Source organism: Nicotiana attenuata, unplaced genomic scaffold (genome assembly GCF_001879085.1).
Source record: "Nicotiana attenuata strain UT unplaced genomic scaffold, NIATTr2, whole genome shotgun sequence".
NCBI lineage: Eukaryota > Viridiplantae > Streptophyta > Magnoliopsida > Solanales > Solanaceae > Nicotiana > Nicotiana attenuata.
Window position 1 is genome coordinate 19,514 of NW_017672703.1, and position 72,089 is coordinate 91,602.

The 72,089-nt window shown below is 38.9% G+C and overlaps 2 protein-coding genes across 7 annotated transcripts; one reads left to right on the top strand and one right to left on the bottom strand.

Moving 5' to 3' along the window:
• Nucleotides 1–20,451: 20,451 nt before the first annotated feature.
• Nucleotides 20,452–39,205, top strand: LOC109214185 (probable LRR receptor-like serine/threonine-protein kinase At1g06840). Of its 6 annotated transcripts, none has more exons than XM_019378078.1 (22): nt 20,452–20,759; nt 21,449–21,568; nt 22,124–22,226; nt 23,888–24,038; nt 24,317–24,388; nt 24,485–24,556; nt 24,989–25,132; nt 25,222–25,293; nt 25,452–25,523; nt 26,111–26,185; nt 32,515–32,583; nt 32,655–32,723; nt 32,872–32,943; nt 33,032–33,118; nt 33,256–33,324; nt 35,603–36,108; nt 36,779–36,937; nt 37,038–37,321; nt 37,554–37,605; nt 38,023–38,273; nt 38,382–38,516; nt 38,593–39,205. In XM_019378078.1, the coding sequence occupies exons 3-22, from the start codon at nt 22,133–22,135 to the stop codon at nt 38,935–38,937; spliced, it is 2,850 nt and encodes a 949-aa protein (XP_019233623.1). In that variant the 5' UTR covers nt 20,452–20,759; nt 21,449–21,568; nt 22,124–22,132; the 3' UTR covers nt 38,938–39,205. The 6 variants fall into 6 exon arrangements, with proteins under 6 accessions (XP_019233623.1, XP_019233627.1, XP_019233624.1 ...); XM_019378082.1 differs by having other exon boundaries at nt 21,479–21,568; XM_019378080.1 differs by lacking the exon at nt 20,452–20,759 and adding an exon at nt 20,876–21,361 and having other exon boundaries at nt 21,479–21,568.
• A 3,289-nt stretch (nt 39,206–42,494) lies between these two features.
• On the bottom strand, nt 42,495–44,566 carry LOC109214187 (protein RETICULATA-RELATED 3, chloroplastic-like). Its single transcript, XM_019378085.1, has 2 exons — nt 44,224–44,566; nt 42,495–43,935 (listed from the first exon to the last, which is right to left on the bottom strand). Exon 2 carries the CDS (start codon nt 43,915–43,917, stop codon nt 42,859–42,861), a length of 1,059 nt encoding a protein of 352 aa, XP_019233630.1. The 5' UTR covers nt 43,918–43,935; nt 44,224–44,566; the 3' UTR covers nt 42,495–42,858.
• Nucleotides 44,567–72,089: the final 27,523 nt, after the last annotated feature.

The following is a 72,089-nucleotide window of genomic DNA, read 5'->3' on the forward strand; positions in this document are numbered from 1 at the left end:
ATAATACTTGAGATATATTCAAATGGGAGTAAGGGTAGTTAAAGGTACCGTATGAGTGTTACAGAAATAAAAGAGAATGCCACTGGGAAGACAATCAGAATATCAGCTCAGAAGCAACCCTACAAGCACAAGGGCATGAAGGTAAGTAACTACGGATAATTATAGGCGAGGAAGGATATCAAAAGGTCCGTTGAGTATACAATGTAATAAGCTCACGGCTTTACAAGAGTCAGAGTGTCCTCCCTAAGTACTACAATGAAAGACTAGCTGAGGAAGTAAGGAAGAAGGTTTCAACCTAATCTCTGTGACCTAAAGAGGAAATGGTCTTCTGACAATAGTATCACCACAACGTTATATGCACTCCAAAAAAAAAAGTGGCACCTACTGTGGCTAATGAACGGGAAGTAAAATCAGAAGTGATATTCAAGATCGTATGAGTTGTATGGAATTCCTATGTGTGTGGGCACTAAGATAAGTTAAGTATGCACGCAACAAGGCGCAAAAAAACCAGGAAAAGTAATTGCTTACGTTTGAAGAAAGCTGAGATGGAATGAAAGGAATTATTTGATCAATGATACAGATCTAGTTACGTTATAAACGCACTTAAGATTTTGGAATGTTATCCATGCAGCATATATGTTGACAATCATACAGCCGTAGAAGACTACGATATAAGTAAAAGAAAGAATAGAGTCCAAGTCATACACAAGGGATTGAATTGTTAGAAGATTGCATCCAAGATATTCCATAGCGTCCATGAAAGGCTAAAGTAATACCATGAACCACAGATCGAGAGATAACTTAAGCCGACGTAAAGGCCGATCAGAAGAAGGAGGAAACTAAAGAGTTACATCAACGAAGTAAATCAGGAATCCGATTATTGGACCCAGAAGTTATAGGAATCATGATTGAGAACATAGAAGAATCAGTCTTAATATTAGAGGTGCAAGAGAGATAGTACAACAAATATATTCTATAACGGCTCTACGATAAAGCTAGTTAGAAGAAGCACCAGCCTCATAAGAAGTCAATATGAAGCTCCCACCGGATGGTATAGGCACCAGAGTATAGGAACCAGAGGTGCAAATATCATAATAGAGCTTCAAGTAGTGAAAGCGAATTATACCTATGTGGAAGGGAGGTCATGAGAGATAGAGAAGATACGATACAAGATTTTAAGGTAAGAAAGGTAAAGGTAAACAACGTATGAGATACTCAAATGCAGAAGGTTATGAATAGTCCATGATGCGTATAAAAGGCTAGAAGCGCGGGGATTCAGTATCCAGGAATGATAGCAGCATCGTCAGTGGCATACCTTCCAGCCTATGGTTTCTAGGTACCGAGAGATCTAGCCAAGAGAGTAAAGAAGAGTTAGAGACGATGTGATGTCTCGCTTGATATTCTAGAATAACATAAGGAAATCAAGGGTGCAAGCAAGTTGAAGAAAGGTTGTGAATAGTATAAATAGATACATAGAGGTCGCAAGCTAAAGTATAGTAAAGCGACGAGGTTTTATGACAGGAGTAAGGATGAGATAGGACAAGTAAGAAGGTGACGAGAATGGATAAGTTCTCGTGATTAAGCCCATGAAAACAAGAGAGCCGATGGGTTCTCTAAGTTATAGAAGGCTCAGTATAGCCTGGATGAACTCAGAGGAGTCTAAGACTAATAGCATTTAGAAGAGATGGGATGTTGCCCTGATAATAGAAGGAGGGTGTAATTGTGATAGATAAATGATGACGTTTTGACCTTTGATTGAGTAATGATCTGACGAAGAAAAGAAAGGGATCTCATGAATTGGACAAGATTAAAATACCTACGTAAGGTGAATCACATTGGGATGCTGTGAGATACGGTTATGAAAGCATGGTATCGCCCCAAGTGGATCAGTCTAATCATTTCAGATATCCCTCCGATGAAACGTGAACCCTAACGGCAGTGTTACATAAAAGGTTAAGTTATCAGGTAGATTATAGATCAACATTAAAGTGAATCAACAATGGATGGATAAAATTTATAAAGTATGAGATGAGATTAGGTCGTCATTCTTAAGATGAACAGTAATGCAGAAGCATAAAAGGGCATAGATTTATACATATTGGATAAGCAATGAAAGTAACCTGGAATTTGGTAGCAGTAAAGTCATACGGATGGATAACCGGGTCTATGAATAAGCTATACCAATATTCGTAAGTTCGATAAAATACCGAGCGAAGAACTTCAGTAATAGCTAAAAATCAGAGGAAAGACGTATAAGCGCACTTACAAGGTCAAAGTCGTACAGGCTGCATGATAAAAGGTAGCAACAGTTACAAGATCGGAAGAATTCCGACAACGAGTTGTGGTGCGAGAAAGACGCCCTAAAGGGGGGAATGCCCTGGCCTTTGGGATTTATTCAAAGAACAATTGCCCAAATGGCAAGAAGACTATTAAAGTATTTGCAAGAGCTACGGGTTATGAGAACGATAAGTGCACCAGTCAACATTCGAGGACGAATGTTCCAAACGGGAGAATGATGTTACACCCCATATTTTCAGACGTGGAAGTACGCCATAAATAAATTGATGGAAGCTCGGAAAATGAGATGCCACATCCCGCATTTTTGTACGTTCAAGTTTCGTCGTAAGTTAATCGACGTAAGTTTGGGAATGAGATTATTTTGAGATTGTAAGTATTATGCTATTTATAACAAGCGATAAGTAAGAGTCATGAAGGGTAAAGGGTACACGAATTAAAGAAAACGAGATTCGTTGAAGGTGGCCGATTTGGGATAAAATACGGGTCGAGCGATAATATCTGATAATTATGGACTAGTACCATACAAGGTACCATATGGCCGCGATAGTATGATGTATAAAGTATATTAAAAATGAGAGGTATTTTTAGGTAATTTAAGATAATTCTTAATTATACGGGTAATTGGTTAATTATCGGATAACGGGACATTACCTAGTTAATTAATAAAATTAGTGGATAAAATTAATCCCTCCCCCCCCCCCAACCCCAAACGTGGCACAAAGCCACAAGACTAAGAGAATGACTCTTAGTCATTCCATGCCTAGGTGGCTAACTAAGAATAATGAGAATCTAATAAGTAAAGGCTTACTACAATCTTGTCCCATTTCATTTTTAGACAAAAGAACCAAATAAGTACGTTCCATTTGAGATTAAAGAGTTTGTATCTAAAACTTGTATTCAATAAAAGGAATCAGATTTTCATATCAATGAATACAAGTTAAAGTTGGCAAAGAGAATCTCTAAAACTTGTATTTAATAAAAGGAAACGGATTTTCATATCAATGAATACAAGCTAAATTTGGCAAAGAGAATTAAAGAAGAATTCAAGAAGAAGAAGATGGTAGTCTGTTTGTGACTGAGGTCTTAAAATTGAGAACAACAAACTGAAATATAAGTCTTTCTTCCTCATTCACAATATTCAAAAGCAGAACGCTAAGCTCCATCCGAATAGAGGCTTCCAACGAAATTCTTGAAAACAATTCCAACGAGAATTGTTAGAACCGTAGCAACATAAAATTTTGCGGTTCTAAAGGAGTACGGTACAATCTTTTTCAAGAATATTACGGATTTTTCCCTACTCCAAGTATGTTAAGGCTATCCGTTCTTTCTTTTTGGCATGATTCAAATAATACAAATGAAACGAGCAAAATACGCAACTCTCATAAATGACTCTATTCATGGAAATACTAGGGGTGTCTACATTTTTGATTCCCCATATGAATTATTATTATATCTTCTGTTCATGGGTCTCAGAAAAATACGTATTTGATAAAGTTTAGCTGAAAGGTATATCGATTTTTATGGCATTCCGAGAAAATTTATTAACGTATTTCTCATGCATTTCATGCATTTATACATGTACATTGACCCATGACCAGATGGCGTTATATACGCGTATATATATATATATTATATGATATGGGATATGGGAAAATTTGGGTCATGACAAATTAGAAATACAAATAGCCTAGTTGCTGAAGTTATTGGAGAAGAAGAAAAAGAAGAAGAAATAGCAAACTGGAGAGGAGCAACATTTTTGTCTCGAGTGTGTTAATATTGTGTATAAGTTAGATAATTTTTAAAAAGCTGGTACAAATTAAATGATGGTGACTAAATAGGGTGCCACAAAAAGTTTTACGATAATATCACTGTATATTAAGAGTATTGGTCTGATTGAGCCCAACAACTAGTATTAGAGCCCAGGTTCGACTAGACGAGTATGGAAATGGCAGAGTGATGGCATAGGGCTTGGTTTACTTCGATTTTCATAAATACCCTGATGATGTAGGTAAGACACAGTGAATCTCAAATATTGAGTGGTGGATTGTGGAAATGGGCCACATGGAACTTAGCTGGAGGGAAACCCATGGATCGTGGTAGTGAGACACGTGAACTTATTTCGAAGGAGAGATTATAGGATATGTAAACAAAGTCCCATATTGGTAGCTAAAAAGATTGGAAGCCTACATATAAGATGTAGGTATCTCTTAATAGTGTGAGTTTTTTGGAAAAAAACCGTACGGGCTTGGCCCAAAGCGGATAATATCAAACCATATTAAGAGTATCTTTAGGATGGTGTAACGACCCGGCCGATCGTTTTGTGTATTTGATCCCTATTTTCCCATTTGACGCTCCCCGTATGCGTAATGATTGTTATGTGACATGCGGGGATAGTTGGTTTGGTTTCGGGAAGGTTTTGGATTGAATAAGGATACTTAGTTCCAAGGTCGGAAGCTTAAGTTATAAGAGTTGACCGAGGTTTGACTTTTGTGTAAATGACACTGGAATGGTATTTGATGGTTCCAATAGATTCGTGTGAGGATTTGGACTTAGGCGTATGCCCGAAAATGATTTCGAGGTTCCTAGGATAATTTGGCTCTTTTTGTCGAAAGTTGGTAATTTGAAGGTTTAGAAATTTTATTAGTTTGATCATGGGTTGACTTTGTGGCTACCGGGGTCGGACTATTGTTTGGGATTTGGAATAGGTCTATTTTGTCATTTAGAACTAGTGTGCAAAGTTTGGTCTCATTCCGTGTTGATTTGGAAGGAATCGGACGCTTGGTTCTGGATATTGGAGTTCTTGAGTTCCAAAGCTTACATGATGCATTTTGGTGTTCGACTTGTGATTTTGTATGTTATTTTGATGTTCCGAGATTGCGAGCGAGTTTATATGAGTTTTATGTACTTGTGTGGATATTTGGTGTGGGGCTCGAAGGGCTTAGGTGAGTTTCAGACTGATTCCGATAAGTTTTAGATAGCTTCAGATTTTTGCTGTTGCTGCCTACCTCGCATTTACAAAGATCTGCCATTTGCGAAGGCCTGCATTACCGAAATCCTTGCGCATTTGTGATGGTAGGCTGCCTGGGGGGACATCACATTTGCAAGGATATCTATCGCATTTGGGACATTGGTCTAGCAGCTGGGACTTTGCAATTACGAAGTATTTGTCACATTAGCGACATTGGAAGGCAACAGGGATATCGCATTAGCAATGTCTGTGCTCGCATTTGCAATATTTTCTCGGGCAGCCTTGGTTCGCATTTGCGAGCCATGGGTAGCATTTGCGCAAGTCCCATTTGAGAACCTCTGGTCGCAAATGCGACATATGCATCAGGTTAATAGCTGAGCATTTCTAGACTTAGACTCCCTTTATCGTAACCCTAGACTTGGCGAGGGGCCATTTTTGAAGAGGATTTGCACACAAAGCTATTGGGTAAGCGATCACTCGATTTTGATATTTTATCTTGATTTCTTATAGATTTTTACACCAAAATCATGCAACTTGAAAGGAATTTTTGGGAATTTTTACTATGTTTTAAAAACAAAAATTTAGTATTTGAGAGTTGATTTGGACTCAGTTTTAAAAACTAATACATATTTGGACTCGTGGAGTTATGGGTAGTTGAGTTCTACCTCTCGACTCGGGTTTGGAAGGTGCGAGTCCGGGATTGACTTTTGTTGACTTTTCGAGAATTTAGTAAAGAATGGTACTTTATTGTTTGGAGTTTATTCCTCTAGTATTGATTGATGTTATTGAGTCGTTTTTGGCTAGATTTGAGCCGGATGGAGGTGAGTTTTAAATGAAAAGCGTTTTTGGGATATTGAATTAGCTTGTTTGAGGTAATTATCTTGCTTAACCTTGTGCGGGGGAATACCCCTTAGGATTTGGCTTTTAATTGTTTATTCGGGTTATGTGAAAAACAACGTGTACACAAGGTGATGAGCCTGTTAATTTTATATTGATACTGTTAATTTTACATTGGAATAGTATTGTATTTTGAATATTTCGTACGTATTCAGTTATAGCTCATAACTGTGTACTACTTAGTTCTGGGGAGATGTATGAAGTATAGCCATTTCGGCTTGTATTAATTCTATTTTGGTTTTATATTAAACTCCGCTTTATTATATCATGTTTTATTGATTTAAAGTTGTTAAGTGATAGACTTACCTAGTCTTAGAGATTAGATGTCATCACAATCTCTTTGGGGAGTTTTATGGGTCGTGACGGTTGAGTCCAACAAGTAGCCTATCATACAAATATTTTATCTAAACTACTCTTTATTTTTTTATTTTTTAAAAAAGTAATCTTTATTTCTTCCTTAAAATTTTACTTAACTAACAATTCACTAATTGGAATGGTAAAGATAAATCCTTCTTATTATTCTAAGGTGCTAAAGATTTTGAAACATGTTTAGTTTGTCAAAACAACTAATATTTGAGATATCATGGAGTATTTGCTAGATGTAGTGGGCGTATAAATACCCCCTCTTATTAAGTGCTTTAAAAGATTTTGCAGGACTCGGGGCTCGCCTTAGGGTGGGGCACTATCAAAACGCCTTGAGGCTCATGTATGAGACTTAGTTCTTTGAGGCTTATGCCCCTGAGTGTCCGACTGTGCGCCCTAAACACGTCTAACACTCAACGCATGGGACTCGTCCGACGGTTCTATACAAATCATGTGTCGAATTCATTGATTAGTACCTTTTTTACTCCCAAATGTTTTTGATAAATGAATGATTAAATTTTTTTCATCTATAGGAATATGAAAATTGTAAGTAACTCAAATAACGAACCATAATATTTTATATTTACTAATTGAGAAATCGTAGGGATAAATATTATTTGAATATTTCTTCTGAAAATAGATAACCAAAATTTATATCTTTACTTGTTAGATCATCATCTCTTAGTTGTATGTCTCTCAAAAGTATGGTACATTTATTGTTTTGCTATTTAAAAGTAATTTTGCATTTACTCATGAGGGAGCAAACTTTTAAATTACAGTATTGATAAAATTTATTAAGTATTTACTTTTAGGGAGGTAAGATGTGCAGTTTGATAATTTTTTTAAGAAATTATGATTTTTAACTATTTGAAAGTTAAAACATCATAGTTAATTTAAACTTCATAGTAACTTTAACAGAATTATATTTTATATTCTTGTAAAACATGCTAGATGTTTAGTTTTATATGAGTTTATTCAATTCTTTATGATTTTCTTGAACTTTTAATGTATTTTATACATTTTTGTGTTATAATGCTGTGTTATATAATTATAAATTAAAAATTTAAATATCCATGGGCTTACGCCCCATGTCTCGAGACTTACGTCTCACCTTGTATCAGGTAAAATGCCGAGCCTCACGCTCCCCGTCTTTTAAAAGAAGTGTTGTTTTTAACTAAAATCGAATAATCCAAAATAAGTATCGCTTTAGAAAATCAAAAATGTTTATTTATTAAATTTATTTGTGTTTAAAATAAATGACCTGAAAAGATTGAATAGAGATGAACGATTATTTAAAAATAACTTAAAATATTCACTCTCTTGGTCCTAATTTAGGTGTCACAATTTGGACTCAGAGATCCAAATTTCTTAATTTTGATTGTGAATTTGGACATGAATTTTTTAAGTGTTTTAAAATAAAATTTACAGATTTAAAAATACATAAAAGTAGTTGCGGATCTAGAATTTTAAAATCGTGGGTGCTTGCCGATTAAATTCCAAAAGAAGAGAATAAAGTAGTTTAGTTGTAGGTGCTCACTCAATTTTTATCTAAATATTTTTATAATTGCCTATGCAAATTTACTAAATATAGTATAAGGTAATGGGTGCTTTAGCACCCACAAATGCCTAAGTAGATCCGCCACTTCATAAAAGATACAATAAGTCGGAATAAATAATTTTAAATATTTTAAAAATATATCAAAAAATTACAATCAGAAAAATGATTTTCTTAATGATACCAAAATCTTAAATTTATGTAAGGCTTGGTCAAAGAAATACCTCACGCGGATGAGCATTAAAAAGTAGGTCAGAAGGCTGCGCAAGTAGCAGCGGAGACCGGACACTGCGACAAAGACAAAAGCAGCAGACCATACATATCCCTCATTGCTTAAACCACTAGGGGGTCGTTTGGCAGGAGTGTACATAGTGCTAGATAGAATGTATTAGTAATATTAGTATTAATAATGTTGAGATTAGTTATGCTAATATTATTTATAGTGAAATTATTTCTTATCCATTGTTTAATTTGGTGTATTGAAGCATTGCATAATTTCTAAAAAAAAATTATGTTATTTACAAAATTACTATTCAAATTCTTTATCTTTGTACACTATTTGTCTTGCAACAATTACTCGTTCATATACATAACTACTTTCATGTTCCACTTTAAGAAAAATTCTTTTTTTTTTTTTGTTTTCCGCAATTAAATTGCTACTAAGAGTAGTAATTTTGTACATGTAATAATCAGTAGCTAATCTCTTTCTGCCTATCAGCACAGAATAAAATTGCAACTTGCAAATCTTATTTGCATTAATCAAAACAAAGTAAATAAATAAGCAACAAATATACACGTTCCCACATGATCATATTTCAGTAATTATAAATATTTCATTGTAGGATTCAATAGAAGAAAGGAATTAAGTACATTAACCATGCAATCAAACACCACGGTAATCAAAATAGTTAGCTAAATTGAACTTAGCAGAACACTTTGATAGCATTCAAAAATAGTTGGCATACTCTGAATTAGTGATTTTGGACTGGCTATAAAATATGGCGAAAAGTATTTAAAATATGTTTTGAGGGATTTGAGGGGCAATTCCGTCTTTAATCATGTTTATGCAAGTGTTTAAAACACTTGCATTATTAATATCATATTTTGCTATGTATTAGTTATACATACGATAACACCTAATAGAATGTATGTATTAGTTAAACATAAGTTGAAAAAATGTACTCCCTCCGTTCCAATTTATGTGAACCTATTTCTTTTTTGGTCCGTTCCAAAAAGAATGTCCATTTTCTAAATTTGGAAACAATTTAGCTTAAACTTCCAATTCTACTCTTAATGAGAAGCTTTTATAACCACACAAATACTCTAACCCCTTTTTTGACTTGTTTAGGACCACAAATTCCAAAAAATCTTTATTTTTTCTTAAATTTCGTGTCCAGACAAACAGATACACATAAATTAAAACGGAGGGAGTACCAAATAAGTAATTAGTTAGCACAAAGCTAATTGTATACGGTCGAAGTCACATGCCCCCGGTGTAGAAGCTTGAGGTTCCGCCCTAGGTCCGATTCAGGGAGAGGTCAAGTTCGAAACCGGTGGACCAAGCTCGAGCTCGAAGACAGAGCGTAATGCCCGGAGGCAGGAGTTCAAGGAATACCGAGGCCAAGTATGCTCGACCTCGAAATAGGACCGTTATGGATTTGTACCAGAGCAAGCTAGATTCCTGCCACACCCCTGAGATCATGGCGCAAATTCCGGAATAAAATCGTACAATTCCGTACTAGGCAGTTAGACAGCTATAACAAGAATATTCCTTACTGTAGATAGAAATATTCCTTATTTAGGGTTCCTCTATTATAAAAAGGGAGCCCCAATCATTTGTAAGACTACCTTTTTACTGAGCAAAGAATATACCCTCTACCTTTTCGCTTACTGTTCATCAGCATTGTCCTTTAGCTCTATTGTTCTTATTTTACTTTTCTTACTTTATTGCTCTTGGTCATCTCGAGGTCACCGTCTCGAGGTCATCACTGTCAATTGTTATTGGTTTGATCCGCTTATCCTTTTTCCATTCCTATTTCATATTTCTTGATTACTAATTGGTATTGAACTAAATCACATATCTTTAAAACTACAAATCAAATTTAATTGTTACTCGTATTTTTCGAGGTAAACCGTTGGCGCCCACCGTGGGGCTAAAGATAATAGTGATTATTTCTTTACTGATTCTTGTTACACACGTTATCTTTACGCTTTTTCTTGTCAAGAATCTTTGATTTTCAGGCTGATACATGTCTAGCTCACAAAATGCACATGTTCCTGACAATGAGGGTCTTGGAGAAAACAACAATGTAGGGGTCGGCGTACCACCAATAAACCCTAGGGAAGTGCCAAACATGGAACCAGTTGATGTTGATTCTCATATTGCTATAAACACCAGCCTAGGCACAGACCCCGAAGGGAGCGTACGCAGGGATGCTCGACCAGGGGACCAAGGAACGCCAGGAGCAGGAGATGGAGGAGTTAGCCTCCAAGTGATATTTGAGATGTTGCAGACTCAGCAAATCGCATCGCTCAACTTCAAAATCAGAATAAGACCCCGAGTGTAGCTGAACATGAAAACAATCAATGTGCTAAACCAACGCCGGAAGGACCAAATGGAGACAGCTCGGGGACTGACCCCACCATTATAAAAATGCTCGAAGAGCTCACTAAGAGGATCGAGTCCGGAGAAAAGAAAATTGAGGATAATGACAAGGAGGTGGAGACTTATAACTCCCGTGTAGACAAGATACCGGGGGCACCTCCAGTTTTGAAAGGTCTAGATGCCAAGAAGTTCATACAAAAACCATTCCCTCAGAGTGCAGCCCAGATGCCCATTCCTAAGAAATTCCACATGCCCGATATACCCAAATATAATGGGACAACCGACCCTAACGAACATATTACTCATACACTTGTGGGATCAAAGGAAATGACTTGAATGATGATGAAATCGAGTCAGTGTTGTTGAAAAGGTTTGGGGAAACACTCTCAAAAGGAGCTATGATTTGGTATCACAACTTAGCTCCTAACTATATTGTTTCATTTGCTATGTTAGCGTACGCTTTCGTTAAAGCTCACGCTGGGGCCATAAAGGTGGCCACGAGAAAATCGGATGTCTTCAAAATAAAAAAAATAAAAAGGAACAACGAGATGTTAAGGGAGTTCGTGTCCAGGTTTCAGATGGAAAGAATGGAACTGCCGCCGGTCTCCGACGACTGGGCTTTACAGGCCTTCATGCAGGGTTTGAACAAGCGAAGCTCAATTGCTTCTCGACAACTAAAGCAGAACTTGATCGAGTATCCAGCTGTGACATGGTCAGATGTGCACAACCGTTACCAGTCAAAAATCAGGGTTGAGGACGACCAATTAGGAGCCCCCTCGGGCTTAGTTCATCTTAACAGGTTCGTGGCCAAGCCTTCGAGGGATGCAAACAGAGATTCGAGATCAATTAAAGAAAGGTACCAGCCATATGCCGACCGAAGGAACAGCGGCCCAAGCCGTAACATTCCTCGGAGCGATCGGAGAAACGATCAAGGGCAAAGTTCTCGGGGACTCATGAGTAAGAGCGGGTTCGATAAACATACTGACCCCACGAAGGCTCCCGACTATCAGAGTACAAGTTTAGCGTGGATGCATCAGGGATCATGTCAGCTATTGGAAAAATCAAAGACGCCAAGTGCACGAGGCCCATACAAACCGATACCTCTCAAAGAAACCCGAACTTGATGTACAAGTATCACGGTACGCACGGTCATAGAACAGAAGATTGCCGGCAGCTAAGGGAAGAGGTGGCTCGATTGTTCAACGAGGGCCAACTTTGAGAATTTCTAAGTGATCGTGCCAAGAACCACTTTAGGGAGAGAGATGCAAGGAAAAACGTGCAAGAAGAACCACAGTATGTAATCCACATGATCATTGGAGGAGTCGATGTCCCCCAACGTCCTATATTCAAGCGTACCAAAGTATCGATCACAAGAGAAAAGCGGACTCGGAGCTATGTGCCCGAGGACGTCCTGTCATTCTGCGACGATGAAGCAGAAAACATATCCCAACCTCACAACGACGCCCTGGTAATCTCTATTCTGTTAAATAAAATTCAAGTTAAACGTGTTTTAGTGGATCCAGGTAGCTCGGCAAACATAATCAGATCGAGGGTCGTGGAAAAACTTGACCTGCAAGATCAGATTGTACCCGCATCCCGGGTGCTGAATGGCTTCAACATGGCAAGCAAAACAACAAAGGGAGAGATTATCTTGCCAGTAAACGTAGCCGAGACCATACAAGACACCAGGTTCCATGTCATCGTAGGTGACATGAGGTATAATGCGCTCCTCGGGAGACCATGGATACACAACATGAGGGCAGTGCCTTCAACTCTCCAACAAATGATGAAATTACCGACAGAGGAAGGAGTGAAAACAGTCCACGGAGAACAGCATGCTGCAAAAGAGATGTTTGCAATCGAGGAAGTGGTGCCGATACCAGAACCCTTAGCCTCGGAGAAATCGAGCTCCAAAGGCAAGAAGGCGGCTAAGTGGCAATCACAGCTCCCAGCCCCGACGAATAACAGGTAGCCGAAGGCGAAGAAGCGAACTTCCTTACTCCTCGAACCTTCGTTGTTCCCGAGGAATCCGATGCTACCAAGTCGACCGCTCAAGAGAAAGGTACACCTGGGAACAGGATTGACCCCCGAACTTAGGAAAAACTCATTTAGTTTCTTATTGATAATATGGATTGCATTGCTTGGTCCAATTTAGATATGACAGGGATTCCGCCGGAAATCACCACACACAGGTTGAGCATCGATACCGGGTTTAAACCAGTGAAGCTAAAAGGGAGGCCTCAGTCCGAGAAGCTACGTACCAACATCCAGTTGACAAGATGCTCGAAAAACAAACAGGTAAAACAATGAAAGCCTATATTAATGATATGACTGGTTAAGTCCCTGTGCGCAGAGGACCATTTTAATTCATTTGCAGGAAACATTCAAAGTTTCGAGGCAATGTGACACGAAGCTTAACCCAGAGAAATGTGCCTCCGGAGTTTGCTCGGGTAAGTTTCTCGGGTTCATGGTGTCAAATCGGGGTATCAAAATCATCCACGGCCAGATCGAGGCTTTCGAAAAAATCACGATCGCGGATAGTAAGATAAGACTGTACCAAGCCCTCGGAGTTGCTTGCAAAAGATCTTACAAACTCGGCAAGATTGATGCTCTTAAAGGCGCGCAATCTCGAAGACACACCTTCTTACACGAAGGCCTTAGGTTTTAAAGCATACGTTGCACTCTTTTTTCCTTAGCTCGGATTTTGTCCCAAATGGGTTTTACTGGCAAGGTTTTTAACGAGGCAACAATTATGTGCTACCTAAGGAGAACTCAACAGTATTCAAGGCTCCTTTTCAATCAACCTCGAATACTGGAGGGCATCACCCTCAGAGATTGCATTTTCAAGGAAAACACTTCACGCCTAAGAGGGCCTCGATAGGAAAACGTTGTAATGGGCCAAACGGTCAGATGAACCGTGTCCATATAGAATACTCGAGCCTCGACGGCAGGACGTGTACGCATGTATCGAATTACTTGAAGAATCATTATGTTTATATCAAAAACACTTTGCGTCTCGAAGAAGTCTACCATTATACGAGCTCTACACTTATAACCCTATGGGAAACGGCTCAAGAGCCAAAGCATAAAAGCACCCCCGAACACTCAGGGACTGTCATTGGCAGTCAATTCATCCGAGTCACCAAAAACTCGGACTCATAAGACCTCAAAGAGGCATCCACCCAAAACAAAAGCCAAGGCCAATATACTCGAGGACTAACTTTTCGAACAAGTTTGAAAAGTTAACGGGGAACAAGTCCAAGGGACACACTTGAAGGCTACGGCCAAATAAAAGGCTACGGCCATATTAAAGACTACGGTCATATAAAAGGCTACGACCGAAATAATGCGGCTCGGAGACGTCCGACTTCCGTCATGAGTTAAAGGCCTTCAAACACTTTGTTAAAACCGGTTAAATCAGGCTACCCTCGGCAAAAGCGAAATATAATGGGCTTCGTTTATAAATTCAGCCCTCGAATAATTTAAAGGCTTCAACAACATCAGCCCTCGGTAAAACCTCAAGAGATATTCGATTATCAGTATGCAAACAAGGTCCCGATACGTCAAACCTTCAAAAAACCCAATGGGTACAAAAAACACATGCTAAGGCATAGTTAAATTTTCACTAAGTCTTTTAGCCGAAATGGGGGGAAAATTATGTAGCCATTCTAGAGGCCGAATCGGCCAAACTTAAAGAGCCTAAGGGCCAATCTAAAGAGCCTAAGGGCCAATCTAAAGAGCCTAAGGGCCGATATATAAGAGCCCAAGGGTCAACTTCGAAAGGCTTAAGGGCAAAAAATTATAGTTCGAGACTCCGTTCTCACTTTACCCGGACTATGAGTCACGATATCCCGAGCTCACATCACATCGATTTAAATTTGGCTCGAGGATTATTATATCCATAAAGATCTAAGGGTTAACTATATCTCGAGTTCAAACTAATTCTCGGACCAATCACTCAAAAGTTATACAAACGAAGTATTCCGTAAATAAAGACAATATGAAATCCAGCACAAGTCAAAGATGGGATAAAAAATTCCCCTTATATTTCCAAAAGATGATTACAGAAGATATTTACACGAGGGACACTCGCACAAAAACAAAATGAAGAAACCTAAAACTACTTCGGGGTCACATCTTCAAGGGCCGCTCTTCGAGAGCCTCATCCTCGGGGACTTCGTCTTTGTCTTCTCCACTCTCAGAGCCACTGGCTGAATCATCCTCATCAGAAAGCAGAGCAGCAGCTTCCTCTTCCAGGGTCTTCGCCTTCTCGATATTGGCTGAAGGATCGAAGCCACGAGCGTGCACCTCCTCGAGGGTTTCCCTCCGGGACTGCCGCCTAGCATGGTCGTAGCTTAACTTCGGCCGCAGTGGAGATCTCCTTGGCCCGGGAGTTAGTTGCTTCGGCATCGGATCGGTACGAAGACATAATTGCCTCAGCGTCGGATATGGCCTTCGCCAACTCAGCAGCGGATTTAGCTTTAAGCTCTTCAATTTCGCGGCCTCGAGCTAGGCTCTCCTCCTTCACACTTTGAAACTGACGTCCGAGTGAAGCCAGTGCTTCTCGAAGAGTTTCTTTCTTAGAGGCGAGATCGTCCATGCTTTGCCTCCACCCCAAGGTCTCGGCCTCCTTCGTCTTAAGCTCTTCCTGAAGCTGCATCACCAATTCGCCCTTCTGATGAAACTACGAAGTTAAAAGTATTAATCATTGAAACAAACAAGTACATAACAGACCCTCGAAGGCTATACTACCTTTTAAACAAACTCGGCCCGTCCTTGGCAAGCATGCATCAATTCAACTCGAAGATCGTTGATCTCTGCCACTTAACATAAAGAGTTTTGAGACTGTCCCTCTCTTCCGAAACCTTCTTAAGCTCAACCTCACATCGAGCAAGATCAGTTCGAGACTTGGAAAATGCCCTTTTATGGAGCACCACAGCCTTCATAAAAAAGGAGGGAAAGATAGATTCAGAACAGCAAAAACAAAGGCGCAGGCATAAAAACAGAAAACTCACTTGTTTGAAGAGTCGACGAGCCTCATCGAAAATGAAGGAAGCATCTGGGTCGGGGCCATCTTCAAGCCCTGCAAGGCATTCTCGAAAGATGTCATGCCCTTCGTGGCTCGCTTCCACTTCAGAAGACCTCATATTCAGAGCATCTCGAATTTGCCCCTCGGAGAACTCGAGGCCAGGCTGTAAGTCGTCCACATTGATTACCCCTAGTGATCCACTCGGGGCGTTCTCTTTTGTTTGAAGAGGCTCGGGATCGGGTCGTTCGGCATCGCCCTCCAAATGGCCTCCTAGACGAGGTGCCTTTTTTTCTGCACAATGGCTCGGTGACTTTGTTTGAACTCCCCTCGGAGATTTCTTTGGCTCTGGAATGAGCCACATCAACCATCACCGACGGACTTTGAAACATCGGTGTTTCCTCTTTTACGAGCTACCAGCAGTCGTCATCTTCTTCTTCCTCCAGATCCCGAAGGCGTTGGGCCATTTTCGGAGATAAGGTCGCCGTATCGGCCTTGACCTTCGAGCCACGCTCTTCTTAGGCCTCGGGGGATTTGCATATGACTCTCTTTTTCTTTTTTCTTTCTTTAGAAGACTTTGGAATCTCTTCTTCATCGGCCGGGGCTAGCTCATAGCAACAGCGTCTCCAAGACCTGTACGAAACCGAAATAAGTATCCCACGGGAGAAGTACAAGAAAAAAAACAAGAGAACTCACCATGGTTTTTGGCCTCCCATCGACCCTTGACCAAATCTCGCCAGCAACGCTCCGAATAAGAGGAAGTGGAAGCCAGCTTTCGGACCCAGCCTTCGAGGTCCGGGACCCCACCAGGAAACCAAGCAGTGGTTGCGCCATCGGAGAGGGTTTAGACCAAGGAAAAGGGTAAAGCTGAGAAAGAGAAGAGAAAGCAATGTATAAACCTACCATACACTTACGTTTCATGTTCCACTCCTCGGGGAACGGCATCCAATCAGCAGGAATTAGGTCGGAGGTCCTGACTCGGACAAACCGGCTCATCCACCCTCGGTCTTTGTCCTCGTCGATACTACAGAAGAGAGATTTCAAGGATCGGCGTTGCAATTTTATCAAGCCACCTCGATAAAGTCGGGGACTGTACAGTCTGATCAGATGGTCGAGGGTGAAAGACATCCCCTCGACTTGGCTCGAAAAGAATCTGATCAAGTAAACGATTCTCCAAAATGAAGGGTAGATCTGTCCAAGCGTCACTCGGTATCGTTGGCAAAAGTCAAGAATAACTGGATCTATGGGACCCTGAGCCGAAATTGCAGGACCCAGCGTGAATGGGTAGGTGTATACGCTCAAGTACCCCGTTTTATGTAGTGATGTCCTCCTCGGAGGAAGGAATCACTACTTCTTTGTTCTCCCACTTGCAGTCTTCCTTTGCTTGCGCAAGCTCGTCCTTGGTTATCAAGCAAACATATCGAGACATGGGCTCGCATCGGCCTGGCCTCGAAACAGGTTTCTCGATTTTGAAATCGGACGTTATTTCACACGGCGAAGGGATGCACTCCTCAATACGAGGGGGCACTATTGGTTTGCTCTTGGTCGGTCGGGAATATGAAGAAGCCTTTTCTTTCTGGGGAACCAGTTTAGAGGTTTTAGCCATCACGACACGGAAATTCAAAGAAAATGGAAAGTGTTGATAGTGAGATAGAAGAGAAGGAGGAATTCAGAGAAATTGAAAGAGCTAATAAAACTTTGAGAACAATATGAGAATAAAGTTTGCAAGGTTATGAAGTTTGTCCATTTATAGAGGTCACTTAATCGTACTTTGGAAGCCAAAAGGTCGACCGTCAGCCGCCTCCAATCAATGACTTTAATAACCGCACAAAAAGCAACCTTTTCAGTCACTTCAATCGCCGACATCATGAGATTGGCAACAGAATCAAGGCGTCGAAGATCAATTCATTTTTTATCAATCTATTTCGAGTTCGAGCGAAGTTTTCACTCAATTACTAAGCCCAAGAGCTACCCGAGTTTGAGAAATTTCTCACTCGGGGACTACAAAAAAGCCTAAGGGCTAACTTTATTTCAGGATTCGAGCAAGTACTCGCTTGACTACTAAGCCCAAGGGCTGCCCAAGTTCGAAGGAAGTTCTCGCTCATTGATCGTCTACGGACCCTAAGGGCTAACTTTATTTTGAATTCGATACCTTGCTCTCACTTAACTCGGACTCAGGAATCTCGACGTTCCGAGTTCGCATCGAATCAATTTAAGCTCAGCTCGAGGATTAACGAAAGCCTTAAGGGATATTATGTTGGTTGGTTAAAAACCTAAGGGTTTATTACGTCCTGAGTCCGGTGTTTGGACTAGTCATTAAAATTATACAATCACATTTTTCACAAGTAAAGACAGAACGGAATTCAACACGAGCCAAAAGGAAGACAAAGGTATCATTTTATATTACCGAGAGATGGTTACAAAATATAACTACAACACCCACGAAAGGTACTTACACAGAAACGAAGAAGCAAAAACAAAAGCCAAAAACCTAATCTACTTTTAAGGCCGCGTTCTCGAGAGCATCATCTTCGAGAGCCTCCTTCCCGGGGACCCCGTTTTGACCGTTTGGAATATCTTTGTACCCAAAGAGATTTGAGGCAGAAAGTCTTCGATAAATGTAACTATATTTCCAGCAGCGGAGATTGAACATTCTGTTGAAATTTTGGGCCGTAATCCGATAAAAAAGACCAGCAAAAGAAAAAGACCAGAAGGGAAGACCAGAAGATGTAGCTTCGCCTTCTATCACAAGAAAAATCAAAAAGGTTGCAAGGTGCACGAGCAACGATCCAAGAATGTTTATCCTTGGGACATTGTTTCGGGGTGGGATGCAAAAGTTAGTAGACGATAGTGCCACCTCATTCCATAGAGAGCAAAAGGAATGAAGTGCTACACCAGGTTGAAGTTAAGAGAGATGAGCAACAGTGTAAAGTTCACATATTTTCTGATGCGAGAAGGATTCGGCGTTCTTCTCACGTTGTTTCGAATCAAAGCTTTGAAAAGGGAAACCTTGGCATAACTGGTAAAGTTGCTGCCATATGACCATGTGTTCGCAGGTTCGAACCATGGAAATAGACGATTAAAGAAGGAAGCAAAGAAGGGAGAAGACCAAAAGAAGATAAAGATGAAAAAAGCACGGTTCTTTGTTCAACAGGATAGCCTCCTATTTATAGAAAGGCGGCGACGGATCGGCGGCGCAAGTGGCCGACCAACACTGACACGCATTTGATGTTTTGGGGAAAAGCGCCGATATGACATTCCCGGTCATTTCAAGCACCTATGTCACGGGCGTGACTTCATCATGAGAAGCTCGGGGAAGTCGAGGTGCAAATCGTTTCTTATCATCTTATTCTAAGAAACGTGGGGACTATCTGTATACGGTCGAAGTCACATGCCCCCGGTGTAGAAGCTTGAGGTTCCGCCCTAGGTCCGAGTCCGGGAGAGGTCAAGTTCGAAACCGGTGGACCAGGCTCGAGCTCAAAGACAGAGCGTAATGCCCGGAGGCAGGAGTTCGAGGAATACCGAGGCCAAGTATGCTCGACCTTGAAATAGGACCGTTATGGATTTGTACCAGAGCAAGCTAGATTCCTGCCACGCCCCTGAGATCATGGCGCAAATTCCGGAATAAAATCGTACAATTCCATACTAGGCGGTTAGACAACCGTAACAAGAATATTCCCTACTGTAAATAGAAATATTCCTTATTTAGGGTTCCTCTATTATAAAAAGGGAGCCCCAATCATTTGTAAGACTATCTTTTTACTGAGAAAAGAATATACCCTCTACCTTTTCGCCTACTATTCATCAGCATTGTCCTTTAGCTCTATTGTTCTTATTTTACTTTTCTTACTTTATTGCTCTTAGCCATCTCGAGGTCACTGTCTCGAGGTCATCACTGTCAATTGTTATTGGTTTGATTCGCTTATCCTTTTTCCATTCCTATTTCATATTTCTTGATTACTAATTGGTATTGAACTAAATCACATATCTTTAAAATTACAAATCAAATATAATTGTTACTCGTATTTTTCGAGGTAAACACTAATGTTTATGGTGGGATATCCCATGCAGTGAGATATCTCATGGGATTAGTTATCCCACTATATTAGTATAAAAGCTATTGCCTAATTAACTAATACCCCAAACCAAATATAGAATAAAGTTAATCCCAAATTTTACCCCGAAATTATTATACTTTATTTCATGTACCAAACGAACGGTAATAAATATACCCATCAATCTCTCCTGTTCCAGCACGGTAACTTATCTTTTTCATACTTGTAACCAAAAAAAAGAAAAGAACTAGAGCCCGTTTGGTTTAGCTGATTTAGAGTAGCTGATAAGCATTAGGTGCTGATAAGCACTTTTAAGTGCTGAAACTGATTTAAAAAATAAATAGTTACGTGTTTGGATAAAAGTGCTGAAATTAATAATATGCAGTTGAAGAACTGGGTATACGAAGAGTTTTGTTTTAAAAAGAAGTATTTTAGGGATAGAATAGTAAATATTTTGGTCAAACTTAAAGTGCTTATAAGCTGAAATTTGATAAGTTGGGATACCAACTTATGGCTTTTGGCTTATTTTTAGCTTATAAACACTTAACTTATAAGTACTTTTAATTTTACCAAACGCGTAAATAAGCCAAAAAGTACTTATAAGCCAGTTTGACCGGCTTATAAGCTTAGCCAAACACCCTCCTAGTGTCAGCCCAGCAAACATCCAACAACTCTCCACGACAAATTCTTCTGAAGAGTTTACTTTTCCTACTTATAAATCATATCCAAATAGTCGTCTGTTAAATATCTCTTGCATCAGTATCTATCCAACAGTGTGTTTTTATATACATTTGGATCAACTAACCATGTCAACGACAATGATATTAGACTTTTCAATATTATTGGGCATTCATCAATCCATCATCATTTTACCAACTGGGTCATCACAATCTAATTCTTTAATCTCCAGGCAATCCCACTTAACCCCTTTTCACTTTCACCCTTTTGCTACTTTGAAATCATTAAACAATTCTTGATTCTTCCTCCTCCAGGTATGCTTGCTTTAGCTTTTTTTTACTCCTGTTTTGTGTTAAAGTTGTAACCTTTTATACTTAATTACTTTATTTCAACAACCATCACCCTAATACTTGCCTTCCCTTTTGAGTTATTAAAGCTATAATTATGGGTTTATGTGTTTTGATTCCTTGACAGAAAAAACATAAAAAGTAAAAGATCATAAGAAACCACTGGTCCACTTGTTCTACATATCATCCAAATTGATTAGACAATGTTAAGTGTAAAGATTTAGAATTTTTAAAGTTTATGGATCAGTCTTGCTGTGCTAATGTGGAATCTTTTGAGGTCCACTCAGTAGCTGGTCAAAGTATTAAGTTTTATCTGAATAATTCTAAGCAAGTCCCCTTTTGTTTATGGTAGCCTAATTACTTGTACGAAAAGCAGTGCTGAACAGTACAAACATCCGTGTTTTAAGTTGCCTGAAACCCAACATGTCAAATTGAATTCTCTTTTAAGTTCACATGTTGAGCACTAACCAAAGGATATATAAAATAACTGTTTGGACTAGTAAAATGTTGTCTACTTCCAAGTATTGAACTTCTCTTTTGTGTGATTCATGAGCATCTATCTATATGCTGTAAGCACAAGAATCTCTCTTAGATTTCAAATCTCCTGCTTGAGACTCAAGTTTCTTCTTTGTTATTTTTTTTAAATTGTTCCACAGCATGAATTGATCTAGTTTGTTCGTTTGAAGTGTATAATCCCAATAGTTGTGGAAGACAATGGTTGTACCAAAGTCAAATTTTACACTGCTGATATGAAGATCTCTAAGAGAGCTTGACTTGTAAGAGTGACTGCTTTCCTCTCACCCCTTTCTGTTATGGAAGTGTTTAATTGACGCTCCCCAGAAAGCCTCTAGAAAGGACACCATGAATACTAGTTTTATTTATTTATTTATGTTGATTTCGATGTATATCGACCTATTTATTTAAGTAGGTTCCGTCCTACTTAAAACCGGAAGTGAGTGAGACGTTTCCATCAACCATAGTATATCATCTAACCTTCCACTGGATTTATGAGTAATGTCTTACAAAATGAGAACTGGCTTTAGGCCACAAGGTTGTGTATAAAATATAGATTTGGTTTTTTGTTTTAGTTAAATCATAGGTAACCACTAGAAGAATCTAATAATGAATCTGGATCTAGAACTAGGGTTAAAATAATTGGAGCGTCATCTGGTGGTCAAATGGTATCTTTAGGATGTGATTGTCTTTCTACATCCTTTTGTCCTGTCGTGTCGAGTGTGTGACTTGATCTTAAAGAAGTAAGCTTTGCTAATTCTAGCTTTATAAGAGTGGAAAGTAGCCACCTGACTTATCTTTGCCTTAAACATTTCTAGGTCTTCAAGATGGAAGGACTCAGACACTATACATATGTTATTGCTATAGCAATTCATTGCTATATGCTTCTTGCGGTTGCTCAAATAACCGATCCCTCTGAAGGTTTACTTTCTTCCACCCACTCCTAATGCTTAAACTGTCCTGCTTGCAGTATTATTGAGTACATTCCTTGCTTGTGTGCTCTAAAGCATTTTTGTCTAGTTGACTTAATTTCATTCATTAGAAGTTCTTATGTGTTCTAATTGTTGAAAAATTGTGATGGAGACTGATAAAGACACTCTGTGCAAGACCTCAAGCTAATACTAGGTTGTTAGGAGCTCTATAATTGTGTATGCTAATGGACATTATAAAGCTTAAATTATCTTTCTTGTACTACGCCTGAGTACATCCGGTGCTTGCGTGCCCTAAAGGATTTCTTGCTCACTAACTTACTTCATCTAATTTAAAATTCCGTGTTCGCATTTACTGTAATACATAACGATTAAGTCATCTTGCAAGCCCTCAGGCTAATTCATAGGTGGTTGAAGTTCTATGAAATTTTCAGTTTATGCTGATGGGAAAGTGCCATGGAGCAAAACCTTGGTTCATAATGGTGTGTTCTTTTCACTTCCGTAGTTGAATGAAGCCTTCTTTTCATTCCGCAGAATGATTTTGGTGATTATCTATACATCAATAATGCAATGGATACATCAAAATTTTGTGGATCAAGCAACCTTTTGTCAGATGAATATGCTGTTGTTCTTCAGCCTTTCTTCTGAGTGTCTTAGTACATTATAAATTAATTGAAGATGGTGTTAGGGACTTGGTTTGTTATGCTGCGTAATGTCGGAACCTTTAAACTTGTAGCATGGCTTACTCCATGAGTATTGTTTAACTAAGCAAAATATCGAATGAGAATAAATGCATCAAAATATTGAAATGTCTTATGAGAATAAATTCTACTTTTACAAAATTCATGTGAAAACAGTATCTGAGAATTGGATAGATGCAACTCTACTACTTGCATTATGTTTTCTCTTAGATCACTTAAAGGGACAGGAGAAATATGCATATCTTAGGGCACCTTGTTAATGTATATAATTTTACTACCTATTTAATTTTTCCATTCCAAGTAAGTATGCATATAGCAAGGCCAAAACAAACTTTGTATTGCTGGGATCAATTGGAATGTTTAATACCTCATTTCATCTCTTGGTGAAGTTGTCTGGTCCATGTTTTCTCCATGTTATATTAAGGCCCTCTGACTTTCTAAAGGCAGAGGAAGGAGCAAGGGACGTAAGAAGGACTGAGACTAGTAACTGTTCTGACTAAAGAGATCCATGTCTCCACCATGCATCAAATTAGGGACGTTTGGTTCCTCAAAGGGCAGAGGCTGTCTGGGAGAAGTATTTTGCAGCTGTTGTTGTGCCTTTCAACTTGCCATTGGTCTCTGACTTTTGGTGGCTTGCATCCAAATTCTCTATTTTGAGCTTCACAACTAATACTGCAAATCAAAGCACTTTCTTTTGGATGAAAAAAATCATGATATTGGTATTACGTTGTTTCGTTTTGCTTGTGACCCTTCGTATTTAAATTCATCTCAATAGCTGAATTCAGACTCGACAATTAGATATCCACTTTCTCGTATTAGTCCCTGTTATAAAGCTGGTCGACCATATTTCTTATAGAGCTGACGCATTGATCTGCGAAACGCTAAGTCAAGTGTACTTTCTTCTAATAGTGGTTCATTACGAGATTTGATCGAGTTCTATTCCTATTTGCAGTTTCAGCTTTAATATCGGTTAAAGGTAGTCTGGTTGATAGTCTTGAGCACCTGAAGGATTGGAAGAAGGGTGATCCCTGTACTTCAAACTGGACAGGAGTTTTTTGCTATAACACTTTTGGAGCTGATGGGTACTTGCATGTCAGAGAACTGTAGGTTATTCTTCTGCATTCTGTAGTTTACAGTGTCAGCAATCTTTTTGTACACTATGCAGATCCATCAGCTGCACAAACTTTTCTGGAGTATGTTAGTTGACTTCTCGTCGTCATTGTTGTTTCTTTATCATTGCCTTAAATTCCTCAAACAACATACACGTTCTTTTGCTTGTGTGACTGCAATATGTGAAAGGCCGTCAAACCTTTGTTTTTTTTCTTTTCTTGAATAAGCATGAAAAACCGTCAAACCTCTTCCCTTTTGACTCTTTCTGCAGCCGTTTCATGAATAAGAATATCTCTGGAAGTTTAGCACCTGAGCTAGGACAACTATCCCATCTTAAAATTTTGTAAGTTGTAACGAATATTATATTTTACATATAACAAAAATAGGCTTCATTGTTTGCTTATCTATGCTACTTACTCTTCTTATTGTTTACAACAAGAAATTTCATGTGGAATGATTTGACCGGGAGCATACCAAAAGAGATTGGAAACATCAAGCCTTTGAGACTTCTGTAAGTAAGACTTTAACGGATTCGAACTCCTTTCTCCAATGTCATTCTCTCACACATTTCCCCGTCCACCCACCCCAACTGATGCTTAGATATGAGATAACAGCTATATAGTTTATTTATCTATTTTCTATTGTGCTGTCAACAGTAGAAGCTGAACTTGGGCTGATTAATAGCTGATAATTCCTGTGTAATTCAATAATGGAGGCCTTAATTGTTGTTTCTGGAACAATTTAAGATATTCTGCTTTGGGATGGAGATATTTTATTGTTGATTGTAGAGGAACAAGATTTTCCTGAATTCTGCAGCTTTGAGGAATTTTTGGCACTTGAAAACTCTCTTAATGGAAGGTTCTTTGACGAAAAAGAAGCCTTGTGCTAGTGAAACTATTGATCTCAAATTTTGTTTGATGTTGGAGCAATAATGTTCTTGCAGGCTTTTAAATGGAAACCAATTGTCAGGATCTTTAGCGGATGAACTCGGATATCTACCAGATCTCAACAGATTCCAGATAGACCAGAACAAGATATCGGGAGAAATTCCAAAAACCTTTTCTAATTTAAATAGGATCAGACATATGTGAGTGCTCATTTGATTGCCACTTTCAGATGCAATGAATCCTAAGATTTTCTATTTCTTATTTGATTTTACATATGATATATCTACAGCCACTTCAATAACAATTCGCTGAGTGGTCAAATTCCTCACGAGCTTTCCAACTTGTCCACTCTTCTTCACTTGTAAGTTAACAAGAGAGATTCTTCTTAGCTGTCTCTTTAACATGCAGACATGCATAATCTCAGTAGAGGCTAGACGGGCATAACTCTTGAAAATGGTCTGTTTCTGTTAAATACCTGCTTGCTACATATGGTCTTGTGATAATACCTTTTTTCAACAGGCTTCTGGATAATAACAATCTGTCAGGCTTCCTTCCTCCTGAGTTTTCTGCACTTCCAGATCTGGAAATACTGTAAGTTCCTTCTAAATATTATTGCAGGGTTTTTTCTGTCAAGTGGTTCGACAATCTTGACAAGTTATCCTTTTGTAAATTTATACCATTCCCTATATAATTGCAGAAACAACTTCCAGTATATGTGTTCCTGTCAAGTGGTTTAATAATTTTGACGAGCCGCTCATTTATAAATAGAACCTAAGGTCACATTAGAACCAAAAAAAATTATAGAAAACTAGTCATGAATTTCGAATGAGACTGTCTCATTTATCTTAGTTGAACTGGCTTTATTGGCCAAATTGCCAGACAACTCATAATACAGAGCATATGTTCTGAGCTATTTTCTAACAGATATAGAGTTTAAGAACATTCCTGATCACCATCTTCAGATCTTTCAATTACTATAAACCATGAAATCCATCCATCCCTTGCAATGCCTGATACTAGAACTTGATCTTTCGTGGAGATGTAAATTGCCTTCAGCTTCAGTCAAAAACCTTTCATGTAATCTGATAGCTTCTTTGTTTATATAAATGCATTGCGCATGTCGTGTCCTTTACTATGAGCCATATACACTAAAGTTTCGTTCTTTTTTATTTATGCAGCCAACTTGACAATAACAACTTCAGCGGATCTGAGATTCCAGCTACTTATGGAAACCTTTCATCCTTATTGAAATTGTAAATGCTCCTTGAACAAATCCTTTAGTTTGTTATTTCATTTTTTCCCTTTTTTGTATCCCGTTGATGAGAATGAGGGTGTTATCTCTACGGAATAGCATAGTTGGTCACTCTCTGGAAGAGTTATTATAACTACTATATTCTAGAGCGATGATGGAAATGAATCTATGCATATATTTAGGCTTAATGAACCTTGACATTTAAAATGCTTGTTAGTCCTCTCTCATTCATCATGTGGTTTAGAGATTTGGGTACTAATCCACAACACGTATTGAAATTGTCTGTCCCAGTAGTCTCGAGTGTAAGCATTAAAAAATTGCATTTTCACACATGACAGTTTTACCTTTCTTTGCTCATACTGGTCTCATATTTATGGAGCCTGATACTTGTCTCCAAGTTTTCTATAGAAAATTTCTCATCTCGTTATACATAGCTCTAGCGCTTTGATAGCTAATATCCTTTTGTTTGTTCTCTTTTATCCCTTTCATGTCTTCTGTGCCATATATGTTTATTGGTTAAGACAACTATTCAATATTGTACCCGTGTAAGGAAGCTATTGAATGATTATCTTCAACCCTTATTTACCTCTTCATGCAAATCCTCAGCTCCATCTCGTGTGATACAGGTCTTCCTTACGCGACAACAAACAGTTTTTGACACCATCTTTATTGCTTCCAAAACTAATACTTTGGTTTATAAGTAGTGTTAGATAGTTATGTGTAAATAGTCCTAGTCCCATATGTTGTAGGAGTAGAGTATGTCATAGTCCCATATGTAGTAGGATTAGAATATGTCCCAGTGCTATATGTAGTAGGAGTAGAATATGTATTATATAGGGCTCATTGTATCATTGTTAATATATAGATTTTTGCTCCCGTGCATTCTCGCATCATTGCAGTGACATCCGGGAAGAAAGATCTCATCGCCGTGCAATTTTCCGACAACTTCGTCTTGTTCCCGGGATTCATCACTGCTACAGTGGTACTGCACATACACCAGTATCACCATCAAATCTGAAACCCGTGTGCGACCAATCCCCAGAAATTCATTCCAGTCCCATCGGAACAGAAAAGTCAGTCACCGTGCGTCTTTTCGGTTAACGACTCAGATTGATTTGCGTTATCTCCTCATCGGTAGGTGTTCTGCGCAAACCAACACTACCACGTTGTTCGGAAAAGTCAGGTGACAAAACCCCAACAATCACTCCGGCAATAAGTCACGCACCTCCATGCGCTGCCAGAACTAGGGTTGGCGAGCTACAGTAACTTTTTCGGCGCGTTTGAGCTATTCCGGCCACTTTTTGACAAAACTTCTTCAGGACAACTTACTCGTCCCGTGATTCCGAGCCTACCCATATAAATTACATCAAATCCTGACAACTGTTTTTTTTTCTGGTGTGAACAATGCACTTTTACCGGCGTGAACAGTAACTAGTTATAGTAAGCATGAAAGGGCTAAATTAAATAAAATATGTTCTTTTTATACATATGTTTAGAAAGCACTTACCTAAGTTTCCATTTTTGCAAAATAGGATGATAGGCAAAAATCTCAATTTCAATTGAAAGAAGAAGTTGAATGAAAAGTTTTTGATTCATCTATCATTATAGGCAGACAGCGCTAACAAAGATAAAGTGACAGACATATAAAAGAAATTGATTCATCATCTGTAACATCTATCCATCCCGCATATTTGAATCCAAGACGCTTGATTCCTTTTTTTATTAAGATTAAGATAAAAGTGATCAATATTTCTTTATGCTTGTTCCTGAAGTATAATTCCAGCTGTTGTTCCCCTCCCAATGGCAGGTTCTTACGCGTTACTCACCCGTCCGCCACTGTTCCAGAAATTAGTAGCTTGCAAATATTCTCACCAAGTCTCTCATTGGTCCTCGTATTAGTTACATATATAACAAGCTCGGTACATATGATTTGTATGCACCGGCTTGAGGGGAGTATTCGATAGTTATGTGTAAATAGTGCTAGTCTCATATGTAGTAGTAGAGTCTGTTTAAATCCCATATGTAGTAGGAGTAGAATATGTGTTATATGTAGGGCTCATTGTATCATTGTTAATATATTGATTTTTTCTCTCGTGCATTCTCACAAGTAGTAAACTTAAAGAGCAAATGAGAGCAATTCTTTCCAATTAAGTTTTTGTATTCTTGGGTGTCTGTGCATAAATTCTAGTAGCTCCGGGAAGAGAAATCAGTCAACTATCCGTTAGTGTTGTGCAAAAACCAACACCATCACAAAGTATATCAGCCTCTGGCGACCAACCCATAAAAAGATCTCCTCCAGAAAATCCCCCACGCGCCTTCACGTGCCGCTGAAAGAAAATTTTCAAGCAAAGTTTCGACGTCACGTGCCGGCGTGTGAGGTAGTTTTCGGTTATTTTTTGGCGACTACTCTTCAGGATAGCCTGTTCTCCTTAATTTCGAGTCTACTCGTCCAATTTAAACCAATTTCTGACCTCTTTTATATTTTTTCGGCGTGAACAATGACTTTTCCGGCGTGAATAGTAATTCCCACTTTTATATGTTCAGGTCAGATGAACATGTGGGGTTTTTTATAGTAAAATTAGCAGGAATTTATGAGTTTTGTCAAGTAAAATTGGTGACGAAAATGGAGAAGGCGTCAGCAATGGAGGAAATCAGATATGGGAGAAAGTAAAAAAAAAAAAAAAAAAAAGAAAAGAGAAAGGTAAAGAAAAAAGTACTAATAAAAAGGAAATAGTGTTTGTAATGCACTTTAGTACAATTAACGAAAGAGCTAATTAGTTTGGGTGGATTCCGTTTCGGAAAAGAGCATATATGGACCAATTATCTGACATTAAGGGCATATATGGGCTAAAGTATTAACGAAGGGCAACTGTGCTCAATTTCGTATAGTACAAGGGCATGTATGGACCAACTATCTGACGGTAAGGGCATATATGTGCTAAAGTATTAACGAAGATGTGCTCAATTTCGTATAGTACAAGGGCATATTTGGACCTTTTCCGTTCTAGTGATAAATCCGCTTTAACTACTATTTCCTATTCTCAATCTCTTCCCATTGTCACAATGGTCGATGGGTCTCAAACCATGGCAACTGGAATAGGTCAAGTAAGTCCACTTCCTTCTTTACCTTTGAATTCGGTTCTTTATGTTCCCGGTAGTCCTTTTAATCTCATAGCCATTAGTCGCTTAGCCAAATCATTAGTACCTGGCATGAATCAAATGTTATTACCTTATCCTTGCTAAATCACATGAATCCACACATCAACAACTTGTTCATTTACTGATTTACCAGATTTATTACATAAACGGTTGGGACATTCCAGTTTACCAAAACTTCAGAAAATGGTACCTGGTTTGTCTCACTTGTCCACTCTAGAGCGTGAGTCATGTCAGTTCGGTAAGCATACTCGCTCTCATTTCCTTCGCCGTCCTAATAATCGAGTAGAGTCACCTTTCACTTTAGTCAATTCAGATGTTTGGGGTCCTAGTCGGGTCAGTTCTACCTTGGGAGTCCGCTACTTTGTTAGTTTCATTGATGCTTATTCAGGTGCACTTGGATATTATTGATGAAAAATCGATCTGAGTAGTTTTCTATTTTTCAGACCTTCCACGCTGAAGTCCAATATCAATTTGGGGTTCTATCCGCATAATTTCATATTGATAATGCCTCAGAGTGTTTGTCTTCTCCATTTCAACAGTTTATGCACTCTCACGGGATCATTCATCAAACATGGTCACTTAGACATTTCTGAGGTGCTACCAGTTCCATCTTTTGGAGATTTAGTCAGTATTTCCCCTTCACCTTCCTCTACGGCTCCATCACCTATAGCCCCAACTCTAGCTCCAACCCCACCATCTATAGCTCTTCCTGCATCCTCAACCACAGAAGTCTTACCCATACCAAGCGTTGAGGAATCTAGTGTTGCTCGTCCTAGATCCCCAGCCACAGGAATACCACTATTGACTATCGTTGTCCAGCCGATTCACGTCCTGCACATGACCCTGCTCCTACTGCGGACTTGTCTCCTCCTAGTCCGCCAATTGCACATCAGAAAGGTATACGGACCACACTTAATCCTAATCCCCATTATGTCGGTTTAAGTCTACAGGTGAAGCATTGTCTCATCTAGGATGGTGACAGGCTATGGTTGGCGAGATGTCTGCTTTACATCCGAGTGGTACTTGGGAGCTTATTCCTCTTTCTGCAGGTAAATCTACTATTGGTTGTCATTGGGTTTATGCATTCAAAGTTGGTCCGGATGGCCAGGTTGATAGACTTAAGGCCCGTCTTGTTGCCAAAGGATATACTTAGATATTTGGGCTCGATTATAGTGATACTTTCTCTCCCATAGCTAAAATAGCATTCATCTGCCTTTTCCTCTTCATGGTTGTCGTTCGCCATTGGCCTCTCTATCAATTGGACATTGATAAATGCTTTTCTTCACGGTGACCTTGAGGATGAAGTTTATATGGAGTAACCGCCTAGTTTTGTTGCTCAGGGGGAGTCTAGTGGCTTGTATGTCGCTTGCGCCGGTCACTTTATGGTCTAAAGCAGTCTCCTCGAGCCTGGTTTGGTAAGTTCAGCACAGTTATCCAGGAGTATGACATGACTCGTAGCGAAGCTGATCACTCTGTGTTTTATCGGCGTTCTCTTTCAATTCTCTGTATTTATCTGATCGTTTATGTTGACGATATTGTTATTACCGACAATGATCAGGATGATATTACTAAGTTGAAGCATCATCTCTTTCAGTACTTTCAGACACTTTCAGACTAAGGATCTGAGCAGATTAAAGTATTTTTTGGGTATTGAGATCGCTCAGTCTAACTCGGGTATTGTGATCTCACAACAGAAGTATGACTTAGACATTCTTGAGGAAACAGGAATAACAGGTTGTAGGCATGTTGACACTTCTATGGATTCGAATTCTAAACTTCTGCTAGGACAGGGGGAGCCGCTTAGCGATCTCGCAAGATATAGGCGGCTGGTTGGTAAATTAAATTACCTCACAGTGACTAGACCTGACATTTCCTTTCCTGTGAGTGTGAGTGTTGTGAGTCAGTTTATGGATTCTCCCTATGATAGTCATTGGGATGCAGTTGTCCGCATTCTTCGGTATATAAAATCAGCGCCAGGCAAAGGATTATTGTTTGAGGATCGAGCCCATGAGCAGATCGTTGGATACTCAGATGCTGATTGGGCAGGATCACCTTTTGATAGACGTTCTACGTCTGGATATTGTGTCTTAGTAGGAGGTAATTTGGTGTTTTGGAAGAGCAAGAAACATAATATGGTTGTTCGGTCTAGTGCAGAAGCAGGATATCGAGCAAAGATTATGGCAACGTGTGGGATAATTTGGATCAAACAGTTGCTCAAGAAGTTGAAATTTGGTGAAATCAGCTAATGGAACTTGTGTGTGATAATTAAGCTGCTCTTCATATTGCATCAAATTCATTGTTCCATGAGAAAACTAAACCCAATTAAATTGACTGTCACTTTGTCAGAGAAAAAATACTCTCAGGAGATATTGCTACAAAGTTTGTGAAGTCGAATGATCAACTTGCAGACATTTTCACCAAGTCCCTCACTTGTCCTCGTATTAGTTACATATGTAACAAGCTTGGTACATATGATTTGTATGCACCACCTTGAGGGGGAGTGATAGATAGTTATATAGTTAATATGTAATTAGTCTGAGTCCAACTTTGAATAGGAGTAGGATATGTATTATGTATAGTTATAAATAGGGCTCATTGTATTATAATTAATCTATCGATAATATATTTTTCTCCCGTCCTCAGAGGATCCCTTTCTCACTTTCCATCTGTGCATTTCTTCATCTGCTGTATGCTTCTTTTTCTCTTTTGATAACATTTGGCTTTTATTTGGCTTCTGATTTCGCTTTCATATTCAGCCTATCAGGAAAATAAAGAGGGGGTTCAATAATTTTACTAAATATCTGGAGAGTTTGCATTCCACCTTAAATCTTTTTAAAATGCATCGGTCCAAGCAGAGTTCTTATTCTATTATGCTTTTGTTTACATGCTGGAAGATGGTGGAATAAAAAAATATTAAGGTATAACAGAAATCATTAACTCATGATACATGAAAAAAGAATAACTTGCCAAAAAATGATAGATAAAAAACACAAGTATTTGGACTCCCACGTTAGAACAAGTCGAAACACAAGTATTTGGACTCCCACGTTACGTGTGAGAAAAATTTTGGGATATTGTATCATGATGGAACATGTTAGTAGAACTAGACATGAAGTTAACATCCTCACTCACACACTCAGTAAAGATTAAATGCTGCCTCCGTTATTGCAGAAGTCTCAGAAATTGCTTTTTGCAAGGATCCGTGCCAGATTTCAGCAGAATAAGAAACCTAAGCTATCTGTAAGTGTGAGTTTTCTATTGTTTTGTTCTGCTTCTTTTGATAAGCTTCAGTTGTATACTTCTGTATACAGTGATCTCAGCTGGAATCAACTTTCTGGATCTATACCACAGAATAAGCTTTCCAACAATATGACAACTATGTAAGCTTCTTGGTAGTATCTTCATATATCTATATTTTCTTTTGGTTCTGCATCATTTGCTACAGGATTGCCTATTTCCGTGTTCCTTTTATCTTCTGGCCTTTACTTCTTAGCATAATCTAATGTACACTGGAAACTAATGATGCAGTATTCTAGCGCATAACGATCTTAATGGATCTGTTCCCAAGAGTTTTTCTCTTCTTCCTTCCCTGCAGAAACTGTGAGAATCTTCACTTTGTCTTGCGATATCAACTGTTTCGCTGAAGGAAATGTACCGTTAACGAATTGGTGGGATGGATTTGTCACAGGTCGCTTGAGAACAACTTTCTGAATGGTTCCATTTCCACTGACATTTGGCAAAACAGGACCTTTGCTACAACTTCCAGACTTGTGATGTAAGATGTGAAGCAGAAAGATGACACCAATTTCTGATTTTTAACTGTAGTATTTACTTCCAGAGTGAAACCATTGAATGAGGATTTCTATCAAGGAATTCTTTCTAACCAATCTTTCATTGATTTTGCAAACCTAGTGATCTGCGGAATAATTCAGTTTCAAACATTTCGGGTGCCTTTGATCCTCCTGTAAATGTCACTCTAAGGTATGATTCTTCTTTCAAATTCGAGGATGAAACATTTTCTGACTGTTGGTTTATGTCCACATGGACCACATCCAATAGGACTAACAAAAGGGTAAAATGAATTTAGAAGAACAGAAGCATATTCCAAACCAAAAAGGAGAAGAACGTAGATTTTCCTCGTGTGTCTGCCAACAGTTACTTGGATTACTTGAAGAAGCAAGCACAAGATGCATGAAATCACTTCTGTTATGTTTTATCCACACACACTGATACACTGATACACTGATACACATGCTCTTAGCAACTTCATATATGGTGCTTTATATAATGAAACCAAATTGCAAAGGACAAGGATTTCGGAGCACCTTTGAGGTTTTCATTTTGCTCGCTATTTGCAAATTTGAAGCATATTAAAATACACACATACACACACACAGTCACATACTTCCATTTAGTTGTAGTGAAATAAGATGAAATACTGAAGATCTAAATGACCCTAAAATATGGATTTAATATCCTGATCAGCGTAAGTCTTAAAAAGGACAATATTTTACCAAAGAATACGAATGAAAAATGGGTATAGAGATATGAATAGAGGGAAACACGAGCATGAAAGGAGTTTTCATAAAGCTTAGCTGATCAGTTTTGTTTTGTTGAGTCTTTCATCTTATATAGCATTACTGAGGATTGGCCCATAATTATTCGTTGTCTGTGAAAGGTTCATAGTCCAACAGTTCTGAGAAGCGGAGATCAAAATTAACAGTTGACTAACGGAGGCCTGAACAAATGTAGAGAGGAGAAAGTTTCTGTACATTTTGAGTCTACTACATGCCTTATGTTACGCGGCGCCTTCCTGAGATTCCTTGGAAGGGCGACGTAAGGCTAGGCAACTGATGTCAGTGCAGTTGCTGTCCGCCAACTGAGGTCCCCTCCGTACGCTAGACGAGATTGTCAGTGCCGTACGGGAAAACCAATATCAAGAGCAATTGAGAGAACATAAATGAGAATTCAGAATGAAAGAAAGCTTGATTGCATTAATGAAAGCTATTATAGAAAAGCAACGCGGTGTCGAGGGGGAGAGACACCAGTACAGAGAATTGCTTGCTTGCTAGAAAGTTTTGATTGCTTGATCCCCCCTAATAGTACTTAAAAAAAATAATCCAAAGTTACAGGACTAGACTTGATTAAGCTAGAGAAACATAATGGAAGTACATGAAATAAAACTACTCTATATTTACAATGAAAATGACTTAGTTTTCTATAAGGCAGCAGCAGGTCCGTTCTCAGCAGCAGTGTCTTTGGCATCACGGTCTGCGCGCGCGGCGCTGTTGGCTTCTGCCTGCGGCTTGGCGCTCGCGAGGGATATCGGTGGGGCGACAGAGGCACCTGCGCGCTTGTCACTTGGCGCGGCCAAGACCACGGGGCCGTCCGTGGCGCTAGACATTGGGAGGTTCGCTAGGACGCCACGGGGCGCGCCCAAGGGGTCATGGGGCATGGCTGGAAAGCCGCCCATGACACTTATGATGCTTTTTTCATGTGTCCAAAATTAATCTTAAAAATTGCAAACTGAGGGATTATTTTTCCAGTATATTACTTCAAGACAAAAGCGATATAAATTGGTATTCATTAAATTTCTTCGAGAGGGAAAACATCCCATTTAAAAGAAAAAGTAGAAGCTTTTCCATCCAGGAAAGTGGAGAATGGAAATTAGGCCAAACAAAAAGAGAACATAGATCAAATAAAAAGGCCAAAAGTTTTCTTAATCACATTTTCTCAGAGGAGCCTTGGAGCAACGGTCAAGTTGTCTGTGTGTGACCTATAGGTCGTGGGTTCGAGCCGTGGAATTAGCCACTGGTGCTTACATTAGGATATGTTGCCTACATCACACCCCCTTGGGGTGCGGCCCTTCCCCAGACCTTGCGTGAACGCGGGATGCTTTGTGCACCGGGCTACCCTTTACCCTCTATATTCTCTGAGAGGAGTTATTGTGCTAAAATTACTTATACATCTTTGTTACTGTTCTTGAAATTTATGTTTTCGATGGTACACTAATTCTTGTATTCCGATTATTCAAAAATATCTGACTAGGACAGGGTATTATGATCATCTTTCAGCATGTCGCCTTTCAAATTGCTTTCTGAACTATTTGCTTGCAATTTCAGGAGGTCTTCTTTAATACTTAAAATGAAAATTTATGCTGCTCCAAAGAAACATGTCAATTACAATGCTCTTAGATTTTGTACTTGGTTCTAATTAATATTTTTCCTATCTTCCCCTAACTTTAGCAGACAATTTCCAGGTTCCAAGGCAATTCGATCTGCAGCAATAGAAGTATAAGAAACATTGACCAATTCTGTGGCCCTGACTCTGGAGCAGATGATGAGTACAGTATCTCAACAAATCCAAGTGTTTGTCCTATTCAAGCATGTCCTACTGACAACTATTACGAATATGTTCCTGCATCACCTGAACCGTGCTTTTGTGCCTCCCCTCTTAGAATTGGATACCGGTTGAAAAGTCCTAGTATTTCTTATTTTGATCCATATACGCAACTATTCCAGTCGTATGTGACAAGTTCCCTTGATTTGGACCTTTACCAATTGTGGATTGATTCATATTTTTGGGAGAAGGGACCTCGACTGAGGATGCATTTGAAGCTTTTCCCAGTAGTTGGGGTCAGTACATTTAATGAAAGTGAGGTCCTTCGTATTAGCGAGATTTTCGCATCTTGGGAATTCCCAGGAAGTGACCTATTTGGACCGTATGAACTCCTGAACTTCACACTGCTCGGACCTTATTCATATTGTAAGTATTCATAGCTTAAATGTATTCTAATCCAACTTGTGGCGATTTATGCTGTGTCATTATAATTGCATGACTGTTGAATTATTGACTTACGACATGTGGATAAGATTGAAAGATTTGACTATCATTGCCACTTCTAGTCTCCAAGTAAAAGGATCTTGATTCATAACAAGACAAGGTTTGGATAAGCGACAAAAAGAATCTCAGACTATGATCCATAAGCTTCGAGGAGCTTCCTATATATTGGGTGGAAAAGACAATGAAGTGTTTGATACCCAAAGGTTTTTAAAAATTTTAAGTTTAGGAACATTGAAGGATCTTAGTTACTTGATTAGAACACTGAAAATTCAAGGGGTTCAAATCCAGCTAGACTGGTCCTTTCTCTCCGCTGGGAGCTTCAAATCTGGAGGATCTCAACCCTTACAGTTTTTGTTGGGATGGAAGTCAGTTCCTGATTGCAAAAGATTTACAAAATGGACTTCTAAATAGATACATATTAACACCATTATCTATAGCTTTTCTTGCTTATGTGTTGTTTGTACTTTGTACTTTTTCTAGTTGCCACAATGTTATTGCTGACGCCTTTTCAGGGAAATCCAGATAATGCCTCAATTGTTCATTTCCTTTATAAGAGCTTTTCTTTTCTCATATGATCTTTGCATCACTGCAGTGAATCCCGAAATCCAAAGTAAACGAAAGAGCAAAGGTGTTCTAATAGCTTGCATTGTAGCAGCAGGTGTACTTGCTGCCATTGTTTCCACAATTGTCACTATATTAATCTCAAGACGACGTGCTAAATATCAAAGCATCATGTCAAGAAAACGTTTGTGTAAGTTCTCTCATTAGGTTAGCTTTATTTTAACTTATTCTAGTCTGCTAAATTTTTCACTCTTTCTGTAAAATTGGTGAGCATGTGTTTTTCCATGCAGCCACAAAGCTATCTATAAAAATAGATGGGGTTAAAAGTTTCACCTTCAGAGAAATGGCCTTGGCAACTAACAACTTTGATAGCTCAACTCAAGTTGGTGAAGGAGGATATGGTTCTGTCTTTAGGGGAATTTTAGCTGACAAAAAAGTTGTTGCTATCAAGCGAGCAAAAGAAGGATCCCTGCAGGGGCAAAAGGAATTCTTGACCGAAATAGAACTTTTGTCAAGGTTACATCACCGTAATCTGGTTGTGTTGCTTGGGTACTGTGACGAAGAAGGAGAGCAGGTCTGATAAAACCCTTTGAATTATAACTGTTTTAGTCACTAATAATTCACACCATTCATCATGTCATATTTCCTTACTGTAGCATTATAAACCTTCTTTCTTTCTGTCTATCTTACTTCAGTTGCTAAATGAACAGACTGAATGCTTTAATTAGCTGCGGAAGTCTTCTTTTTTTAAGCTCAAAGAGTGATAGAGTCGAGCAATTCTGAGTCTTCTGTTGATACATTTGCAGATGCTGGTTTATGAGTTCATGCCCAATGGAACTTTGCGAGACTGGCTTTCTGGTAGATAGCTTTTCTTTTTCTGGTTGTTTTCCAGCTTTAATCTTGTTAATCCTCCTCAATTTCTTTCTTTTAGTTTAGCAGTGAAGAGCCAGGGAGGTGGCAAATGTTTATAGATTTTCCTACACATTAAGTGTCACTAGTACTATGGCGAATTGATAATAGACAGGCTTCATTATTTTTATTGTGTTTGCAACTGAGAAACTAATGTCAAGGTGGTGACTATGATCTCAAAGTTGCATATTAGAATAGATGCTACAGAATGTCCAATAGTCAGAGAAACATAGATCCATCTTCCTTCCCTAGTCATGACAAGAAATGTTCTTGGTTTCCTTTTGCTGCAGTGTTAAATTTAAATCTGACTTTAGTCAAGAATATTCTCTCTCTCTATCTGAGTAGGTGATTTTCATCATTTGACAGCTAAATCTAAGCAAAATTTGAAGTTTGGAGCAAGGTTGCGGATCGCACTAGGGGCAGCTAAGGGCATCCTTTACCTCCATACTGAAGCTGATCCACCCATATTCCACAGGGATATCAAAGCCAGCAATATTCTTTTAGACTCTAAACTTACTGCCAAAGTTGCTGATTTTGGATTGTCTCGGCTTGCACCTGTCCAGGATGATGAAGGTGTTCTGCCGAATCATGTATCAACTATGGTGAAGGGGACACCTGTAAGTCTGACTATGCTTATCATTCAGCTGTAGTTTTTGCTACCTTTAAGGAAATAATTTTGCAATGATCTGGCTGATTATCTTGTAAGATTCTGGCTGTATATGCAGGGTTACCTTGATCCGGAATATTTCTTGACCCGTAAAATGACAGATAAAAGTGATGTCTACAGCCTTGGGGTTGTATTTCTGGAGATCTTAACCGGCATGCATCCTATCTCACACGGGAAAAACATTGTTCGAGAGGTACCTATTGAACTAATACTTGATTATTTGTCAATAAGAGCACTTGGACTGACACCTTTAACTGTTAAAATGCCAGGTAAATATGGTTCATAAATCGGGAACAATGTTCTCCATTATGGACAACAGAATGGGATCTTACCCCGCCGAATGTGTGGAGAAGTTTGTGGCATTGGCCCTAAAGTGTTGCCAGGACAAACCAGAAGACAGACCCTCAATGCTGGAAGTGGTTAGGACGCTAGAAACCATACTCCGCATGATGCCATATACTGATGCTGATCCTTTGGATAATAAAGCCAGTTTTGGTGAAACTACATCTTCATCTTCATTTTCTAATACTAGAAGCAGAGACCTGTTTGAATCATCCAATGCATCGGGTGGTGATCTTATTAGTGGTGTTACTCTTACTATTACACCTCGTTAACTGAAGCTTATCTTTGATTACATAAATTTTAGCTTGTGAACTCGGGTGCTGTAGATAGTAGGAAAGTTATACGACTCGTCTTTTATGTACGAGTGTACAACATCCCGTTGAGCTATTTATGTATATTCCTCGGGAATCTGTCGTGTTAACCTATTGTACATGTTATACATTAGCCATTGACTCGAGTAACGTGCATGCACCTGTGAACTTAATAGTTCTTCTTGAAACTTAAGTGTTTTCAAAGTATCATGTGAAACAGTTCATGACACTGTCTTACTTTTGATAGCAACTGATATTGCTTATCTGGTTAAGATAATGAACAGTGATGGCGGTCATGAAATCAATGAATTGTTATCATCTTCATTATCAAGGGGTGGGAAAAATAAGAAATCCGATGGCCCTAATCACTGCTATACATACTTCAGCAAGCTGGTAGTAGAAAGCTTTCCTTAGAGTTGGTTGTGTATTATATTTAATTATTGCATCTCTTATTTATTTAGATGCTATGAGCCTGTTTGGATTGGCTTCTTTTAAGTGCTTTTAAGCCAAAACCGCTTTTAAGCCATTTTGTAGTGTTTGGATAAATTTAAAAAAAGTGATTTTAAGCTAAAATGACAAAAACAAGCCAAAAGCCAAAAGCTAGAATTCTTAACTTATGGCTTAAAAGCTGTTTTAGCTTAAAAATAACTTAAAATAAGCTCATCCAAACGGGCTCAATGTCTCTTTAGCCGTTGTATTATCTGATAGCTTTGTAAAGGTTGAAGAGATGTTGAAACAAAGAGTTCATCAGTACTTTTCTTTGGAAGTCCATGCATTACAGTTATGAATTAAGTATTTCAGTAATGGAAGTAGCTCTAAAGTCATCCCGTACTTTTTTTCACTTAGGTCGAAAATAGATATATCTGTTGTGTTCTATTTGCATATTTTGTAGAGATATATATTTACTCTATATGTTTGGTCAATTGTTTTAGAGTTCTTCTATATGTTTGTGAGCATAGTTTTTGTTAATTTTATTAGATGTATTTTACATGAAGCTGCCATCAAATTTGGAGTAGAAAATTCATCCGACATATTCCATATACCATTATGGAGCTATTATCTTAATTAGCTTTATGTATTTGTTGCCCGGTAGCAAATATGTTGTCCTGCTATTCTGAGTTTTATTTGATTAAACAGAATTTTAATATAATGGTGGAACCAATATTCTTTGGTTTCAGCATTTCCTATTTAGCAAGCAAATAACAAAAAGTTAAAAAAAAAAAATTATAGATAAGTTGTTAAAACAAACGGGATGGGAGGATCGACCCGTTCAGATAATTCCGAAGAAAGTCTATTGGCAGCAAGTAGAAAATCTCCTAGTTGAGCACTAGTCAACTTGTGGGTTGTCACATACCCTATGGACAATAATCGCGGTGGTCATCAGTCTGGTCTCCTACCCCATAAAGTAGCTTAATGGTTGAACCACTCCCAAGGCAGATAGTGCCATAGGGGCCGACCCGGCACCGAATGGCTTCCGTGCAGTAGGAGCGGACTGAGTCAGTATTCGTTTAGCCTCGTTATTTGATTCCTCCGATGCATGTCGAAATCTGGGGCTAGGTTCCCCGACCTCGACTGGAATCAAAGCCTCAGAGCCATATACTAGGGAGAATGGGGTTGCCCCCGTGCTGGACTTCGATGTTGTTCGATATGCCAAAGAACCTCGGGTAGGATTTCTCTCCATTTCCCTTTAGCATCGTCCAACCTTTTCTTCAAGTTTTGAATGATAGTCTTATTTGTTGATTCGGCATGCCCATTTCCGGTCGGATGATATGGCGTTGATAGAATCCTCTTTATTTTGTGTTCCTCGAGGAACAACGTTACTTTGCTGCCGATGAATTGTTTGCCGTTGTCGCACACGATTTCGGTAGGTATCCCGAATCGACACACGATGTGGTCCTAGATGAAGTCAATAACTTCTTTTTCTCTGACCTTCTCGAAGGCATGTGCTTCCACCCATTTAGAAAAGTAGTCAGTCATAAACAAAATGAATTTAGCTTTACCTGGGGCCATTGGTAGAGGGCCGACGATATCCATTCCCCATTTTATGAAAGGCCACGGGGACAGAACTGAGTGAAGTTGCTCTCCGGGCTGATGAATCATCAGTGCAAACCTTTGACACTTGTCACATTTTCTAACAAACTCCTTAGTATCTTTCTCCATGCTATCCCAGTAATATCCTGCTCTAATAATTTTGCGGATCAAGGACTTGGCACCGGAGTGATTCCCATAAGTGCCTTCGTGGATTTCTCGTAGAACATAATAGGTGTCCCCCGGCCCTAAACATACCGCCAATGGTCCATTGAACGTCCTCCTGTACAACATCCCATCTTCATCCAATGTGAACCTAGCAGCCTTGGTCCGCAGAGCCCTTGACTCTTTATGATCCGATGGGAGCTTTCCATTTTTCAAATATTCGATATACTTATTCCTCCAATCTCAAGTCAAACTTGTAGAATTTATCTCGGCATGACCTTCCTAGACCACAGATCTCGACAACTGGACGACAGTCCCAGGTACAATGTCGTCTTCATCGACCGATGATCCCAGATTTGCGAGCGCATCGGCCTCACTATTTGCTCTCAAGGTACGTGATCCAGGGTCCATTCCTTGAAGCGGTGCAACGTCACCTATAACTTGTCCAAATACCTCTGCATTCTATCCTCTCGAACTTCGAAGCTTTTGTTTACTTGGTTCACCACCAATAGAGAGTCGCATTTGGCTTCGATGACTTCTGCACCCAAGCTTTTATCTAGCTCGGAGACCTGCAATCATGGCCTCGTACTCGGCCTCATTGTTAGTTAACCTAGTAGTCAACTTGAATTTGAGATCGCTATTCGAAATCTTATTGAAAAACTAAATTTCATATTTCATGTCTGCTATGATTGAAGTGGAGGGTTTCTTCAAGCAACAAGGGGCTGGGTCAGCTATTCAATCAAATGATATTGAGAATCTTTCCATCTCTTCTCGAGAAAGGAGCTATTTTTTTTTTGGTAAAAATGTGCTCAATTTCATATGTAAAAATTCCGCCAAGATCTCTTTGTTAGTTTGGGGAAGAATCAGCCCAAATCGGGTTTTTTGAGGAATATATCGAGAGAGAATTGAATTTGGTTAGACAATGTGTGGTTGGTAAACAAGGATCGATTGTTTAGCAAGGTACAGAATATATAGTCAAATATTCAATATGATTCTACAAGATCTAGTTTCGTTTAAGTAATAGACCTAAAAAAGTAAACTTACGAAAGCATCGATCTCTATCATGCACTTCTATCAACACATAAGACGATTTCTCTTTCTATAATTCAATTAGGTAACCAGCTAGCTCTTGTCTCTGGAAGTTTTAGCCTTGGCCAACCAGCTTTTCAATTCAGGAGCAGTGGCCTGCCCAAAATACCCATACAGACAAAGACATTATCCACACAGCGAAGAAAGGTCGAGCAGGAGGGGGCAGTCAACTGGCTGCTTCCTCACACGGTTGTATTTATATAGATAAAATGCATTTCATAGAATATATTATAGTCTAAATAAAATTGAAGCACTATTTCTTCATTTACATGGTTTGGGCATAATGCCAGTTGAAAGACGAACATAAATGTCATGTTCTACCATACAAACGGACAGAAAAGAATCCTCAGATCAATATCAGCAAATAAACTGTTCTATTAATCTCTGAAAACCAAAGCTAGACAGGATAGACTCACTCCAAGCAAGAGACAGTCAGAAAGCTATTTCTTGGTCTAAACAACACAGCTAGATTCATTATTTATGATCAAACTTCATAGTAAGGGGGGAGAAAAAAGCGGACTAAGCTGAATAGGAGGGATTTGTAGTTTTGGGGTTAAGCTTTTACTGGAGAGTGGAGAGAGATATTCACACAGCGCCATATCACTTTGAAGCAGAATCGCTCTGATTCAGCAACCTCTCTTTCTCTGCCGCTACTCCATCTTCCACAGTAACTGCCTTTTCCTCTACACTCTGAGACCCCGTCACCTTTGCCAAAATGACAAACGACATTCCACCAGCAACATTGTTCAAGCATCTCAAAATCACAACCGACGTCTTAAACACCACAGGAGGGAGAGCTTTGGCTAGCAAGAACTCAACACCATTAAGCATTTGGTATCTTAAATTACTGCTAACACCCATATGAAGTGCCCAAGTTCCAGCATTTAAAAGCGTTGGAGGAGGCTTATTTGGTGTTTCGAAATTAGGATCCATCTTCTTCCTTATCATGATTAAACCATTAGAAATTGCAGTTCCAACAAGTCCAGCAGCAAACCCAACAGCAGCAAACAGAGTTCCTTTATAAAGCAATGTCCCAACCCGACTCATCAAACCATAAGCACCAGGCTCAAACATGTGGCTTGTTGGACAACTAGCGAAAAACAAAGGCAGAGCTTGTCTAGAAACAGCTGCAGTTGGCGCCAATAGATACATCAACACAAAATTCAAAATGGAACCAACAACAAGCGTGGAAAACACAAAATCCAATTCATTAAGTCCAAAGTTAGGACGAGATGCCATGTCTCCAATGACACAGGCAGTCACACCAACCAATTCCTCCATAAGAACCTTAAAAGGGAACTGAGAATCGGCAGCAACTCTTGATCTCCAGCCATTAACAAAAGCACCAATCGGTCCAAAACTATCCCACAAAGACTTAGAATCATCAGATTCACCCCCACCACTCCAATCCCCATTACCACTATCCCCACCCCCACTACCTCGTCCCATTCCAATGTCACCACCCCCAGCACAAGGAACCTGAAGCAAATCAGAGCCCCATTGTTTAGAACCTACATGTCTGGTTCTTAAAGGGTTAAAGTTAAGATTTTTGGCAAACGTATTGTCAGAAAATCTGGGTGTGGCACCAGAAAAGTAACGACTTTGATTCTGAAAGTGGCCGGGAAGTAGAGAGTAGCGAAGTTGAGCCATTGCCGACATCTTTTACCAGCAACCAACCTACTAGGAGATAATAGAGATCAGTAAAAAATAACAAACAAGGCAACTCTGTTTTCAGCAAAAACACAAAAATGGACAGCTGAAACGAAAGAGATAAATAAGAAAGCATAAGGGGTTACCTTATGTTTTTTGGAGAGATATTACGCAAAAAAAAGGGTTTAGTAGAAATCAAAAGGGGTAACTAGAAAACACAAAAAAAGAGTTTTAGAGATGAAAATTTTGGAGCAATTTGCAAAAAAATGGACAGCTAAAACGATAAAAAGGGAATAATAAAAGCAAAAGAATTACCTTTCTAATGTTTCCTTAGGGAGATAAAGATGAATTTTCTCAGCCGCTGCTACTCATATAGGCTAAGATCAGCAGAGGGGAAAGAGAAGCGTAGAAGCCCACTATATTCAACTGGAAAAAAAAGCAGTAAAAACAGAAGATTGAAAGGAATCTAAAACCCTAAATATAGGTAGGGTGAGTAGGGTCAGACCGTTGCGTGGCGGGTCGGGCCGAGTTATTTCTTTGAGTAGGAACATATTTTCAGAGCATTCATACCCTCTTACGCACACTAATAAAGAAAACAATCACACTTTAATAGAGAGTGAATCCAAAGTATCTTGATTTCAAATGAGAATCTGGAGAGGAAAAGGAAAGGAAATCCGTTAAAAGAAAGTAGAGCGTCGTGGCAAAATCAGCATTAGTTACACGTTGCAAAACCCACCAACAAAATGCCCATAGTTTCCTTTTTTGACTATGGCATTAATTTGTATATATATACTAAATCATTTATTATATATAGTAATTTATCAATAATTTTTATTAATTTTTTATACTCCCTCCGTTTCAATTTACATGAGGTAGTTTGACTCGACATACAGTTTAAGAAAAAAGAAAAACTTTTGCAACTTGTGGTCTTAAAAGCTTAATAGGTAAAAGCTTTGTGGGGCCATAATATTTGTGTAGTTATAAAAACTTCTCCTTAAGGGTAAAATGGGTAAAATGAAGAGTTTAAAGTTGAATTATTTCCAAATTTAGAAATATGTTATTTATTTTGGAATAGACTAAAAAGGAAAGTACCTCATCTAATTTGAAACGTAGGAAGTAGTTATTATTTAAATAATATACTCATGTAAATTATGTTTACATCGTCATGCACAAAACTTAAATTAGTACTACTAGCTTATTAATCATTGATTATGGCCCATAACCCTGGTGGTTGTTTTGTCCTAATTTTCTTGCACGGTTAGCCACTAATAACACATGTATTTTAAGCCACTGTTTAAAATGTCTTTAGTCTTTAGCCACTGCTTTAATAAACTTTACCTGCCCGAAAGAAAACACCCTTCTGCTCATAAAAGTTCAGGACCAAATGTCCTTAACTTTTGAACTTGCAACTCTAAATTAGGGACTTCAGGACTACATGTCCTTAACTTTTGAACTTGCAACTCTAAGTTCAGGACTTCAGGACTACATGTCCTTAACTTTTGAACTTGGAACTCAAAGTTCAGGACCACATGTCCTTAAGTTCTGTACTTGTAACTGTAAGTTAAGGACTACTTGTCCTTAACTTTTGAACTTGTAAGTCTAAGTTCAGGACCTATTGTCCTTAACTTTTGAGCTTGTTAGTCTAAGTTCAGGACCAAATGTCCTTAACTTTTGAACTTGTAACTGTAAGTTCAGGACCTATTGTACTTAACTTTTGAGCTTGTTAGTCTAAGTGCAGGACCTATTGTCCTTAACTTTTACGCTTCTTAGCCTAAGTTCAGGACCTATTGTCCTTAACTTTTGAGCTTGTTAGTCTAAGTTCAGGACTTCAGGACCTATTGTCCTTAACTTTTGAACTTGTAACTGTAAGTTCAGGACCTATTGTCCTTAACTTTTGAGCTTGTTAGTCTAAGTTCAGGACCAAGTGTCCTTAACTTTTGAACTTGTAATTCTAATTTCAGGTCCAAGTGTCCTTAACTTTTGAGCTTGGAACTCGAAGTTCAGGACCAAGTGTCCTTAACTTTTGAACTTGTAACTCTAAGTTCAGGACTACATGTCCTTAACTTTTGAACTTGGAACTCGACTCTAAGTTCAGGACTACATATCCTTAATTTCTGTGCTTGTAACTATAAGTTAAGGACTAAATACAAAATAATTACAAAGAATTTTTATTAAGTAGATACGTTAATTACAAAGAAATTTTATTTAGTTTTTCTTCAATGTGGTGAACTCTGGTCAGAGACTCTTAAAATGCATTTAGAGCTACTTTATAATGATCTAAGGAAATCACCCCTTCCTCCACAACTTGTAATGCACTTCTATATAACTGGCTAAACTATTGAACGTGTTCAGGAGACTCAGTATAACTGGATTCAAGATCCGATGCACATAATCGCTTGTAATCCTTTTTATAAAATGTATTTTGAAGGGATCTCTTGTTGATACCCAATTTTTCCCTATATATTTTAAATATGCAAAATACCTTCAAAATAGCATATATATGCATATATAAGCATGCCCAAGGTTTTTATTATTTTTTCCATAATTTTAAGGGTTTAAATTGATTTATTTTCTCCTTTTTTATCCATAAAATCCTCAATAATTATTTCCAAAATTATTGTTTTGATAATTCATCTACTGGATTTCTAAATTTATACCAAAATATGGCTAAGGTAATTTTTTTATATTTTTATAATTACATTTAGTATTTTTAAAGCTAAATTGCACATAATTGTAATATTAGCCCTTTTAAGATTTAATTATGTTCTATATGCATAAAATTGGACCCTATATTTTTAAATTGTTAATTATGTATTTTAAATCATTTTGGCACCTTAAGTTATTTTCCAGAAATTACCTATTTTTTTTATAAATTAATTGGGGGAAAATTGGCTATTTAAATAACAGCCAAATTTGGTAGTCAATTATAGCCAAAATTGGACCCCTTTACAGCCCAATTTCATACCCAAATCACCCGACCCATACCCTATTAACCCTTACCCAAACCCGGAACCCACCTACCCTTTTAATCTCGACCGTTGATCTCCCAAATCAACGGTCCAAACGCACCCTTTCCTTTTTAATTTCACCCGACCCCTAACCCTAGTCTCATAATTCAGAGATAGCCGCCCCCAAACTCTCTCATCTCCTCTCTTGTCTCTCGACCTAACCCTAATCGTCTTCAACCGCCGCCTCATTCTCCGGCCTTCTCCGGTGATCAACCCTCAACTCCTAAGCCTCCAATGGGTCTCTCATCGCCTTGCTCATCATCTCTAAGACCTTCAAGGGTCCTTGGCCATGCTGATTTGGACCTAGGGTTTTTGCTTTCGTGTTCGAGGCTTCTCTGGTGTGATTTTGAGCAAAATCACACCATATGTGTTACGTTTTGTGAAGTTTCAACAGGTTCTTTCGATTTTATTTGGGTTTCCTTTGTGAAACCCTAACTCTCGTCTGAATCTTTCAAGAGCTGTTCTATTTTTTTTATGCTTTAGGCATGTTCCCTTCTACGATTTGCTCGTTCGCGAGCTTCTTCTGAAAGATCCTTTACTTTGAACCGTTTTACTCTCTGAAAACTAGGGTTTCTCGGAGTTCTTTTACGTATGTTCTAACTGATTTCTTTATGATTAAACCTTTTCCTTGTTTGTTTTGACCGATTTTGTGCTCTTACTGCTTTTAACTTGACTCTGTTAAAAGCCTATTTTTTTAAGATTTTCTTTACTTTGTTTCTACAAATGTTAGCATGATTTTCCTTACTTTGCTTCTATGAGTGTTAGCGTGCTTTCTTTACTTCGTTTCTGTGTGTTAGCCTGCTTACTTGAGTCCTGTGATTACCCTGCTTCGAATATGTTTTCTTGAATCCCTAGCCTACTTATGTCGATTCTGTGTGACTATGCTCACTTTGTTTGTTCATCTCTTGCTATGCTTCGAATATGTTTTCTTGCTACGTCTGTGGACCTCCTCTATTTATATGATTGAAAGTGCAGAGTCATGACTCCCTTTTGATTGATTCTGGTTTCCTTAATTGATGGTGATTGAAAATTTTTCTTTCAAAACCCCAAAAGCTTTGCCCCGTCTGTTAAGCTGACTGATTTCCTTACCATATTTGCTATGATACTTATTTCTACTGAGTTGTGTCCTTAATCAAGGCTTTATGAATTTGGTCCTAATCGACTATTCTATGCTACTGAATCTCGACTCCTACCTTTCCACTTAATTTGATTAGTTGCTTGCCTTAATTAATTTTCCCTTGCCTTGTCTGCATTGCTACTTAATTCTTACTGATTGTTTCCTTAGTTTAAAAAACTTTCTGAACCTAGCCTTAATTACCTGTTCTATACTGGTACTATTTTGAAATCTTTCCTTATTTGTTATACTCCAGTCGTGTACGATTTCTTTCCTTACTTGCCACCTGCTCTTTACCGTTTACACTGACTCCCTTAATTAAAGGGAGATTCGAACCAATTTTTTATACTAAGTTCTATAATTACTGAAGAATTGATTCTTGCCTTATTTTAACAAGTTTTTCAAACTACTATATAAATGACTCTCTTCTACAGTCTTAACACACGAACACATTTCAGAACACAAACATACGTTCAAACTCTCTCTTCTTTCTTTGCTACTTGTGCTAACTGTTGGCCTAGCCGGCTGAAAGCCAAGGCTAGATAGTGGAGTTGCACCTGTTTTACATTCTGCATTTTTCTTCTTTAACTGGTATGTCTCTAGTTTAAATTTGATATTCAACTTTATGTGTTCCATGCCTATACATCCATGCTTGTTCATGTACTAGTTATTCAATTGGTTTCTGTGTTTGCTGTTATTAAGAATGTCTAAATTCTGCCTTATGTGTAATCATCATATCAGACTTTACTTAGTTCATTGATACTTTTCCAGCATGTTCACTTAGTTCCCTTACCCCTCCCTTAACTGGTATGACCATGTAGTTACTTAGTCTTCTAGTGCATTCTATTGGCCTTAATGGTATGTCAAATTTTGTTCAACAAAACTCTTGTCTTCAACATGATCCTGCTGCATTCTTCCCTATGTTTTAAATGTCTATTACCATGACTGATTTGTTTAATAGACTCATAGATGTTCTGTATATTTGTTGTATCAAATGTTTTCCTATTTATGTGGTTTCAAACCTATATGTTCCCAATCCCTTCACCCTTGTTTGTAAGTCTGCTTGTCAAGTAAATCTGGGTATTCTATGGTTAATTGGGTTGTTCGCTGAGTATGCTTTTCTCAAAGAATGATTTCAAAATTGTTGCTCCTACTCCTAGCATTCTTCTCAAAACTGATAACTCCTAGTATCTTTTAAAAAAAAAACTATTTCTGAACTTTTTCACTTCTAAACTGCTTTACTAAGTCTTTCATCATTATGTCAAGCACTCTCACCTTACTCTTAGACCACTAAGTTCTGCCCCTTTTGTGTGGGCCTTGCCTTGGGACCCTTGAGCTCCCTCTGAACTTGGACACACAAAAGCTGGCCTTTTCACACTGCACTTACTCTGTCTTGGCTATAAAATCTGGGTGTGAGCACTGCCCCGGATCCCTTGAGGTCCTTAGGGAACTTTGACACACCCAGATATGAGAAAGGCTATGAAACAAGCTTGGCATTTGAGGTGTTGGAATTAGATTTATTACATAACTCAGAGAGGAAGTCCAAATCAGGTGTTGGAAATCTGGGCCTATTTTCAGGCTCTCTATAATGTAACCTTTTTTTATTTTTCTTTTCTACTTATGTAACTCATTTCAGTATTGGTCTATAATAATCTGTTGTAAACAAGTATTGGGGTTGGCTAGTGAAAAGGGGAGGGTAGTTATATATGTTATCAGCATCAATGGGTAGAAACCATGTCTTAGGTTTACATTTCCTATATGTGCATTAGAATCCATGTGTAAGATCAACCCATTCAAAGCATATCATGCATTAGATACCATGTTTTTAGGTTTACTGTTTCAGCATCCCATTTGGCATCACTTTACCACTTAGAAATCCTGCTTTAGGCTAAATAAAAGCATTAACGTAAAACTGTTGCTCCTGGACGTCTTGAAGTCATGCTGTAACTCTTTGGGCATTTAGAAATCATGCTTTAGGAATTCTGCAATCATTCTGCATTTTCATGTGTGCATGTTGGATACCCTGTTGTAGGATCTTGTTCACACTCGCTCAGCCACACTTAATTAAACTATTGATGCATGAAAAAGGACATAAAACAGTCTCATGTTTGATTATCTTGTTTAAGTGGAACTGGTCACAATCCCTGCATGTCTTTGCAACATTTAGAACAGCATGCTTTAGGTAAAATAACTTCCAAACTGTTTTAATAATTCTGATAATTATTGCATATTATTTTACGCTTAGACAAGTCTTAGGTAATCAACTTTAAAATAAGAACCGTCTTTGTGATTAATGTTTAACTGTCAGCATGTTAAAATTAGTAGGCAAGCTTGATTAGGACTTCTTCTCTAAATCATGTGATCAATCTGACTCTGCTGTTATCACTTAGATACCATGCTTTAGGATTCTGAGTTCAAATGTGGACCTTATCTGTGTATGAATCGTGTTGTCTATGTGCATTACTTATGGAGGTATATCTGAGCCTTCTATCTGTTTTCTGTGTTCTCCCCCCTAAATGCAGTCCTATGTGTTCTTATTTGTCGCCTAGTATTTTGCCTTTAAACCTGAGGGTCTACCTAGAACCCCCCTTTTATAGGATAGGAGTCCTAAATTCCTCCGGACTGATAGGAAGGGACGGGTAACAGCATGCAATAGGGGTCGAGACCAACCCTCGATTTAATTACCTTCACGGGGCGGGAAAGGGTAGATATGGATATGATGACCGGTGCGCTAATGCCATGCGTAGCCCCTTTCTGAGGAGTGATTACCGGGCATTGCACTGATGTGATCCTATAGGCTAACCAAACTAGGACACCCCTTTACGTTCGCAAATATGCTTAGATTGTACTTCTTTTCCTAGCTTTTTCATTAACTGTTTTTCAAACATCTGTGTACTTAAAACTTAAATCCCCTACTATTTGAGCTATATTTGTTTATTTGCTAATTGTACAAATTCACAAAAACTGTTTGGCCGGAAACCACACTAGTGGATCCTGAGGGGTGCCTAACACCTTCCCCTTAGGATAATTTCAAGCCCTTACCCAGTCTATGATTACCAAACGTAGTTATAAATGAACCCTATAGGTGCTCTAACGCACCTTAAATCATTAGGTGGCGACTCTTCAGAAATGCAAACCCCCTTTCCAAAAGGAAAGAGTTGTCCCAACCAAAATGTCATAAACCCGATTTTGCGAGAAAAAGGGGGCGCGACATCTCTTCCACACCATTGAAGTTCATTACACACAATGAGTGCCTGCACAGATCGAACTTCGGCTGCTGCTCTATTGTATAGAATCTGAAAATGGCGTATTTCTGTTTGGGAAAGAAAGGATAACACTGTCTTTTCATATTAATTTTAATAGACTAGTGGCTACTTTTGCTCAGCATTAAAAATGCTGGATAAAAAGTAAATACCACTTTAAAAAGTGGCTACCCCACACAATTTTTACGATTTTCTTATCATATGTGAGTTTTACTTTTCTTTTAAAGGAACGTTAAAATATAATAATAATTACTTTTACTTTTTCGGAAAGGAAAATATAATTCTCTTCCTTGTCTTTTTGCATAAAAAGAAAAAAGAAAACTGAACAAAATTAAGGAACCACAAAGAGAGAGCAAAAGATGCTACCTATCACGACCCAAATCTCACAATAGGTCGTGATGGCGCCCAATGATGCTACTAGGCAAGCCAACGAAAAACCTCCAATTTAATTGTCCATTTTTAACTTTTAAACTTAGAAATTTCTTCAGATAAATGCAACTAAATCTTGAACCAATGGCAACATACGTACTGCTTTACCAAAATAACGAGTACAAATAGTACACAAAGTAGAGTGATAATGATAATAAATACAACTATAAAAGTCCACTAGAAGCCCTCAAAATCCTGCGTCATAAGTGCATGAGCAATCTAGGGAATATACAAAGCTACTACAGCTACTGTCTGAAATGAAATAGACATAACAATAAATAAGATAAGAGGGAGACTCCGGGTACTGCAGATCGAATCATAGAAGGCAGCTCACCACTAAGTCTCCGTGTGATGCGTCTACGCGCCCGTATGACCACTAGCAGTACATGTCTAATACCTGCACAATCAGTGCAGTAACTGTAGCATGAGTACGTAAATCAACACGTATTCAGTAAGTATTTAGTCTAACCTTAAAGAAGTAGTAACAAGGGATCGACTTGACACTTACTAGTTGTCAAATAATAAAATACATAAAGTAGAAAGGTATGAAACACAACAAGTAACAACAAAACAAATAAGCTTTAATAAACTTTCAAACATGGATAATTACAAAATCACTAAAATGTCATAACCGGCCTTGAAGGCACAAAATCAAGTGATATCAATACCAAATCAAATCTCAAGTGTTACGTACGAGTTTGCCGAGGCGAACGGCCCGATCCCATAGGATTAGTGATGCACAATACTGCCGAGGCGAACGTCTCAATCCCATAAGAATAACTCACAATATTGTCGAGCCGAACGACCCAATCCCATTAAAATAGAGAAACTCTCTCACTCGTGAAAGTACATGCGAGTCGAGAAGACACGGAACTATCGTTCATCAAATATTTCACAATTCCCAAAGTAAGAGACTTGGTCACTATTCCATCCTAGTCTCAATCCCAGTCACAAATTAAAGAAATAAAATATACAAGATTAATACAAATAACACATTTAAGGCATGATGTGAATCTAAGTCTACCCAGATATAAACATGAATATAGCTATGTACAGACTCTCGTCCTCTCATACATATGTAGCCCCCACAAAAAGTAGCACACAATAATTTACACACCTAAGGAGATAATTTCCTATTAGAAGATTAGGCAAGAGACTTACCTCGCTTCCAAGCTCGTTACTCGGCTCTTGAACCTCACTAGAAATCCCCAAACAATGCCGGGCAATCCGAAACTAGTAAAAAGTCGTACAAACTAAACAATACATGCTCAAAAGTTTATAATTCATCTATTAGAGTAATTCCTCAACCCAATTCGGAAAGTTCATAAAAGTCACCCTCAGGCCCACGTACCCGAATTACGAAAATTTTCGAAGATAAATGTTAGACATGACATTACGACTCAAATATATAATATATTCCCAATTACATAATTAATTTCGTGGTCAAATTTAATTTTTTACCAAATCCTAGGTTTCCAACAAAATTCCATAATTTTTACTAATTTCTATGTTAAAATCTACCTATAATCCATGTATTTAACTCAAAAATGGGTAGAATCACTTACCTTCTGATGCTTGGTGAAAACCCCCACAAAAGAGCTCCCAAAGATCGGCCAAACCAAGAGAGTAATGAGTGAAATAGTCCTAAGCCCCGGCTTAACTTCACCTTTTGCCTAGCGATTTTCTCATCTGCAAAAATATCTTCGCTTCTGCGACTCCGCGTCTGCGGAACCAACCTCGTAGATGTGGATTCCACTAAAGTGCCGACCTTTCTCTTCTGCGAAACATCTGAGAAGAGTCTCCGCTTCTGTAGAAAGATGTCTGCATCTGCGGTTCTTCCTCACCATGCCAACTTCTGCAACTGTGCTCTGATTTCGCAGATGCTATAAATTCCTCGCATCTGAGTACCAGACCACCCAAGCCAAAAGTCGTAGATGCACTCCACTGGTCGCTTCTGCGGCGTCGCATCTCGGTCCCTTTTTGCATATGCAAAAACACCAGACCTCTTAAAACGAGCAATCCTAACATCAACCAAAATGATCCGAAATCTATCTGAAACACACTCGAGGCCCCCAGGACCCATCCAAATACACCAATAAGTCATAAAACATTATATTATCGCCCCCAGGACCCATCCAAATACACCAATAAGTCATAAAACATTATATTATCCCAGTCGAGACTTCAAACCACACAAACTGACTTCAAAACTATGAATTACCCCTCAAGATCAAGCCATCAATTTCATAAACTTCAAACTTCAAACCAAGCTTCTTATTCAAGCCTAATCTATCTGAAATGAACTCAAATTTTGTACACGAGTCACAATTCACTATATGAACCTATTCTAACGCTTGGAATCCTAGACGGACATTGGTAATACCAAAGTACACTTCAAATCAAACTTAGGAAATTCTAAAACCTTCAAGACGCCAACTTTAAAATATAAGCGCCAAAACGCTCTCGGTCCACCCGAAACTCGATCCGTTCATACGCCCAAGTCCAAAATTATCAAATGGACCTATTGGAACCTTGAAATCCTAATTCTGAGGTCGTTTACTCAAAGTGTTGATTCAAGTCAAACTTGGCCACCTCAGGCCACTATTATGGAACTAAGTGTTCCAAATTCAACCCGAACCCTTCCAAAATCAGACCAACCATCCCCGCAGGTCATAACACAATGAAATCACATACAGAAAGTCTTAAATAGGGGAATGGGGATCTAGAAATCAAAATAACCGGCCGGGTCGTTATATTCTCCACCTCTTAAACAAATGTTCGTCCTCGAATGGGTTTAGAATCATACCTGGAGTGCCGAGTAAGTGTGGATATCTGCTCCGCATGTCCTCTTCGATCTCCCAAGTTGCCTCCTCGGCTGGTTGACCCCTCCACTAGACCTTCACTGTTGAAATCTTCTTATAGCTCAGCTTGCAGACCTGCCTATCAACAATGGCAACTGGCTCCTCCTCATAATCCAAGCTCTAATCAAGCTGCTCATCAACGAGACTTTCAAGAGAACCTTCTGGCCTACCATAAATGATAAATCACGTGCCTTCTAATCCACGTTACTCTTCAGTTTGGAATGTGTTGTGCGAAGTCGCTCTTGAATCAACTTTACCTTACTTAATGCATTCTTTACCAAATTAGTACCATATAAACTAGCCACATCGGGCTCAAACTAGCTGATGGGGGAACGACATCACAGACCATACAAGGCATCAAATGGAGCCATCTCAATGCTGGACTGATAACTATTGTTATAAGAAAATTAGACCAACGGTAAGAATCGATCCCACTGTCCTCCGAAGTTAATCACACATGTTATGAGCAAATCTTCTAGAATGTGAATTGTCCGCTCCGACTGCTCGTCGGTCTGCGGATGAAAGGTCGTGCGGAGCTCTACCCGGGTACCCAACTCACTCTGTATAGCTCTCTTGAAATGTGAAGTGAACTGAGTGCCTCTATCTGAAATGATGGAGATAGGCACGCCATGAAACTAGACAATCTCCTGAATATAAATCTAGACCAACCTCTCTAAAGTATAAGTAGTCATCACCGGAATAAAGTGTGCATACTTGGTCAGTATGTCGACAATGACCCAAAAAACATCAAATTTCCTCAACATCCACGACCAACCAACCACGAAGTCCATAGTTATGCACTCTTACTTCCACCCCGGTATAACGATCTACTGAAGTAGCCACCTGTCCTCTGGTGCTCGTGCTTAACCTGCTGGAAATTTAGACATCTAGCCACATACTCAACTATGTCCTTCTTCATCCGCTGCCATCAGTAATGCTGCCTTAGATCACGATACATCGTCGTGTCATCTGGATGAATAGAATACCCTAAACTGTGCGCCTCCTCTAGAATCGTCTCCCTCAGGCCATCAACATTAGGTACACTAAGCAACCTTGGAGTCAGAGGACACCATCATCACCGATAGTAACTATCGTGCCCCGTTCTCTCACGAGATCGTGTTGCAATGCGTGACAACTCTTTTAAATGGGTATTAATAGAGAAGAGTCGCCACCTAATGGTTTTGAGGTGCATTAGGCCACTTATTTGCAAATAAACCTATTTAACTAGTCTACGTCGCCAAAGATCGGGTAAGGGCTCAAATTACCTCGAAGAGAAGGTGTTAGGTACTCTTCGAGGTCCAAAACTGTAGTTCCCGACCAAATTTTACTCTATGCGGATTATCGAATTATAACTACCTTATGTGAGAATGTCAATTAAAGGAGAGTAAAGAATCCAAATAACTGATCTACTATGTAAAGTAAGGAAATAAGACAAATAATTTATCAAGAAAGATGATTAATACAACTATTGAGAATTACAAGATATAACTTAGCCAAGTCTAGGTTTCAATAAGCAAGTTTACAATAAATAATTACACATGGGGGGTCCTAAATTTTTTATCCTAAAGGATCACCCTGTGCAACATAAATAATTCGCAACTCCCTTAAGTATAAGGGTTGCTAATATTATCCAACGAGAACAAACTATCATCTCCTGCTACCCGATTACTATCGTGAAGTTTTTTTTACCTAAAGCGCACTAGTTCAATTATAAGTTGTGCCCTATGTGTGCTTACTCGTCCCATGCCTACGGTCAGGGAGGATTTGGACAACTATGTGGGTGGTTCTAGACTCGTCTAGGCTGCTCAAAAATGAGAAAACAAAGCGTCACACAATTAAAACAAATAGGACTCTACATATAATGCAAATAGCACAAAAGGACTCAAGTTTGCCTTCGCACATAAACTCATATGCACAAATCTCAGATCGCATCAATATGATTAGTAAACGGGAAATTGTTATTCGATTTAATTATGCTTGAGACAGTGTTACTATATGGATGGGCAGTTATAGATAGGCAGATCTAGAAATGGAGCATGTTGTGTAGTTTAAATCCTTATAGGCATGATCTCTACACGATTGCACTTAGAAGATTTGGATTAAGCAGTTGAGTAATGCCGATTCTTATTGCACTTAATCCTATAATCATGGTTTCTAAGCGAGAAAATATTGTTAAACAGTTTCAACAGTTAACATAGAGTCCTATGGGCATGATTTCTAGATGGTCAAATTTGGTCAATGAAGTCGTTTTAAAATGCAGGTTTGCTTCATTAATCCTATAGCCATGCATTCTAGGCGAGCCACATAATTGAGAAGGAAGTATCAATATGAACGGTATCAATTGCTTGAATGGAATCCTCTAGGCATGATGTCTATATGCAGAAGCAAGACGGGCTAAGCAATTTAGTATACAAATTTAGTTTGAATCCTATAGGCATGTCTTCTAAACACATTACCCAATTCAATATTTAAAATTAGTTAAGGTCCTAGATCATGTTCTCTAAGCGGACGTGCAAGTTGATGTCCTATAAGCATGCGATTTATACACAAATAGTTCTCAAAAGAGAGCATGGCAAGTAAGACAGCAAGTAAGATAATTCGATCATATAGGCATGTTTTCTACCCATTTGTGAAAGGATTAAAGTATCCCAACCCCCTTTCACTAATTTCCCCATCATTCGTTATTAAAAATTATTATATGCCCAAATGAAATAATACAATCCCAAATCAAATAGTTACAGATTTAAATAGTAACAATTACAGGCCCAACATAAAAAAGTAACCCAATGATGTTTTTGGGCCTTCAAATAGGTTTTAAAACCTCACATGGATGCAGGCCCAAAACTTCAAGCGCTGGTGATATATCTCGAAGCCAATTACCCAAACATGGCTCAACAGACCAGGACCAAATGATAATGACGACCATATTGCTTACCCATTAACAACCACAAAGACACAAGCAACAACATACACAACATCAAGTTAGTCATATAACTTCAAATTCCAGACAAAGAAGGACAAAGATTCTTGCAGGCACATACATCATGTAGGACACATAGGTTCACATAAGATGACTTTCTATACTTGTCCAAAATATTAGAGTGACAACATCACAAGGGTGGACACCATAGAAAAAACATAACTTAATCACATAGAATGACAAACAGAGATTCAAGGCAGATATATAGTCAAAATCTGACTCTAAAGATATCTAAATAGGAATTCTAATTCTCAGAAGATGTCAGTTTAGGTAGGCAATATTCAACAGAAAAAATAGATGAAACACAATCAACAACGTACTCATATGAAGCCACATAATCAAAGGCAAACTATGAAAGAATAATTCTGGTAATGAAGCCTTAGCACGGTAACTCTAGAACACAATCCAGAAAATGGAATCAAAGGACAATTCATATAAGGTAGTAGGTAATGACTTAGACATGAAGAACTCAGCATGAAACTCTATAGAAAATATGTTCAGGAAAACAATTCTGGGAAGATATCAATTTCTCTAAGAAGATTTTAACACAACAATCCAAGTGAGGCATAACTGTACACATCACACGAAGTTAGGTTAACTAAATTAGCTGGAAAATCCCAATTCTGAGAAAAGTCGAGGTTCATTCAAGTCATTGCACATAGGGAAAACTAAACTACACATATTTAAGGCTTAAACAGATCTGAAACTAGTAAACAAAAGGGCTGCAAAACATCATTTGAACCATGAAATCATAGTGGAACATGTAAGAACAATTTAATGCTGGAAATTCACAAATAGCAGGGAAAACTAAATCATGAAGATTCGCAGAGAATTTACATAGACATGATCATATAGGAGTAATTTGAATTTTAAAGGTTGAGAACACTAACCAGTTGCAAAGACACACGAGAAGAAAGAGTCAGAAACTTAAAATCCCAGTAATGATTCAGTAACAACAGTTGAGAGAGGACAATGAAATCCCAAATCTCCAGTCCTTTGGAGTTCACAAGAGCCTCGAAGTGGGTTCCGAGCAGTGCTTGAACCAAAGGAGATTAATGAATTAGTCCCGGTGGCCTTGCTTTCAGCCGGCCAAGAATCAATAGTTTCAGAGAATACTAGAGTGAGTGAGTGAGCAGTAGTGATTAAGGTATGTCTTAGGGGAATTGGGGAAGGGGTTTATATAGTATTCGATTAAGCAGACAAACAAGGAAGTAAAATCAATCAGGTTTAAACAAGGGGAGAGAAAATCACATGCAGAACCCATTACAAATCGGAATAGGTAAAAACCGGACAAATCCTAGTTTGACAGGAAGTCAAAATTGGCTAAAGATCTCACTGAATCGGACCCATATAGTGTTATTTAATGTATCAAGTCAAAAACGTGGTAACAATCCAGAGTCGGAGCCAAACAAACCTACCAAATATTGACTTCCTTAAATAACTCGGTACCAAACGAACAATGTCAAGGAAACGAGAAAGAATCATTGTGAGTATAAAAGGAAAGGAAATATGGAAGATCTCCATATTATCTGGGGTACAGACTAGGATTTGGGTGGGGCAGCTGCTAGGGTTTTTCAAAGAAGAAAAGGGAGTTGAGAGTGTTTGAGGGCGGCTGGGTGGAGGAGAATAAGATCTAGGGTTTGGGTAATTTTAATGGAGAGATTAGTATCGGCCATTGATCATTTGAGATCAATGGCCAAGATTTTAAAGGGAGGCGGGGCGGGTCATTTAGACGGGTTCCAACCGGGTTTCACGGAGGGGTTGTTTGGTTTGGGCAGGGGTGATTGGGCTAAGGTCTGGGATCTCTGGGCTAGTGATTTAGGTCTATTTAGTCTAAAAATTTGGCTCAAATTTGAGCTAGAACTAAAACAAATAGAAATTAAAGAAAAATAAAATAATAAAATGACTAATAAATATATAAAAAGTTATTTAAGCAATTTAATACCTTTGAAATAGTGACTGAAGATTGTAAAAACATAAAAATACTATTTTGACCTAACTAATGCAATAAAATACAACTATTTGTAGAGTATAGGCTATTATTGCAAATAATGTATAAATTGTATAAAAATACAAATATGATTCTATAAAATAAAGTAAAATATAATACAATATGTATGTGGGTATAAATAATTAATTTGGATGATTAAATCAACCAAAATAGTTTAAAGGAGTAATCAATAAATATTTAACAATTAAAACATGAGAAATCAAATTTAAAAGCTTTTAAAAATTATTTGTATGAACACTTGTAATATAAATTGGATAATAATACAAAATAATATTTTGAAAAATATATGGAATACTTTATATAATTTTAGGGCAAAATTGAGTATCAATAGTAACCTCATTGGAATCACCCCGTAGCACTGTCTCTCTAAGGACCAGCAAGTGCGGATCATCATACTGACGAGCTTTGATCAGCTCGAATAAAGAAGACTGAGCTACAACACATGCAAGAACTCGACGGAGCTCTAAAATATCCAACCTCACAAGTCGATTGTCGCGCCCTCTTTTTCTCGCGAAATCGGGTTTATGACATTTGGAAAGACAACTCGTTCCCTTTTGGGAATTGGGTTTTGGATTGAAGAGTCACCACCTAATGATTTAAGTGCATTAGGACACTAAGAAGGGTTTGAGTCAAGTAACCAGAGATTGGGTAAGGGCTTGAAATTATCCCAAGGGGAAGGTGTTAGGCACCCCTCAGGATCCACTAGTATGGTTCCCGGCCAAACTATTGTTGTGACTTAAATGCAAATAACACATAGGCAAGTAAGAGTTTCAAATAAGAGGGGATTTTCATGTAATGGTCACAAATAAACAAAGTCGGAAAGAACTAAAGAGAGTTGATTTTCTTAGAAGAAATGGTTTTAAAAGATTTAAAAGAAACAAAGAACAAAGGGAAAGGGGGTCCTAGGTTTATTAATAATATGGATCACCCCACACAACATCCGGTAATCACTCCTCAATGAGGGGCTACACGTGATGTTATCGCGTGGTCATCATATCCATATCTACCCTTTCTCACCCCGTTAAGGTATTAAAGCGCGGAATGGTCTCGTTTACTTATTGCATGCTATTACCCGCCCCAATCCTATCAGTCCCGGAGGTACTTGGGACTACTAACCCTAAAGGGAGGAGATGTTGGGCTTATTTGTGGTTTCAAAAGGTAAAAATACTAAGGCGACAGGCAAAACACATATAGCAAGTTTGGGGAAAGCGTATAAACAAGCAAAGGCTCAAAAACACCTCCTTTAAACAGAGAAAAGCAAGTAGTTAGCATGACTTAGACATACTATTTAAGGTCTAATTAAAACTTAAAAGGTTGAGGCAGACTGATTTATTACATAGTTCAGATAAGAAGCGCAAATCAGACCTGCCTGCTGGTTGTAGCTAATAAAATCTGATTTGGTTTATAAAATTTACCCTATGGTTTGCCTAGGTGTTGGACGAGGGTCCTATAGGCATGATATCTACTGATTTCAGAAATAATGAATTAAACTGAATACATATTGATTTAAGAAAGAGTTGTCAATTATTAAAAGAAAGGCGAGTTTTAGCAAAAGATCACAAGTTCTGCAACTGGTAAGGCATTATTACTGGTTTTAGACTTGAGGCGATTCAGCTTTGGTTAAAGCTCCTATAGGCATGCTTTCTATGCGTTTGTTGACTTTAGAACACTTTTACAGACATAGAGAAACGCAGAAATCCTACAAACATGATATCTAGGTGTTGTATTTTATATGAACATGATATCTAATTGCAATTGATTATTTAAAGCTTATAAACATGTTTGCCTAATGAAAGTGGATATGCAAGATTCAGAAAGACCTATAGGCATATTTTCTATATGCATATGCAGAATTCGGATTTCGAATAATTGTAGACATGGCATCTATATGAGAGAATGCAGGATCCCTATAGACATGGAATCTATATATGAGAGAATGCAGGATTCCTAAAGGCATGGTATCTATATATATATATGAGAGAATGCAGAAATTCAGAAACTCCTATAGACATGGTATCTATATATGAGAAAATGCAGGATTCCTAAAGACATGGTATCTATATATGAGAGAATGCAGGATTCCTAAAGACATGGTATCTATATATGAAAGAATGTAGAAATTCCTAAAGACATGTTATCTACCCTTTGCATACATGGTTACCCCTTCCCTTTTTCACTAGCCATCCCCGAGAGTTTTATTACAAAGTTATTACAGCCCAGAAAAAAAAGAAGTAAAGTAAAGAAAATACATCAGAAATTTAAAGTACAACCAAGGAGAGCCTGATTCAGACATCCTGTCTGAGGTATGAAGTAAACCAACTCCAAGAGGTCACATTTCAAAGCCTTTCTCCCATTTGGGGTGTGTCAAAGTTCCCTAAGAGTCTCACATGAACTCCAGGCAGTGCTCACACCCAAATGCATTACCACATTAAGACATAGTGCAGTGTGGAAGGGTCAGCCCTCAGGTGTCCAAGTTCAGAGAGAACTCAAGGTCCCAAGGCAAGGCTCACAAGAGGGGGGCAGAACTTAGGGACTAAGAGAGAGTGCAAGTGCAGAAGTGGAATTCTGAAAGGGGAAAGGGAAAAGGGAAACAGCTTAAATCAGTACACATAAGGGTATAGGGAATGGGGAGTTGCAAGAGGCAAAAGCAGGCTGGTGGACATACCCAGCAATGGGAGATGCTGGCACACCCTTAGGCCTGTTAACACATATTGTTTAGAGGTTAAGATCCCCATGGATCAAACTTAATTCATGGACAACAACTTACATGGCCATGCCTCAAGTCATAACTCAAAACACATAGGGGTAATAAGGGGTAGGGATTCATTACAAACAAACAGAAAGGAATCAACATGCTAGTTTAAATATTTAACTCTGCAGAAGCAGTAAAGTAGACATGGATACAAAAGTTGTAAATAAACACATCGTGATGATGCTGAAGCTTAAATTAGGACATACCAGTTTCAAAGAAACAAATAGAGAAAAAAGCAATAGGTTTTGTGAACAGGCCATAGTGCAGGCAAAGAGAGAATACTATTATGAGTAAGTATGAGTTCAGAAGAGGTTGTGAATTGTGAAGTGAAGGATTGTAAATCGTGTCTGCTGTGTGTTAAAGAGTCGTGCATTTATAGTGTTGAAAACCAGGCAGAAATAAGGTAAGAAAATAGTTAAGGAACTGATTGTCAATCAATTACACAAGACTTCCCTTAATTAAGGGATTTAGATTCAAACGGGTAAAAAAATTTAAGGAAAGAAATTGAATAAGCACTTTGTGCACAGCATGTAATTAGGGGCAAATACATAAAAGGTTATTTAAGGACAGGGTTTTGAAGCACATGGTTGTACAAATAAGGTAAGAAAATCAATTAACAACCAGTAAATCAAAAAATCAAGGATCTTGTAATTACTGACCCATGAATGAACCAAGTCGCAAAAGCTGAGAAGGGTTTTAACTTAGGTCGAGTCACAGAGAGAATCAGCAAACAAGGAAAGAAAAATCAATCAGACATACTCAAAAGGAAGTATGAACTAATCACAAATTTGAAAACCATTTTAGAGGGAAATTCATTGCATATAAAGAGCATATAGACATGTCAAGCATGAAAGAAGATGTTGTGTTATTGTAAAAATCAGTAGAAAATAGACCACAGAAGCATAGTTGTTGCAAAGTAGATGAGAAGTATCGTTTAGCAGCATACAAAGGATCCGATGTACAGTTCTCAGAAGATTTTAGCAAAAGTTGGAATCATGTGAAAACAAGCGTTTTGAACTCATTTCAGAGACTCGAAATAGGTTCAGGGGTCTCAGAAAGAACTGAAACCTCTACAATGTTCCTCTCAGCAACTGAAACTGAGAAACATGATAGAAAGGCAACATGAAGAGCACAGTAGAAGAGCTCAAAGAAGAAGAAAAATAGAGTAGAAGAAACCAACACGAAACATAAAAAATGGAAAAATTGATAAGATCGGTAGTAGAAACATGCTGAGAATTTTTAATAAGGAAACTTAAGAACATAGTAATGGAAATATAGTAGGGGAAACATATCAGAACACACTAGAGAAGATACAGTGGAGAAAGCATACACAGTATAGGAAAATACAGTAGAAGAAGCATGTAAAAACATGGTAGGAGAAAATATAAGAACATAGTAGAGGCAAATACACACAAAAGAAAAGAGAAACATTTAAAACTTTTCAGAAAACCCTAGATCGGAAAAGAAATGGTTTTGAAAGTAATTTTTGCAAGAAAAGCCAGAGAAATCGTTTGAGAACTTAGGGAAAGCATAGATACACAACGGATCTAAAGGAATCGGAGAAAATCTCGAAGGGTTAGGGTTTCAGAAGAACCCTAGAAATGAGAAAGGCTTTGAAAGGTCACCGATCTAAGACGGAAAGGTCAAAGTCAGGCTCGAGCAACCATGACACGCAGGAGCAAGGCCGGAGATGACCGTGGAACTCGAATCGAACGGAGCCTGGACCAAACTTCGTCATGGTCAGTCCTTGAATCTTCAAGCACCAGGCATATAGGAGAAATGAGAGGCTGTATAGGGCCTCCATAACCTTGGAAGCCATGGATTCCGGTGGCTTTCAGGGCGGAGATGGTGGCTAGGGTTTGAGAAGATTCGAGAGAGTTTGAGAGACTGTAGGGTTCAGAGGTGGCTGGTAGGTGAAAGTGATTAGGGTTTTGGGGGGTAAGGGTAAATTAAAAAGGAAAGATTAAAACGGGGTCGTTGATCATTTTGATCAACGGCCTGGATTAAATGTGGGATCCGGGCGGGTTATGTAGAAAGGTCGTGGGTCGGGTAATTTTAGGAGTTGGGTTGGGTATTTGAAATTAAAATTGGGTTGGATTAGGGGTGCCAAATCTGGCCAAAATTGAAATAAAAACAAGCTAGCATTTAAATAGCGATTTTCCCTTATTTATTTTATAAAAAATAGTAAAATATTTTTTGGAAATAAATTAAAGATACTAAATTAATTAATAATATATAAATATTAGATTAAAAATACCGGACTCAATTTTGTAAGTATAAAATGCAATTAAATCTTAAAATAGGCTAATATTGCAATTATATGCAATTTAGCTTTAAAAATACCAAATAAATTTATAAAATATACAAAAATTATGTTAGCTACATTTTAGCGTAAATATAAAATTCCAATAAATAAACTACCAAAAATAATAATTATGGAAATAACCATTGGGTTTTTATAGATGAAAAAGGGAAATAAATCATTTTAAAAACCTAAAAATTATGGGAAAAATAGTAAAAATGCTTGGATATACTTATATATGCGTATATATGCTATTTTAAAGATATTTCGCGTATAAAAAATATATAGGGAAAAATTGGGTATCAACATCGATTAGCTAAGGACTGATGTCCAAAGCTAATGGCCTCTCCTCCGCTGAAATGAATTCCAGACTACCCATACTCTCGACCTTTCTGCTCAAGGCATCCGCGATCACATTCGCCTTGCCCGGATGATAGAGGATAGTAATATCATAATCCTTCAGTAACTCAAGCCACATGTGATGCCTCAGAATAAGATCCCTCTGCTTAAACAAATGCTGCAAATTGCAGTGATCGGTGTAAACCTCGCACGACACCTATAAAGATAATGCCTACGGATCATGAGGGCATGAACTATGTAGCCAACTGCAAATCACGCACATGATAATTCTTCTCGTGGGACTTTAGCTCACGTGAATCGTGTGCAATAACTCGCCCTTCCTGCATCAATACACAACCCAAACCAACGGGTGAAGCGTCGCAATACACAGTATACATCCCTGAATCGAAGGGCAAAACCAACACCAGTGCTGTAGTCAATGCGGTCTTGAGCTTCTAAAAGCTCGCCTCGCAATCATCGGACCATCTGAACTGAGTACCCTTCTGGGTCAATCTAGCCAAATGAGCTGCAATAGATGAGAACCCTGCAAAATCCGGCGATAATAACATGCTAGCCCAAAGAAACTCCTGATCTCGGTCGTTGTGGTAGGACGAGACCAACTCTGAACTGCCTCGATCTTCTTGGGATCCACCTTAATACCCTCACCTGATACAATATGCTCCAAGAAAGCCACAGAATGTAACTAGAACTCGCACTTGGAGAACTTAGCGTATAGCTTTTGTTCCCGAAAAAGTCTCGAGCACTATCCTCAAATGTTGTTTGTGCTCATCCATACTACGCGAGTAGATCAATATGTCATCAATGAAGACAATGACAAATGAGTCAAAATATGGCCTGAACACCTGATTCATCAAATCCATAAATCACCGGGGCATTAGTCAATCCGAAGGACATCACTAGAAACTCATAGCGCCCATATCTAGTCCAGAAAGCCGTCTTTGGAATATCCGAAGCATGAATCCCCAACTGATGATACCCATATCTCAAGTCGATCTTTGAGAACACTCTAGAACCCTATAGCTGATCAAACAAATCATCAATGCACGGTAACAATTACTTATTCTTAATGGTGACTTTGTTCAACTAACAGTAATCAATACACATCTACATACTTCTTCACAAATAATACCGGTGCACCCCAACACGACATACTCGGCCTAATGAATCCCTTCTCGAGCAATCCCGAAGCTGCTCCTTCAACTCCCTCAACTCGTTTGGAGCCATGCAATAAGGAAAAATAGATATAGGCTGGGTTCCTGGCACCAAATCAATATCGAAATCGATATCCCGATCCGGTGGCATACCCGGTAGATCAGCAAAAAAAACATCGGAAAACTCCCGCACCACAAGCACAAAATCTATGGTGGGAGTCTTCACAGTAGTATCATGAACAACGGCCAAATACGCCAAGCAACCCTTCTAGACCATATGTCGAGCCTTCAAGAAAGAAATAACCGATGGGAAGTACCAATTGATGAACCTCTCCACTCTAATCTGAGCAACTCAAGTATCGCCAAGGTAACAGTCTCGGCAATGCAATAGAGAATGGAATGGTACGGAGACAACCAGTCCATGCCCAAGATAAACTCGATGTCATTCATATCAAGCAATAGAAGATCCGCTCTAGTCTCATAGCCACAGAAAGTCACTAAACAAGACTGGTGAACCCGATCAATAATAGGAGAATCACCCACCGGCGTGGACACATATACAGGAACCCCCAAGGACTCACGAGATAAATCCAGATAAGTAGCAAAAAAGAGAAGAAACATAGGAAAAAGTAGACCCTAGAACAAATAGTACCGAAGCATCTCTACGGCAGACAAAAATAGTACCTGTGATCACTACATCGGAGGTGACTAATTCTAGCCTGGATGGGAAGGCATAGATCTAGCCGGAGCGCCACCTGTCTGGCCTCCACCTCTAGGAAGACCCCTACCCACTTGCGATCCGCCTCTGGTCGGGTGGCCGAGCGGTGCGATAGTTGGTGGGCTGATAGTCCTGCTGCAGTGCCTTGCCCTGAAGCCTAGGGAAAAACCTTTTCACGTGGCCAACTCCCCGCACTCAAAACAATCTCTTTGAGTGGAGAACTGCTGACTCTAAGTCTGACCCTGATAGCCTAAATACCTAGAGGAAGCCTAAATAGCTGGCGAACAGTAAGTACTCTCAAGAATAACATTGAAGTAGGGTCGCGCTGGAGCACCTCGATTAGGTTGTGGTGCTGAATGCATGGGCCTGCTAGGATGGCCCCTCATAAACTGACCCCTGCCCCCAAACGTGTTACACCTCATATTTTCGTACGTAAAAGTGTGTCGCAAGCAAACTAATGTAAGACGAAAAATGAGATCATATTTGAAAGTACATAAGGTAAGTTAATTATGTTACCTCGAAGGTTACAAATATTAAAGATCATGAACAACAAGTACAAAGAGGGTTGGAAGGTTCAGAAGCTAAAGAAGTTGAAGAAAATAATATTTCGTCGAAAGTGGACAAGTTGGGAATGTTATAACCCGCACCTTTGGGGTGAGACTGGGGTTCTTAACATAACAAGAGGTTTATGTTATAATTTATTTTAATCTTGTGACAGTCATGTGTTAATTTTTAGGTCAAGCGAGTTGTGGAACAAAAGTCGATGAAAGTCATCACAAGTTACGTTCATAAGTTTTACTAAAATTCGGGTCAAATGTCACTGCAATTTTCCCAATATACTTAGATTTACTGGGTGATCCACCATCAAATTGAAGACTTATGAGTCTATTTTCGAACGCATTAAATCGTTTGTCAATATGACATAGTAGTAGAGAGATATATGTGTGTTTGCGAGACTACACAGACTGTTAGGTGACAAGTAGGTTTGTCACCTACTTGCTTAAATGAGAGGACTAAATATGTCCAATAAGGGGCTATTTTGGGTCAGCGAAAGAGCCCTTTTAAGGGATTATCTCCTAAAAATATAACACTCGTTATATAGAAAAATAACCAGAGATAAGCCCTTGCAAAAATACTCCCAAAAATTGAACACAAACTCCAATTGATTTTCTCACATTTTCAATTTCTAGTTGGAGGAAAACCTAGGGTTTGGAGAACCAAGATAGGAGCTGAGATATTCAAAAAATAAGGTTAGTTTACTGTTGTCTTTTATCCATTTTTTCTGTTGGAAATGTAAGGTAAGTCGTTCTATAATTGTAAGAACTCAGGGGACGGTGATCGGAAGTCGTGAGTTCGAATTATTCAACTTGTAATGGACTATTTTGTGGGTTGTTTCATGTTGTTGTTGGATTGTGTGTTTTGCTACTGTTTTAGCGAGTTTTGGAGGAGAAAGGGTGTGGATACATATCACATAAATGCAGGGTGGTGGGATGGTCGTTCATCGTAATATTTTTGTGTATGAAGAGATTGGGGTGTGTTGCGCTATTTTGTAGTATTTTGTGGTGTATATAAGGTTGAAAAATAATGTATATATGTTTTTATTGTTGTGTTCTTGTGTTGTTGGTGTTATCTAAAATTGGGAGGAAGTAAAGATTATAGGGGAGATGCTGCCCGTTTTAATATAAAATAAGCTTGCCATTCGTTATGCGATAATTGTACCTTTCGTAACTTAATGATAGTATTATTATCGTTGTTGTAGATTAAGCTGAGAAGAGATGAGTTCAACGTGGTTATTAGAAATATTATGATAAGGTATGTTAAGGCTAAACCTTTCTTTCATTTTGGCATGATCTCGTAACAACATGTGTTTGATAACGAGACATAAAGAGGAGTTCGTATTCCTGAATTTATTCACATTATCCTAGTCTCAGAAGTTACAGTATTCTCCCTTATTGGTACTTTCTATTCAGTTAAGTATTATCTTCTTTCAGTCAAGAGGGTAGAAGGTCTATATATATACAATATTACAATTTTTCACCACCACCACGCTATAATCGGTGGGCAGGCCCCAATTGGGCAACCTTTGATCAGATGGTATGTTATATACCGAGCCTATTATGGCCGAGTGCCTATGAGAGAATCTTGAATGGCCAAGATACTGATCCTAGTATGGCCGAGCGCCTATGAGCGAGCCTACTATGGCCGAGCAGTTACACGTACCGAGCCTTATAAGGCCGGACAACTATTTTACTTACTATATTGAGGGAGTTGAGTTAGTATCAGCAGCTAAGTATATCTCCAGATCATCTTTGACTCCCGGTTACTTTCAGTTATTATATTATCAGTTCAGTTTCAGCTTTCAGTTAATTTATTGCCTTACATACTCGGTATATTATTTCGTACTGACGTCCTTTTCCTAGAGACACTGCATTTCATGCATGCAGGTTTGGATAGACAGACTGGTAGACCTCCTCTGTAGGTGTTGTCCGTGTTCAGCTTGATCGGTAAGTTCCACGTCCTTCGGAGTTACCGGGTTTAGGGTTTTTAGTACATATTGTGTATGTATGTATGTATATATGTATATATATATATATATATATTATGGGTAGGTCGGGGCTCTATTCTGACCACAGTACATCCATCAGTAGAGGCTTGTAGACATATCCTGTCAGTTAGTGCAGTATGTTGGGCTTGTAAGCCTTGTATGTATATTTTTGTTGGTTTGTCAGCTATAGTAGTTATGATGGCCTTGTCGGCCCAGCTTTATATTGATGTTCAGTCAGAGCTAGTTTTCGTTTAGTTTTATATTTTGTGTCACAAGTTGCAATGTGACCCTATGGCCAAAGTATGACATTGTATGTTCAGAGTCCCTCAGTCTCAAGGTTGTACGCTCGGTTAAGTGAGGCACCGGGCCCCCCAGGTTCGGGGCTTGAAAAACTTGGTATTAGAGTATTTATGTTCTAGGGAGTCTATAAACCGTGTCTAGTAGGGTCTTGTTTATAGATGTGTTGTGCACCACATTATATAAGCAGGGAACTACAGGGCATTTATAAGTTGGTTACCCTTCTTTAAAATCTAAATCGTGCTGTAGAACTGAGTTATAGGAAATTTGAGTTAAACTTATGTATTAGTGTTTGCATACAGAGATGACGGAGACTAGGAAGACGATGGCTAGTCATATGAGAGATACAGCAACGGGTGAGGGGACCAGTAGGGTACCCCTAGTAGATGGGGCCCAGTCTGAGGCCCAGGGCGAGACCCCTACTCGGCCATTACCGGCTCTTCCACCACCTGAGATGATTCCTAGGGATACTGCACATCTAGTTCCCCCTCCACTTCCATCAAATCAGGACTTGAGGAGTGCGGTGCATTTGTTGACACAGTCGGTAGCTACCCAACAACAGGCTAGGGCATCAACTAGTGCTGGGTCTTCTGAGGGGTTTGGGAGTTCAAGGGTCCGAGAGTTTATTACTTTGAGTCCCCTAGAGTTCATGCGGATAGATCAGAGGGAGGACTCGCAGGATTTCATAGATCAGCTTCACATGATCTTTCGGGTTATGCATGTCACGGAGAAAGAGGCAATTGAGCTAGCAGCTTTTCGACTCCGAGATATAGCCACCCTTTGGTACGAGGTATAGGAGAGGTCCAGGGGACGTAATGCACCTCCAACTATTTGGGAGAATTTTTCAAATGCCTTCCTTGACCAGTACTTATTGCGGGAGATCTGGCAGGCTCAAGTCGATCTAGCCCTCAAGCAGGGCAATATGAGCGTTCGAGAGTATAGTCTCTGTTTTGACTCATTGGCCAGATATGATCCATCCATGGTTGCTACTATGCGGGACAGTATCCATAGGTTTATAGCAGGGTTGGCCCCAGAGTTGGCTGAGGCATGTGCCAGCGCTGCATTGTAGGATAGTATGGATATCTCCCAGATTCAGGCATTCGCCTAGAATATAGAAAGGGGCAGGCGTCGGCAGCATGGTACAGAGAGGAGTGAGCAAGGGCAGCATAAGTGGACGAGATCTGCCAGGTTTTAAGAGCAGTCTCAGGGTAGTTATAGGCCACAGTACTTCGGACGGCCACCAAGGCCTCCACCACCTCTGTTATAGGGTTATAGGTATGACCGCTATACTTGGTCAGGACCAGGTGAGAGCTCACGAGCGTCGAGTTTGCAGCGACAGCGAGGTTCAAGGCAGACATGGTCATTTTTGCCGCGGTGTGACATCTGTGGTAGAGGATACTTGGGCCAACGGCGAGCAGGTTCCGACGCTTATTATACATGTGGGCGTACGGGGCATATGATGCGAGATTCCCCAAATAGAGATTCTGGGGGTATAGAACAACCAACGAGTTCAGCAATAGGATCATCTATGTTTGTGCATCCTTCAGGGTGCGAGTGTTAGTCTTCGGCTGGTAGAGGTCGAGGCAGAGGTAGAGGTTCCAATTCAGGCGATAATCAGAACCGTATCTATCCTTTAGCGGGTCGACAGGACCAGGAGTCTTCACCAGACATTTGACATGTATATTGACCATATGCTCTCACGATGCTTATGCCTTGATAGACACAGGATCTACTTTATCATACATTACCCTGTTTGTCGCGGGGAGGTTTAGTATAGTGCCTGAAATACTGACTGATCTTTTTGTGGTATCTACACCGCTCGGAGAATTAATTATTGCAAGACGGGTTTACCGAGGTTGTACGGTGACAGTTTGTAATCGTCAGACCTCAGCCGATCTAGTTTACAGAGAGATGATGGATTTTGATGCTATCATGGGCATGGGTTGGCAGCATGCTATGCCACAGTTGATTGCCGAGCAAATGCAGCCAGATTTCATTTTCCGGTCGAGCCGGTCCTTGAATGGGTAGGTAATACAGCGGCACCCAGAGGTAGGTTTATTTCCTATCTGAAGGCGAGGAAAATGATCGTAAAAGGGTGCATTTATCATATTGTGTAAGTTAGAGATGCAGATGCTAAGATACCTACACTTCAATCTATTCCAGTAGTTAGAGAGTACGCATATATATTTCCAGTTGAGCTTCCAGATATTCCTCTAGAGCGAGAGATTGATTTTAGCATCGATTTGCTTTCGGGAACTCAACCAATATCCATCCCTCCGTATAGAATGGCACATGCCGAATTGAGGAGTTGAAGGGGTAGTTAAAAATTTTGCTGGAGAAAGGTTTCATCAGACCCAGTACCTCACCTTGGGGTGCACCGGTACTATTTG

Excerpts from the sequence above, each read along its gene's own strand:
- LOC109214185 (XM_019378077.1), top strand. The coding sequence starts at position 21,341 with ATGAGCATCTATCTATATGCT. Across the intron at positions 21,362-22,123 it reads TGAGCATCTATCTATATGCT|GTCTTCAAGATGGAAGGACT; the intron begins GTAAGCACAAGA and ends AAACATTTCTAG. Across the intron at positions 38,517-38,592 it reads GGAAAAACATTGTTCGAGAG|GTAAATATGGTTCATAAATC; the intron begins GTACCTATTGAA and ends TTAAAATGCCAG.
- LOC109214187 (XM_019378085.1), bottom strand. The coding sequence starts at position 43,917 with ATGTCGGCAATGGCTCAACTTCGCTACTCTCTACTTCCCGGCCACTTT.